General features: G+C 39.1%; 2 protein-coding genes and 1 long non-coding RNA gene across 3 annotated transcripts; 2 read left to right on the top strand and 1 right to left on the bottom strand.

Annotated features, from left to right (window-relative positions):
- Positions 1 to 24,541: 24,541 nt before the first annotated feature.
- Positions 24,542 to 27,992, top strand: LOC132602774 (uncharacterized). Its single transcript, XR_009567875.1, has 2 exons — positions 24,542 to 24,668; positions 27,613 to 27,992. It is a non-coding gene; the product is annotated as an uncharacterized LOC132602774 (long non-coding RNA).
- Positions 27,993 to 28,201: 209 nt separating this feature from the next.
- On the top strand, positions 28,202 to 39,921 carry LOC132614220 (putative receptor-like protein kinase At3g47110). Its single transcript, XM_060328628.1, has 4 exons — positions 28,202 to 28,547; positions 38,659 to 38,857; positions 38,962 to 39,453; positions 39,621 to 39,921. Exons 1-4 carry the CDS (start codon positions 28,202 to 28,204, stop codon positions 39,919 to 39,921), a joined length of 1,338 nt encoding a protein of 445 aa, XP_060184611.1.
- Positions 39,922 to 53,227: 13,306 nt separating this feature from the next.
- LOC132614212 (uncharacterized) lies at positions 53,228 to 53,786 on the bottom strand. Its single transcript, XM_060328619.1, has 2 exons — positions 53,574 to 53,786; positions 53,228 to 53,356 (listed from the first exon to the last, which is right to left on the bottom strand). The coding sequence occupies exons 1-2, from the start codon at positions 53,784 to 53,786 to the stop codon at positions 53,228 to 53,230; spliced, it is 342 nt and encodes a 113-aa protein (XP_060184602.1).
- Between the last annotated feature and the right edge of the window lie 18,303 nt (positions 53,787 to 72,089).

The raw sequence follows: 72,089 nt of genomic DNA, 5'->3' as shown, positions 1-72,089 counted from the left end.
CTACAACCTGGTCACTTAGTTGTTCAGCTCTTGCTGTGTTGTAGTCTCCCTTTACTGGGTGATCACACCATAATAAGTATCGTAGTTATTTCAATATCTTGTCAACCCTTGCCCCCTTCATTGGAATACCATTCAATTTATTTTATTCCTCACGAATTAATTTCAGTTCGATCCTAAGAGATACCCTTCCATCACTTTATTCCTTCGCTGATTGACCCTTAGATCTTATTGACGTGCTTCCACAAAATTCTCCACTTCGAACCGCATCTGCTCTTCATATATGAATGCGTTTAGGACCTTCGTACTCTATTCACATGATTCTTCTTTATGAGTCTTACCTTACGGTTCCTTTAAAACAATCCACACTTCGATCTTCAATCCTTACTTTCAATTTTAAACCCAATACGTTTCTTTCATCGATTCCCCTAATGTCCGTACTGAAATGGATAACGATAACAACTATATAATAACATCTTAGGATTTGTCGTTCCAATCTCTACACTTATACTTTCCTTACTCGCTTCCCCCCTTTTTGGGTCTTACTTATGTCATTCGCCAATCCATTGCCTCACTTCCAATCTTGAATTCATGTATCCCTTTCCTCAATTCCCTTTTCATACCATATCATATTCATGCTATTTCCCATAATTTATAGTAGCAGTAATTCACGTGCGAAGTCTTAACATACTCATCTTGCAGTAGCGTAATTCAGTAGTACAGCCAATGTAGCAATCCAAACAAAGGATTTATTTTCCTTAGCTCAGTCGTTAATTATGGGTCAATGTTTACCTCTGCTCCACTTAGCAACTCTGTCCTATGGGGATACTTAGAATACTAGTATGTTGAACCGTCTGTGCCCTCCATGTAGTGTCACTTATCCCATTCTTCAATAGTCAGCATTCGCTGGCAGCGTCATCTTCCCCTTTTATTTTCCATCTCAAGTTATCCCTCTCTTCCCCGTAATCGACTCACAGTAACCGTAATCGCATTTCCCTTAGCCGCCATCTGTCTTATCAGGGATTTAAGTCCCATGCGCAACTAATACCCCTTGTACATAAGACTCTTTTATTCTTGTATCGTACTCAGCATTGGTGTCAAAGACACTCATAATCATATTTTTACTTGCTATTGGCGATAGCCTCACTTTATCGCCTTATCGTCATGTGGTGAACTCGCAACTCATAACCACATTCTTCTTTCCGGCTTGTTCCTTTATGTACTTTACTTCTTCTGTCTTAGTATAGGGTATCCGGAGGAGACACATCTTTCTTCTCATAATACAACTACTTCTTAAGCTTGTGTACTTCGCATGTTCCCTTTTCTTTCTATACCCATACTCACTCTATTTTATAATTACTCTGTTATTCCTCCCACAATGGACCCTATTCTTAACTCCGTATCGCTTTGTCCTTCACAATATATTACCCTATACGATCCGTTCTTCGTTTCCCATACTTATCCTACTCGTTTCCTCTCATCCTTAGTATGCTGATCCCTTTCCTAATAGTCATTCTATTTAGTCATTCATCTCTCCGTAGTTTTAATATTTTTACATCCAGCCGAAATGTCATTCGTGCCCTCGGTTCTCTGCCACTACTTTGCTATGTCGCCTTTCCCTGATTTCTTTTTCGAGTTGACTCCCTCTCCCCTTATGCTTGCTATCGGTCCTGCCATTACGAAACCTCCATGCTGAACTTTCCCTTATCCCCTTATTAAGGAGGTTCTTATACATCAATAGCTTTCGTGTATCCATCGTCTTCGGCAATTACCTACCGTCCTCCATGACCTTCTTAGGGCTAGGGTTCCATCGTCGTATGGTCTGCTTTATTTATCCTTTTTGCTAGTTACACTCTTGTGTTCAATTGGAGTAATCATAAGGGTATCCAATTCCGATGCTTCCCTTCTCGTCTCTCCACACCTCTGTCTTTTATGACTAGCGGTTTTTCAGGCACACAAGTTAATGGGGACACCGAGATTCACCACGTCCTTTATGAAGTCTTTGATTACACCTTACTCCTTGTTTTTCTGTTGTCGACCTTGCTTATAACATATCTAGAATTCTTCTCATCCTGAGTTCTTCTTTCATTTACGCCTATATCGTCATTCTTATCAATATTCCCATATCCTTTCACCCACTATTAGTCCTTTTGCCCATTTAGCTCACTTACTCGTAATTCTTCTTAACTACGCGTTTGTTTTGCAGCTGTGCATCCATGTTTTTCGAGCGTCCCGCTACTTTTGCTCTTAGCACATAATCCTTACAGTTTACACTCTCTCTATCCTTGCTCATCGAACCTTTAACTATATTTATGATGCTATGACCGAGGGATCTTCCATGCACGTTCCTTACATTTCATTCCATTTCCTCTATGATCAAATCTCTCAGACCTCAGATGAATTCTCATTCCATACCATTAATTTCCCAATCAACAGTGTCGACCCATCATCCTTGTTCTTTCCTCGATGCGTAATCGGGTTCCTACCACTAACTCGTTAAAGTATCCTTCTTACTCCTATGGTTAAAGATTTCCAATTATTTTACTCCCAAATGTTCTCCTCTTCCTTCGACTAACCCGTTAGTATACCTTTCCTACTTTCATCCTTAACCCTCCTTGGGTTTCTTCCTCCTCGAGCACTTTTCTTCGCTTGTTATTTGTGGCATCGGCTCTGAAGTTCGTGAAATATTACTTTAAACGCGCAAATCCGTTCTATTCTTAAGTTATCCTTGTGGAAAGCTCCTCCATGTCCGAGGCAACCGTGTTAATTTTACCGCACACTTATCCCTTTATATACCTCTCACAGGCTGGAAATCTCTTAACATCGTCGCAAGGCCTAAGCATTCTTTCTATTACTTCACGTTCCTTGTCGTGGTCACTATTCTTTTAGCCCCACTTATTTAAATCGGTTCTTGAACCCCACACGTTCCTCTCTTGTTTCATTTTACCACACTCTATCCCTTTCATATGCCTACCTTCGAATTTTTACCCTAATAGCCTCGTGCCTTGCCTGTATTTTCTCTCGGGGGATTCACTCACTCATGTTTCTTACCTTTCACCTTTTTCCGACATTTTGATCTCCTTACCTTCCATCTACTCACTTTCTTTCTTTTCCAAATATCGTTGTATTAGAACTTTCCAATCTTAACCTGTAGTGAAAATAGCATCAGCTTACCTTGTAACACTTGTACCGTTTATTTTTGTTGTCACTTGAACTTCGGTACCCTTACTCGATTAATGCCTTCCATACTGTAACACCGGTTGCTGGGATACACATGCCCATCGATACAGTCATAAATAGGATACCATATGCAAACATATATATATATATATATATTTACTACCATCTTGCTTACAAAATATTTCCAAACGCTATTCAAACTCATCCTAATTCCAGAGCTGGGGTGCACTTTCTTTCTCTTCACCGGTCTAGTCTGTCTCGTCCTACGCGACCTCTTACGGTTTCCAACCATTCCGTATACTCTAATTTCCCTTAGGATACTCTAGCTTCTCATTTTCCTCTTATGTCTAAATCTATAGGACTTTTAGTACACTTCCCAGGGGGGTCACCCATCCTAATATTTCTCTCACCTTAGCACGCTTAACGTTGAAATTTTGATGAAATCCGGTGCATTAATGCTGATATAATCGCATCCACCTCACCGTATGACCTTCATTACATGATCTGGAGCAAGTTGGAGTCTTAACAGATTCCAGAACATTCTTGTAACACATCTCTCTCATTTAACAATTACTATTTTAGCCTTTTCAATCCCCAATGTTCACCTTTCACCTGTGTGTATGGCTACCTTTCACCCTGGATTTCCAGATTCCTGATGGTAGGGAACACACCTTCGTCGCCATTACTTATAGATACTCGGGTACCAGCCTGTTTTGATTTTCACTCACCATTCTTATATAATAATCTACAATAAAACTCATTTGTCGACTTTCCCTGAATCCCCCAACAGACCTTGCTCCAACTAAACCTCGAATGTAACCCATTTTAATCCTTCGGACTGCTAATCGTCTTTTTCGCAATTATTTTTCATGCTGTGCCAAGTCCATAACCCCTCTAAAACAACGCATCCCACTTCTTATCTATTTACGATATTTCCTTTCCACGCTTCTTCCTGTTAGGTGTACCAAACTAAATAGCCTGATTTTGAAAAATTCTGGCAGTCTCCTTCACAATTTTTACTATCCAAAACCTGCATGCAGCAATTACCAGCAATGCCTCACAGGGCATATATATATACGACATATCCCAGCCACCCAGGGCTCCCAATTTCAGGTAAAAGAACAAAAATATCAAAACTTACCTCTGTGACTTCCCATATCATCACTCACCTTCTCCCGTCGATACTGTGCTTCTGCTGAGATCAAAGGTTAGTATAAGGAATCTCATTTCCTATGACTTGGATCTATCGCACGATCTAAGACAGAAAAAAGGTCAACAATTTCTAGATGCCCTGCAACCTCCTGTTTATAAGTGTGGCCGGCTTCACACCCATAAAAAGGACTCTACTGGACACGAATTTGCAGACAACCCCTAGGACGAACTGCTCTGATACCACTTTGTCACACCCTATCTTGATAGGGCATGATGGGCACCCGACCCCATACTCAGAGCCGAGCGAACCCCTTTAGCTCTCGTTATGTTCATAACCTCACTGGACTCTTAAGTTACGAAATGAAATGCATAATAAAAACTTGTCAAAAACCATTCTTTTTGTCATTCTCTAATCAAGTAAAATCTTTAATCATATGGAATTTGTAACATAATGCATAATGATACGTCGGCTTGCAGAGCCACTTACAAAACTGACATCCTATACCCGTGACTCTGTCTGCAAAGTCTCTAACATCAATCAAGATACCAAAACATGAATACTCTGACTCGGCAACACTCCAGAAGGAAATGGAGCTCGCCAATCCAGCTGGTACATCTCCTAGCAATGTCCTCTACTCATCTGTATGCACCTGCGTGGCATGAAACGCAGCCCCCGAAGAAAGGGGGTCAGTACGGAATATGTACTGAGCATGGGAAAGGGCCCTGCCGTACCCCTGAATATATATATATATATATATATATATATATATATATATATATATATATATATATATATATATACAATGGAAAAGTCTATACCAGAATGTGGGCTCCAGAAACAAAAAGAGCACTCCAAAGCAGCAGAATAGATATACTAAACTGGCGGGTCACCAGAACGAACGTTTGTACCTGCGAGCATGAAACGCAGCCCCCGAAGAATGGGGGTCAGTACGAAATATGTACTGAGTATATAAAGCATGAAATACAGTAATCCAAGTCATAACTGAAATAAGAAGTATGGAAAATGAATACAGAATTAGTATATCAAGCCTATTCTGAAAACATAAATAATGCATATAAAAGAAAAATCATGTATATGGCTCAGGAACGTGGTCGCCACTTCGACGCTGGCGCCACAACACATCATACTCCGGAAGGTTTCAAATCTCCGTACTACCCCGACACACATCATAACATCATAACACATCATACGCCATAACACATCATAACACCATATATAGGCGGTACCCGACCCTTTAATAAGTGGCTCGGCGAACCGTAACATATCATACTGCGGAATATAACATAGTGCGCACGACGACAAAACCGGCCCGGGACTCGGCGAACGATATAATAGTAGTATGCACGAACAGATTAGTGAGAGACTACATGCACATAAATGAATTTTAAGACTCAATAGACACGTATACTTACCGATACCTGAAGGCTCAGAAACAAATTTCGGGTCAATCCGATTTGGTATACGAAAGTTATGATCTTTTGAAGTACAAGACCTTCTAAAAGCGCTTCAGAAGCCATTTTTGGGAAATCAAGTAACAATCATATTAGGTACCTTTCGAATATCGTTATGGATAAAATCAAATAAAGCTTTTGGAACCATATGTACGTATCAAAGTATATCAAAGACTCAATGGAATAATCGAATGTGCTAGCATTTGAAAATCAAGACTTTAGTCATATCTATTATCTTTCGAACACCATTCGGAAACATATCAAATGGAACTTCGAACATCATAGATACGCATCAAACCATATGGAATAGCTTATGGAAGTCAAGAATATTAGCCATCCTAGTGGCTCTAAGAATAGGATTTTCTTGAAATCATACATATACGTCACCTGCTCGTTTCATAAGGGTCGTGCCAAAAGAAAGAAAGGTAGGCTTTACATACCTCGATCACTCCCTAAGCTAATCCCAACTCAAGTCTCGGGCTCCCCAAGATCTACAATAACGTTATTAAATACCATACGTTAGCTACAAGTACTTAGATATTCAATCCTAACTAGCACTTGTCTACAGAAATTTCGGCAGCATCTCCCCTGTAAATACAACAACCCCGAGAATTTAACTCGGCCAAATTTATCAACAACAATACCAACAATTATTTCAACAATACCAACAATCAATTTGAAACATATTCTAACATTAATAACCCGCACAACATTCAAAACAATCCAACCCAACTCCTTTCCACACGAAACTATACAAATGCAACAAAAGCTACAACAACACATTTCCTTCTTTCAAATTCATAAACTTCAACCACAGTTCACACATTAGCAACTTCATTCTCACAATTACATAAAACCATATTAAAATCATATTAATTCCTACAACAACCCACAAACAATTTCAATGCAAACTTGAACAATTAAACTTTCATTTGCATCATAGAGTCCACAACACACAACTAACATACTAAGTAAAATTAATTCATCTCTTCTCCGCCATACAACACCCACACGGCCACAATGCTACACACACACCCACACGGCCACACACAACACACATTATTTCCATGATTTTCATTCATTTGTACATACTACAACATACATAAACCTTCCATAACATATAAAAGAAGATCAATTCTTACCATTTTCCTTAATTTCCAACTTGACTTAAAATTTTGGTCTTGCAACAAAGAGTAGTTTTCTTGCTCCAACAATTATACCACGTTAAAGAGGACCTTTGAATTAGTAGGAATACTAGAAGAAATAATTTTTTTTGGATCAAAATTGAAGGCTTCAATTTTTTTTCCTTTTCTTTTCTCTTGGCCGAATGGCCTTTGCTTTTGCTCTAGAGATTTTTCTTTCTTGAATCTTCTTGAATAAAGATGACAAATGATAGTGGTCATCCCTTTTTATTTACTTGGATTAAATTCCCAAGTGGGCCTTGGCCCATCCCTTGGTTGGCCACACTTGAGCTTCTTTCTTTTCTTTTTTTGTTTTGTTTTTCAAGCCCATTTATTTCAAGACCAATCTCCCCCCCCCCCCCCCCCCCCCCTTTTTTTTTTTGTTGCATGAAAAATTATTTTCCAATTTCCAAATTTTCCCCTAGCCTTTCTTAATATTTCCACATCAAAATTTTCGTAAACAACTTATATATTAAACAGGATAAAAAATTATAGCCTTGTCCTTGACTTGTCGCAATTATTTTGAAATATCCGAATGTGCAAAATACGGGGTATAACATCCTCCCCCCCTTTAAAACATTCGTCCTCGAATGTTGAATTAGTTTTATAGGACCTTTCAAACATTTCGGGGAAATTTCTTTTTATAGTCATCACATATAATTCATTCACCAATCAATATAACCAATTAAGGAATTTACATTACCTGTAGGCATAGGAAACAAGTGAGGATACTTCTTTTTCATCTCTCCTTCAGCTTCCCAAGTCATCTCCTCCCTGTTACTGTTGCTCTACAGTACCTTGACGGAAGCCACATCTTTATTACGCAGTCTCCTCACCTGACGATCCAGGATGGCTATCGGCTGCTTTTCGTAGGACAGCTCCTCTGTCACCTGGATATCGTCCATGGGAAATATTCTGGAAGGGTCACCGATACATTTGCGGAGCATTGATACATGAAATACCGGATGTACTGCTTCCAAATCGGAGGGTAAGTCTAACTCGTAGGCGACCTTGTCTATCTTTCGAACAATCTGATAAGGCCCAATATATCTCGGACTGAGATTTCCTTTTCTACCGAATCTCATTACACCTTTCATAGGCGACACTTTCAAAAACACCAGTCACTAATCTGGAACTCCAAGTGTCGACGTCGAATGTCTGCATAAGATTTCTGTCGACTCTGGGCTGCTAATAACCGTTCCCGAATGAGTTTCACCTTATCAACTGCTTGCTGCATCATATCTGGACCAATTAACTTGGTTTCACTCACATCAAACCAACCAATCGGTGACCTGCATTTTCTACCATATAGGGTTTCATACGGTGCCATCTGGATGCTGGAATGATAGCTATTATTATAAACAAATTTGATAAGTGGCAAATGATCATCCCAGCTACCTCTGAAATCAATAACACAGGCCCGTAGCATATCTTCCAGCGTCTGAATAGTACGCTCGGCCTGTCCGTCAGACTGAGGATGGAATGTGGTGCTAAGACTCACTTGAGTCCCCAATCCTTCCTGAAATGACCTCCAGAAATTAGCTGTAAACTGAGCACCTCTGTCGGATATAATAGATATGGGAACTCCATGGAGTCTTACTATCTCTTTAATATATAACCGGGCATAATCCTCAGCCGAATAGGTGGTCCTGACTGGGAGGAAATGGGCTGATTTTGTCAGCCTATCAACAATAACCCATATGGAATCATACTTCCGAGAAGTGCGTGGTAAACCTGTAATGAAATCTATATTAATTATTTCCCATTTCCAAGCTGGAATTTCCATTTCCTGTAACAACCCTCCAGGTTTCTGATGCTCGATCTTAACTTGTTGGCAATTTGGGCACTGAGCAATGAACTCTACGATGTCTCTTTTCATACCATCACACCAATATAAACATCTGAGATCATGGTACATTTTTGTTGATCCCGGGTGAACAGAATACCGAGCATAATGTGCCTCTCCCATAATCTGTCGCCGCAGCCCTGCAACGTCAGGTACACATAACCTGCCTCTATATAATAATACTCCGTCGGGTGTAATCTCGAACTGAGCCTTCTCCTTATCAAGGGCTGCATCTCTGTACTGTACCAGAATAGGATCCTCGTATTGGCGTCGTTTTACTTCTTCCATAATACACGATTCAGTAACTTCTCGGACAGAAACCCCAATATTTCCAGAATCGGCCAAACGGACTCCAAGACTGGCTAGCTGATGAATTTCACGAACTAATTCTTTCCTTTCCGGTTGCACGTCGGTCAAGATGCCCATAGACTTGCGGCTAAGTGCATTTGCTACAACATTGGCTTTTCCAGGATGATACAAAATGTCAACGTCATAATCTTTCAACAACTCGAGCCACCTTCTTTGCCGCAAATTCAGATCCTTTTGCTTAAAGATGTACTGAAGGTTTTTGTGGTATGTATAAATATCAACATGAACCCCATATAAGTAGTGCCGCCATATCTTCAAAGCATGAATTACCGCCGCTAATTTCAGGTCATGAGTAGGATAATTTCTTTGGTGCGGTCTGAGCTGTCGGGAGGCATAGGCTGTAACTCGACCATGCTGCATTAATACGCAACCTATCCCAACACCGGAAGCATCACAATAAATAACATACTCGTCTGGCCCCTCAGGAAGAGTTAGAACTGGAGCTGTAATCAATTTTTCTTTCAGCAAATGGAAGCTGCGTTCACAAGCATCGGTCCACTGGAACTTTGCTGCCTTCTGAGTTAGCTTCGTTAACGGTGCTGCAATCGAAGCAAAATTCTCCACAAACCTCCGGTAATACCCTGCTAATCCCAGAAAACTGCGTACCTCAGTCGGCGTCGTAGGCCTAGGTCAATTCTTTACGGCCTCGATCTTCTGTGCATCAACTCGAATACCATCAGCTCCGACAATATGTCCCAAAAATGCCACTGAAGTCAACCAGAATTCACATTTGGAGAACTTAGCGTATAACTTCTGTTGCCGAAGTGTGCCGAGTACTATCCTCAGATGATCTGAATGCTCTTCTGCTGATCGTGAATAAACCAGAATATCATCAATAAACACAATCATGAACATGTCTAGAAACGGCCTGAATACCTGATTCATCAAATCCATAAACACTTTGGGGGGCGTTGGTCAGCCCAAAAGACATTACTCTGAACTCATAGTGCCCATATCGGGTCCTAAACGCAGTCTTTGGAATATCTGCCTCTCTTACCCGTACCTGATGATAGCCCGAACGCAAATCTATCTTCGAGAAATATTTAGCACCCTGCAATTGGTCAAATAGATCATCAATTCGGGGGAGGGGATATTTATTCTTTATGGTCACCTTATTTAGCTTTCTGTAATCAATGCACATCCGTAGCGACCCATCTTTCTTCCTCATGAACAGTACCGGTGCTCCCCAAGGTGATGTACTGGGTCTGATGAAACCTTTTTCTAATAAATCCTTCAGCTGCTCCTTCAATTCTGCAGGTGCCATTCTGTAAGGAGGAATAGATATAGGATGAGTATCTGGCAGCACATCTATCGTGAAATCGATCTCCCGTTCAGGTGGAAGACCTGGAAGCTCGTCCGGAAATACATCTGGAAATTCATTGACTACTGGGACTGACTGGAGAGTAGGTTTTTCTGCTTTAATATCATGCACGCGAACCAGATGATAAATATAGCCTTTCTGAATCATCTTCCTGGCCTTGAGGTATGATATAAACTTACCCCTCGGCAATGCTGTATTTCCTGCCCATTCTATAACTGGTTCCCTTGGAAACTGGAAGTGGACTACCTTTCTCTGACAATCAACGTTGGTATAACAAGAGGCTAACCAATCCATGCCCATAATGACGTCGAATTCAGTCATATCCAGCTCTACCAAATTGGCCTTGGTGCAACGGCCACATATAATTACTGAACAATCTTTATATACCTGCCTTGCTATAATAAAATCCCCGACCGGTGTAGCTACCTCGAACGGTTCTATCGGTTCAGGTGTTATCCCAATTTTACTAGCGACAAGGGGAGAAATATATGATAAAGTAGAACCTGGGTCGATCAACGCATATACATCTCGGGAGAAGACCAATAATGTACCTGTAACTACATTTGGCGACGCCTCCTGATCCTGTCGGCTAGCCAAGGAATATATGCGGTTCGAGGGACCGCTAGAATTAGAAACTCCGCCACGACCTCTACCGCGGCCTGCTGGTGCTGGCATACCCCGCCCCATAGGGCGCATAGCTACAGAAGTGGAAGATGAACCAGCAACTGATCCCGTTGGCTGAGCTGCACCACCGGAACCACCTGCCAAAGGACAATCTTTCATAATATGGCCCTGGCGGCCACAAGAAAAACAGGCACCTGTAGCTCGATAACACTCTCCTGGGTGAGTCCTCCCACAATAAGAACACCGAGGCATGGGTGGCCTCGTCTGGTTGGAACCTCGGCTCACCTGCGAACCTGAAGCCCTGGAGCTCTGGCCCGCTCCCGAGTGCCCTGCACCATCGAATCGTCTGCATGTAGACTATGGATGTGTACTCCGGCCTAACTGAGGAGGATATCTGCTATACTGCTGTTGAGGCTGCCCGCCTCGAGACTCCCCAGAATAACCAGCTGATCTAGCCCTCTTGGGCTGCCTCCTGTCACGATCTCTATCGGGCTGGCGCCCTCTGTGCCGGTCCTCCATTCCCTGTGCGTACGCCTGGACTCGGGCAATATCCATCCCAGGCTGGGATGCCACTGCCATACAGCTATCGACCAAATAATGATCCAAACCCATCATGTACCGGTGCATCCTGTCGGCCATATCAGCTACAATGGTAGTTGCATATCTGGCCAAAGAGTCAAACTCTAGGCTGTACTCTCGGACACTCCTGTCCCTCTGTCTCAGCTATACAAATCTATCAACCCTCGCTCTTCGCATCTCTGGAGGCAAAAAGTGGCTGAGAAAGGCTGCTGTAAACTTGTCCCACACGGCTGGAGGAGCATCATCCCCTCTAGACAGCTCCCAGGACTCATACCAATTAACTGCTACGTCACGCAATCGATGTGAAGCCAGCTCGACAGACTCAATCTCGGAAGCTCTGACTAGTCTCAGCGTACACTGCATCTGTCGAATAAAATCCAGGGGATCCTCCTCGGGCTTTGACCCGTAAAACTCTGGGGGATTACAGGTCAAGAAATCACGAACCCTCAAACTGTCATGTCTGTCCACATCATCACCCCCTAGCCCGCGTCTGCGAGCCTGTCCTACTAATAATCTAGTCAGTAACTGTACGACATCTCTCATCGCCCTATCCTCTGCCCCGAGCTGGGGAGCTGGAGGATCGGGCGCTGGAACCTCCGGGGCTAATGGTGGAGCCGCCCCCTGATCCATGGTGGCAGCGGCTGCTGCCCTAGGCTCCTCTGATGGTGATGGCGTAGCAGAGCTCGCTGACTGGGGCGCAATCTCGGGCATAGTCCGGGCATGGGCCCGAGTGACTCTCTGAATATGACTGGTCTCTCCTGCTACTGCTTTGCCCTTCTGGGCAGCTGTCATCTTCTTCGGAGGCATCACTGTAAGCATAATAATATGTTAGGAAGGAAACATCCTAATAGTACAGCTCTATTGCACGATCTAACATCCAAAGAAAGGTATCACCCTAAATGTCCTGTAGCTTCCTGTTTATGGATGTGGTGCACAACACACCGATAAACAAGACTCTACTAGACACGGCCTGTAGACATTCCGAGGACGAACCGCTCTGATACCACTTTTGTCACGACCCAACCCCGGGGCCGTAACTAGTGCCCGAGTTGGACACCCATTCACACTTATTTAACAGAATCGACATACAAATGACTTACACAGATACAAAATCAGATATTGTCTTAAGCGGTTGCGTATAATCAGATGTGTCATAAGAAAGCCGGCCTGGCGGCCACAAAACATGTCGTCCCACAAATACATACACATACATATACATATCAGCCGTTAAGGCTATCACAGCAAACAGAACCGCTTAAGACACAGATCACACAAACATGACAGAACAAAAACTATCCACAACCCACATCTATGTCTACAGGCCTCTAAAACAGACAACAAAACCATATGACGGGGCAGGGCCCCGCCGTAGCCCTGAATATATATATATATATATATATATATATATATATATATATATATATACATACATACATACATACATATATAAAATGGAAAAGTCTATACCAGAATGTGGGCTCCAGAAACAAAAGGAGCACTCCAAAGCAGCAGAATAGGTATACTAAACTGGCGGGTCACCAGAACGAACGTCTGTACCTGCGGGCATGAAACACAGCCCCCGAAGAAAGGGGGTCAGTACGAAATATGTACTGAGTATATAAAGCATGAAATACAGTAATCCAAGTCATAACTGAAATAAGAAGTATGGAAATGAATACATAATCAGTATATCAAGCCTGTTCTGAAAACATAAATAATGCAAATAAAAAAAAAATCGTGCATATGGCTCAGGAACGTGGTCGCCACTCCGACGCTGGCGCCACAACACATCATACTCCGGAAGGTTTCAAATCTCCGTACAACCCCGACACACATCATAACATCATAACACATCATACGCCATAACACATCATAACACCATATATAGGCGGTACCCGACCCTTTAATAAGTGGCTCGGCGAACGGTAACATATCATACTGCCGAATATAACATAGTGCGCATGACGACAAAACCGGCCCGGGACTCGGCGAACAATATAATAGTAGTATGCATGAACAGAGTAGTGAGAGACTACATGCACATAAATGAATTTTAAGACTCGATAGACACGTATACTTACCGACACCTGAAGGCTCAGAAACAAATTTCGGGTCAATCCGATTTGGTATACGAAAGTTATGAGCTTTTGAAGTACAGGACCTTCTAAAAGCGCTTCAGAAGCCATTTTTGGGAAATCAAGTAACAATCATATTAGGCACCTTTCAAATATCGTTATGGATAAAATCAAATAAAGCTTTTGGAACCATATGTACGTATCAAAGTATATCAAAGACTCAATGGAATAATCGAATGTGCTAGCATTTGAAAATCAAGACTTTAGTCATATCTATTATCTTTCGAACACCATTCGGAAACATATCAAATGGAACTTCGAACATCATAGATACGCATCAAACCATATGGAATAGCTTATGGAAGTCAAGAATATTAGCCATCCTAGTGGCTCTAAGAATAGTATTTTCTTGAAATCATACATATACGTCAGCTGCTCGTTTCATAAGGGTCGTGCCAAAAGAAAGAAAGGTAGGCTTTACATACCTCGATCACTCCCTAAGCTAATCCCAACTCAAGTCTCGGGCTCCCCAAGATCTACAATAACGTTATTAAATACCATACGTTAGCTACAAGTACTTAGATATTCAATCCAAACTAGCACTTGTCTACAGAAATTTCGGCAGCATCTCCCCTGTAAATACAACAACCCCGAGAATTTAACTCGGCCAAATTTATCAACAACCATACCAACAATTATTTCAACAATTCCAACAATCAATTTGAAACATATTCTAACATTAATAACCCGCACAACATTCAAAACAATCCAACCCAACTCCTTTCCACACGAAACTATACAAATGCAACAAAAGCCACAACAACACATTTCCTTCTTTCAAATTCATAAACTTCAACCACAGTTCACACATTAGCAACTTCATTCTCACAATTACATAAAACCATATTAAAATCATATTAATTCCTACAACAACCCACAAACAATTTCAATGCAAACTTGAACAATTAAACTTTCATTTGCATCATAGAGTCCACAACACACAACTAACATACTAAGTAAAATTAATTCATCTCTTCTCCGCCATACAACACCCACACGGCCACAATGCTACACACACACCCACACGGCCACACACAACACACATTATTTCCATGATTTTCATTCATTTGTACATACTACAACATACATAAACCTTCCATAACATATAAAAGAAGATCAATTCTTACCATTTTCCTTAATTTCCAACTTGACTAGAATTTTGGTCTTGCAACAAAGAGTAGTTTTCTTGCTCCAACAATTATACCACGTTAAAGAGGACCTTTGAATTAGTAGGAATACTAGAAGAAATAATTTTTTTTGGATCAAAATTGAAGGCTTCAATTTTTTTTCCTTTTCTTTTCTCTTGGCCGAATGGCCTTTGCTTTTGCTCTAGAGATTTTTCTTTCTTGAATCTTCTTGAATAAAGATGACAAATGATAGTGGTCATCCCTTTTTATTTACTTGGATTAAATTCCCAAGTGGGCCTTGGCCCATCCCTTGGCTGGCCACACTTGAGCTTCTTTCTTTTCTTTTTTTGTTTTGTTTTTCAAGCCCATTTATTTCAAGACCAATCTCCCCCCCCCCCCCCCCCCCCCCTTTTTTTTTTGTTGCATGAAAAATTATTTTCCAATTTCCAAATTTGCCCCTAGCCTTTCTTAATATTTCCACATCAAAATTTTCGTAAACAACTTATATATTAAACAAGATAAAAAATTATAGCCTTGTCCTTAACTTGTCGCAATTATTTTGAAATATCCGAATGTGCAAAATACGGGGTATAACAACAGAGCCATAATCGGAACAAGAAACACAAAAAGTAAGTATACTATCCAGAATACCAAAATGCTTACTTTTAAAACACAAATCTTGCATGTCGATGGGATATGTCCTATCCGGCCCATTATGGGACTCGGTGGACAAAATATGGTTGTCACCCCGTCATTGGCGCCATAACACATCATACTCCAGAATAGGGAATAACTCCGTAACACATCATACTCCAGAACACATCAAACTCCAGAACACATCATACTCCAAAGTGTATATACATATAACGTATCCCGGCCCTCTTGTGAGGGACTCGGTGAACAATGCAGTAGAGTGCGCACGAGAACGTATCCTAGCCCGGGACTCAGTGAAAAATACATTGAGGCATGCACGAGCAGATTAGTGAGAAACCATATGCATACAAATCAATTTTAAGACTCGATAGGTAAGAACACTAATCGACACTTGAAGGATCATAAGCACGTTTCGAGTCAATCCGAGTTAGCATATGAAAGTTATGGACATTAATCATTACAGAAACCTTTATAAACGTTTCTAAACAATCCGAGACCGTCTATGAAAGTTAGAAACATTAATCCTTATAGAACTCTTTTAGGAACAGGAACTCTCTATGCTTTAATCGTTATTCCATCATACAATAACTCGGCCACATTAAGCATGCTTATGTCAAGAAGTGAATAAGAATCATAAACAAGCTCGGAATTTAGGAATAGAGTCACCCCAAGGTGCATATCATACCTTATTTAGCTCTAGGACATGCCAAAAGAAAGAAAAGGTAAGCCTTACATACCTGTTCCACCTCCTATTAGCTACGCTTATTTGTCCAAGCTTGCTAGTCTACATTCAAGAGGATTTACACAATCATTAGACTCATCGTTATACGCTTGTCTTAGTCCTTCAAATAAATTCATTTATAATCTGCCGAAATTTCGGCAGCATTTCCCCTGTTTATATGCCTAGCCCAAAATTACAATTCAGCAACCAACAACATCAACAAAAATACCAATAGTAATAACATCATTTCCAACACAACATATGCCATAAAGCAGCCCACACACCATTTTTCCCATTTTCTCAACCAACCAATTTGCGATACGACTAATTAATAACTTTATTTCCGTAAAGAAGCCGAAATTAATACCAATAACATCGATAACAACATCTTCAACATCCTACAAAATAAATACATATATTTTTATCCAAATTTCTCTTCAAGCCTAAATCCATAATTCGACAACACTAACAACCGAATTTATCACACTATTCTCTCCGTTCTAATCCGTTAAAACTCTGAATAAACTTGTTAACAATGAAAAGGAACCTTAATATTATCTCAAGTGTACAGTCACCACGTCCACCCTCTTCTTCTTAGTTGATTTTTAGCTCAAATTGAAGGCAACGCGACGTACGACACTTTTCTCTTCATGGGCTTCGGAATTCGGGGCTCAGATTTTGGTCAAAATTGATTTTTCTCTCTAGGCTCTCCTCTCTTTTTTTCCAGAATTTTTTGGTGTTTTGGTATGAAAAATGAGGAGATAAAGCTGATATTTCACTTAAAAAGGTGTGGGTAATGGGCCTGACCCGGTTGGGCTCGGGTTGGGCCTGGCCCACTGACCTTTCTGCCTTAAAACGTCCATATATCCTTATCCCGATGTCGTCTGTGAACCCACGACCTATGGTTGGAAATCTGTTTCAATTATCTACAACTTTCATTCTGGGAGTTTTTCCAAATTCCAAACTTATAATACCGTTTTGGCCCCTCACAGTCAGATCAGCCGTAAACGTTTTCTTAAATCGTCCTTTTGGAGGGCTTACACTCATTTTCAGCTTATGGGTTCTTCTTAGGACTTGCTCAACTTCACACGTACTATCCATATATCTCTTCATATGTCCTTTATAAAATCCCGACATGTGGGCCCCACCTTAACTTATGGTTACGAGGGCTATTATCAGGTAACTTGTTAACTGATTTATTCCATGATCTCCAAATGTCACATGTATACTCTTATACGCAGATAATACAATCTTCTTCCCTAATTCTTGTATAACTCTGCTATGCCTTGAGCTCGTACTAAGCCGTCAACAGTCTTGGTAACGCAAACTTTCCGGGGTGTAACATAAACACCTTTCAGGATGCATATAATATGTCATAGGAAGTTAAGATGATATATTTGATTTGCATTTCTCTATAGCCTTCATGGAAGGAAAAGTTAAACGGTTGCAAAGATAACAGAAAATAGAGAGGAACAAAGAGACAAAGCCAAGCAATTTACATGGAAAACTCTTTCAGTTTAAGACGGTGACAAAGAGAACAATTTAATCTCTCTGTCACACATGCACCAGTTACCTCGAGAGAAAGACCAAGGTAACCCCTTGTAATAGACACATTCTTGAGAATCGATTATAAATCCTTTGTGGGCTCAATTTAGGGAAGTTCCATTCTGGGGGACTTTGCCTTCACATCATCCCAGGCCTGTTGATCTGGTCTTTCCACTACCATAACGTGCCCTTATAAACGTGCTATGTTCGAGGAACACTAAAAGCCGGGCAGAAGAAAAAGTCTGAGCTATAATTCAAACAAAAGTAGATAAAGAGAACCATTTCCATTGAAAATCAATATAAAGAAAGGGTGTTCTATGAAATTCTGTCGATTTTTGTATTTTTTTGCTTTATGAATTAAATTGTTGCTAAATATAAAAATATGTCATTCTTTTTGGAACTGACTAAAAAGGAAAGAGTGTTAAATTAATTGGGACGGAGGATGTACAACACATTAGTAATTCTGAGTTTTCCATTTTTGGGGAAATGTATAACCTCTAGTATCTACAGAGTAGTGGACACTTGCCTTCAGAAAGTAACAATTGCGGCAACTGCATTTTTTAACTCTATCTAAGACCTGTCTATATTTAGAATGACACCTTCCTATATTAAGCAACAATTTAACTCTATCTAAGACTTGGCCGATGGCCACTTCCAATTCAAGTGCCACTTTTCTTAACACAACTCGGACATTCGTTCCTTGGAAAACAACAATTGTGGAAGCTACATGTATTGAATTCTAACAATGTAAAAACTCGGAAAGTGGAAAAAATGCATGGCGCAATAAGTTTGGCACTTTATCTCATGCTGAAAGCAGACTTCTAATATTGATAACCTTTGTTTTTTTTGGGTGCAAATATTGATAACATTACTATGTAACAGCCCTATGTCCTCGCGAGATTTGGGAGAATTTGGGGTTTCAACCTATAAATCATGGATTTAAGGTCGAGATTAGCTTTAATTTGCTTAGAGTGGAGAGTTTATCTTAGAATAACTTACCATATTGTTGGATGAAAGTTGGGAGCCAAAATTTGGGAGAGTTTATGCACACCATTTCCGTTCAAATACTTCTGACACATGATCATCATGTAAGAACATAATCTAATCCTTCCAACAACTCAAAACACCGATACATGGCACACAGGTACAAAAAGTGCATGAAAGAAACAGGCGTTACATTAAGTTAAGGAAAAATTAATGATACATTAAGTTACTATACAATTATCGAAATTGTAATAGAAGTTGAGTAAATAATCAAATGTTAGAATTAACTGCTTACCTGTACCAGAACTTGTTTCTAGAAGGAAATACAAAAATTTGAACTGAAATAGTCAAATAAATTCTAGGAAAATCGGTAGCAAATACATAGTAGACTTCCAAGTCTGATATATTATAGTACTCTCTCCATCTCAATTTAAGTGTCTTAATTTCCTTTTTTGGTCAGTTGACAGCGCAAGCATACTCCATGCAAGTGTAAACTACAACATTCAAAGAAGACATCTTTAATTTAGGACCACAAGATTCAAAAAATCTCTTTTTATCCTTTAAACTTTACGCCCAGTAAAACTAAAACACTTAAATTAAGACGGAGGGAATACGTAGTTCAATCTTTTTTTCCCTTGACTGTACTTATGGATTTACACTGGATATATTATTATTATAGTAGTTCAATGTATTTTTTGAAACGTATAAATGTGGATGATCATTTCGATTTGGGGTTTAATATAAGGAGTTATAGGAAACTAACAGAAATCATATTCCATTAGGAAACGTGACTCTCACCAGTCACCACACAAATATAGCCAGGCGATATGAAACTCAATTTCAAACTTCTCAGTATAATCGGTTCAATTCTCAAAACTGGATTCGAAAGAAAAGCAGAAAACTCCCTCTGTTTCAAATTATCAGTGGGTTTTTTTTACACACCCTTAACAAGGTATTAATTAGGAGAGAGTATTTGTTTTGTGTCTTGGAACTTTTAAAACAACAAATAATTTGAGACAACCATTTTTAATAACCACGATAGATAATTTGAGATGGAGGGAGCAATATATACTCCTAAAAGATAATGTATCAGGACCACAAAGATATCTAAATAGTTATGATCTTTTCAGGCTGTTGAGCACACTCGTCTAATTTTAGCCCTACAAAAAAGTATCCATGACAAGATATCATAAGAAGCATGGATGGTAAGAAATCTCTTAAAAATTTCATTCTTAAATGTCGTGCTTAGTCAAACAATTACGTGCTAATTGAAAGGGAGGGAGTACATAAAATGGACTTATAATCGACTATATTCACATAATCATGGAAAGGAGTGCAGGATGTAAATTGATTTGACATAACCATAGTCATCACCTCTTTCTTCTTCAATTTCTATCACAACAACCACCACCATATCATTTCGAGAGAGTTTCTTATTAACATGAGTTTGGGTGTAATTCAGTTTTTTTTTTAAAAAAATCTTTTTGGGAATATTTTTTTTGTTTGTTTATTTAAAAGATTTATTCAAAAAAAAAATATCTTTCTTGTCCCGTAAACGCTTAGGGAGAAAGAGGGTAGTGGCGGTCTTCATTTTTTCCGGTGAACAAGATAGTAATGGTGAAAAATTTGTTAAATGGAGAAGAAAGAGGAAAAGAATAAATAAGAAGAAAGAAATAAAAAGAATTTAAAAAATATACGTTTTTTGGTCTCTTCACGCGCTAGTTTGGTGCTTTGGTGACAGCGAAAAGTGTCTAAATGACACAATCGGACCCTAGCTCAGGTGTCTAAATGAAACAAGGTTTAATTGAGGTGTTCAAGTGAAAAATTTTGACGACCATAAGTGGCTGTCGATGGGTTTGGCCCTAAAATTATAGTCTCATCTGCGACATCTAATGCTTCATTCCGGCTTAATAATAGATTATTGGCATAATACATAAATAGACCCTCAAACTTGACATCAGTTGGTAAGTATGTCCTCCAACTTTGGGTGTACACAAATAGATACCTCAACTTATATAAAGTTGAACACGTAAACACAAATGTTGATGTGGCACCTCCATAGGATTCCCGAAGAAACCTAGTCAATATTTACTGATTCCACTCCAACATCATTTTATGTAGTCTTTAGTATTGATGATTTTTCTCATATATAAGACTGCCTATTTGTGGAAAGAACAGAAGTAAACGGTTGGAGTATCCGAAATTTCAAAGTTCTCGTAGAACTGGAAAGTTCATGTGGGCTGAGAAGCGTTCACATTTGTGGAGTTTGAAGACATTGCATACATCCCACTATTTTCTTGTCGTTTCAAGGTCACCTCAACATTAAAAAAAAAAAAAAAAAAAAAAAAAAAAAACATGGTTTAAGTCTTCTCAGAGAGAGCGTAGGAACTCCCCTTTTCTTTCTTCTTTTGTAGTATCTTTTTCCTAACTTGTCCTTGGGTCTTTGTTTAGCTCAGTTTACCAAAAATTTAACCTAACTCTTCTATTATTATTAACAATTAGGTACTAAGTACTAAATAAAAAAATTGTAATCTGGATATCAATTAGTGAATAACAATTTTTTAATTAGCGCTCATGATAGAATATTCGGGAATATACTTCTAGTTTTTTTTTTTTTTTTTTTTTTTTTTTTTTTTAATAGAGACATGAATACTAAAGGGATGGGATCAAATTTCCACGAAGTTTACCTGAACTCCTAAAGGATGCAATTCAAGCACTAGACGAGTTGACACTTTTGAATGGCCACCCCACAAATATTAATAATCATTTAAATAGAATCAGAAAAGTAAATGTAAAAGAAATAATTCGAATCCACTTAACTCACAGGCTAAGGATTATTCTCCTCAATGTACCCGATGTTTCATCCTCCATGATATAACGAATTAACTCATTGGCATAGCAGTACTGGAAAGTAAATGTAAAAGAAATAATTTGAACCCACTCAACTCACAGGCTAAGGATTATTCTCCTCAATATACTCGATGTTATATCCTCCATGATAGAACGAATTAACTCACTAGCGTAGCAGTACCTTAAACCCTGGTGAACAACGAACGCAACACGCAACAACAAATCACACAGAATATATTTGAAATGCAGAAATAAGGAAGAAGATAATCAAAATTTTCGTAAGTAAAACCTGAAGAAATGACCAGATATTTATAGCCAACAAATGATAGTGTGAACATATGCTTTTGTGCCTTATCGGAAAAATTACAGCCTATTCCTAATGTCTTTTTGGAAAACACCTGTTCATTTCCCGTTCAAACCTCTTAAAAACCCAACAATAAATTCTGTAACCTCGTAAGTCATGAAGAAGAACAAAATGCGGAGAATTCATATTGATCAATTTCTTCGACATCTCTGAATAAATTTTAACACGATATGTTGCTATTTACTACCATATGTGACCAAACGTTAGACGTTCGACATTTTACCTAACTAACCATTGACCTACTCAATTAGTCTTCTCGATAGAAATACTTTACATTTTCCCTGTATCGCATGCTTCCAAGAATTTTAAGTTGTTTATATCAGAATAACAGAAATTGTATATATTAAAAAAAAAAAAAACTATGAGACAAAAGAAAATCATCTTAAAATATTTCGATAAAAAGTTACAGCCAAATACCATTCAACCATCTAATTTACAAGATATGTACAATATATAACTAGTGTAGAGTTTATATCAAATATACATATACTATACATATCTATACATATAATACCTATGCATATAATATACACAACATATACAGTCGAAGTGTATACTTCGATCATGTTTGATAAACTAGTTGGGCGAAGGGTACATACGTAAGTTTCCCCAAATTTTATTCTCAATATTATATCTAAAAAAGTCCAACAACAATAGTATGCAATAGAGAATTTATCAGGACAGTCTGGCAGAGGTTAGCGAATGCATAAATTTAATTCCAATAATTTACCAGCAAGTCAAGCACAAGTCTTTATGTCTCATCAGTCCAATTTTAGGAGAATCTTCCACGTGAACCTTTATATCACTTTCTGTATTTTGTAGTCTTCCATAATATACCCAAATTGTCAATCATATATTGTATTAAAAGTATGAAGCTTTTATATGTCAAAAGTTGAATTACGAAAAAGTTCAACAAACGTTGAACGATCGTTTTACCCTTCATTTGAAAACTATTCATATGGAGTAATATTTTTGTACTAAAATGTAAACTTACATTTCGATGTAAAATAAATTCTATAGTACGTATTAAATGTAAAATATGAACCGATTGTTTTGATTAGAAAATTTTACAAAGATGTTTCAGGTAGGTTAATGCCATTTAGTGTAATGTATTAAATTTAGAATTATTTTCATCTTCCACTATCTATTGTAGATATATACGGTTAATATCAATCTTTAGAATGTGCTTTTTCATTTAGGGGTGGGCATAGTTTGGGCCAACCCGAAATCCAAACCGACATTCGAACTTTTTAAATATTTGGTTTGGATATTTGGATTATGGATTGGACTTCGGTTTTATTTTTAAAATTTATGGATTTCAGATTGGATATGAATTTAGTACTATGGATTTTTGGATATCCAAAAATTCAAAATTTTTATACCGTATATCTAGCCCTACCTATATCATATGTGTCCAGTACTAATAAGTCTAGTTTCTAAAGGTCCAATAGATTAGTACCTAAGGCCATTCCCATTAAAATATTAAGTCCAATATACAATTCTCTACTAAATCAAATATAATATAGGGCTTTCTTACTTCTCCAGTCTCAAAAGTCTCATGTTAGTGTCACTCACGACAGAGTTCTTTGTTATTTTTCCGGATGACTACTTAGATTTTATTTTGTTCATTTCCACTTTTCCAGAATGCTTTTATTTGGTGTGGATTTACTATGTTGGACATAACTTGGATTTGTTAATCCTAATTTGAACTGGATGACTTTTTTTACTGAGCAATTAAGATTAAGATTTACCTCTGTGGAACTAACACATGAATTTCGTTCCTAATGAGTTTGCCTTAAGTCTCAAGAGTCAAATCCGAAATATCCAAACTGAATAATCCGAAACCGAACTTAAAATATCCAATCCAATCCAATCCGAACTTATTTGGATTGAATTTGGATTGTAATTTCTTCAATCCAAAAATCGAATATCCAAACCGAAAATTTCATATCCAATCCGATGGCCCGAATGACCACCCCTAATTTCATTATTCATTATTAGTAATTTAAACTTCTTAAAGTGCACACTTACTGTTGACGTGTGAATTGGGCAATGAAGATGGCCATTACAGTAAATGTAACTTCTTAAAGTGCACACTTACTGTTGACGTGTGAATTGGGCAATGAAGATGACCATTACAGTAAATGTGTGAATTGAAGAAAAACATATTTATGACAACCTAAGTCCTTAAACATGCAAATGAATTGGAAAATGGAGTTAAGACATTTAATGGGATCCTATTAAGTGCCAAATTATGGCTAAGTGAACGTGTTACCTGCAAATGAATTGAAAAAATGGAGTTAAGACATTTAATGGGATCCTACTAAGTGCCAAATTGTGTCTAAGTGAACGTGTTTGATGAGCTTTTGGTGATTCAGCCGTTACAAAAACCACTATGTTATCAAAATACATTCCTAATTAATTATCTTTATCTATCCAAGAAAATGATCAAGATTAGCAAATAAATTCTTATTATTTTGAGTTTATATAAAGGATCTACAAGATAGTAAAATGTATAGTCATCACCATTAGAAGCAACACTAAAGAAAAGTTATAGTTTTACCAGGTAAGTTCAGTTTTCTTTGTTACTTAATCACAAGTGTTCCTGTAACTCTACTCTTGTTTATGCATATTTTTACCAAGCAAAACTGTTATAGAACTTTTAAAAATTGTTTGGATACATTTTTTTTAAAAAAAAATCTTCAGGCTTACAAAGTTTATAGTGAGTGCTAATGTTGTTAGATTCGAAACAAGATTATCGTGTTATATTATTTCGTTATATAATAATTTATATATACGTTTGATTAATATTCTTTTGTCAAATTTACAAATGAAAGGAGTCATAATTTTGGATCAAACAAAGGGTTTATGTACAAGCAGATATGATATGAATAAGACTTTTTGACATATCTCTAACAATTAAGTATACTAACTTCCAAAGGAGTCATATGTCAATCGAGCTACAACAATGTAACGACCCGCTAGGTCGTTATGAGGGCTTTGATCATTTTACCCTTGGTAGTACCTTCCCGAGAATAGAAATGAGCTTAATGAGAACTCAAAGAGTTAGAAGTCTAAAAACTGAAACTTGATTTGTTTGTTGTTGCGTATTGTTTGAAACTTGTATGTTCATTTGGGGGGTGACTTGGTAAATTAGACTTCCGTTGGGAATTTCAAGGCCACGAGTGAGTCCGTAGCGTGTTTTTATGTCTATGTGCATATTTGGTTTGCGTCTGTAGGGCCTCAAATTAGTGTTGGGATTTTGGGTGAAAACTGGTGAAAAAACTAAAGCTCACTGGTCTATTTGAACCACTGCAATGGTGATATTACCGCTGTAGCTAATCCGCCATAGCAGCGCGAGGCTCACCGTAGTGGGAAATGAGGAAATTAAATGAGGTCCGCCATAGCAGGACCGCCGTAACGAACGTTGACTGCTACAGCGGTCGACGGTAGACAGAAACTGTGTTTTATATTCCATATTTCGAACCCATTTCCCACATAACACCAAAAACAGTTCCCAAGAAATATTAAGGCGATTTTCCTAAGGCTAAGGCACCACTCTTCATCAAGGTAAGTCTCGACCTTTATCTTCATTCATTCCATAATCGTCTAAAGCTCTTACATCCGCTAAAGGTCCTTTAATGGTGAATTGAAAGGTTAGAACCCTAGAACTTATGATATCCTTAAATAATGAATAGGTTATAGATTTTATTGTTGCTTTATCATCTAGGAGTATAGAATATCAATTCCCAGAATGAGATTTTGATTATTAATGGTAGAATTGATTGATTGAAACTTAGGGTTTCAATAAAAATGAAAGCTTTAGCCTAAAAACTGATTGAAAGGGGTTGAATTAATTAGAAAACCCATGAATTGATATAACATGATTGTTAGGATTGATTTTAGGATGAATTCACACCTAATGATAGTTCACCTGTAGAAAAAGGGTAGAAGTAGTGGGGTTTTCTTCCTTAAATTATTGTTTTTAATTTAGATGATTCCTTACTCACTTAGCGTTATGGATTCTAGACTTTGAACGTTTTGAAGCTTTGCGAAAGGGGAAAGCTGTTGCAGAATAATTGCATTGTTGCAGTTCGGTTTTGAGGTAGGATACGGTCTACTTGAGTTAAACTTTGAATAGTTGAATGTATATGTAATAGAATTTATGGGAGAAAGCATGTATAGGTCTTCATACATGAAGTATGGTTGGAAATTCCTAGGTTGGTACTGATTGATTGATTATGTGGGCTGGTGGCCGTTACTTTATGTATTGAACCTGAGGTGAAATTGTTGTGATATGAGAAGGAAGGAGTTAATATATACTCTTCTTTTGATTGAGATGATTCCGTATTCATTTCGATTGATGAGCTAATTTGTTGAGTCTTGATTGATTTGTGGCATGGTGCCTTGTGTTCTTGATCTTGATATTGTTGACTGATTCTATTCCATATTTACTGATGAATTGGACATAAGTTGAGAAACACATTGTGCTGAATATATATATATATATATATATATATATATATATATATATATATATATATATATATATATATATATATATATATATATATATATATATATATATATATATATATACGATTGATGAGCTGATTTGTTGAGTCTTGATTGATTTGTGGCATGGTGCCTTGTGTTCTTGATCTTGATATTGTTGACTGATCCTATTCCATATTTACTGATGAATTGGACATAAGTTGAGAAACACATTGTGCTGAATATATATATTTATAGGTAGGGGGTAAGGATGTGGCCTAGTTATGGGCTCATGATCCGAGGTCAGTTCCAGAATGAGTGGTACATGGATACCATGGGTCCCCTGCAGGTCATGACTGTTTGGAAAAACATTACCATTTAGCATGTGCGTACACGGTTGAGATACTTTCATTTTTTTATTGCATTGCATCAGACTCATGTTATTTCTATTGTTGGCTGATGAATAAACTTATATCAACTCGGTGATTGATTGATAGCCAGATTTATCTTCTGCCTGTGTTGGCTGATTTATGTTTATTACATTATTTGGTTATGTGTTGTTGTGCCTATCTGTCTATCTTATTAATTTTATGAACGTATGCATGATACTAATCTTAGTCGGCCTGTGATGTCTACGGGTACATGGTGTTTGTACTGATACTACTGTGCTGCACTTTTTATTTGAGTGCAGATTGTGTGCCAGAAACATCTTCCAGACCTCATATCTAGCTTGAGGCCATTTCCCGTTCAGATCAGATGGTGAGCTCCTATCACATGCCATGCCGCCTGAACATCTCTCTTTGTTGATGTCTATTTTCATTCCAGACATTATTTACATTTATAGACAATTGTTCATTCTTTAGACAGTCATGTTTTAGAGTCCTTGTATGATGACTTTGGATTTTGGGGTTGTAATAGTTAGATTTCCGCACTTTTATTTATTTATGGCATGACTAGACAAGTTTATGATTTAATTATGGTTATTGATTTATAAATTGTTAAATGGTTGATAATAGGTTAAGGGGATGATTCACTCACAAGGAGATTTAGTGTGAATGCCACTCACGGCTACTTGGGTCGTGACAAACAACTTCTTGATCTGTGGTCAACTATGAAGAGAAGAAGGCTACAATTTCTTAAATTCAAGATTAATCTTTTATACGTGAAGTATTTTCAATTATAGTCGTCGTTGCTCACATTCACATGTAGACTATATGTTGTTCAAACATAAAAAAAAAAGCCAGATAATTATCAAGCTGAATATTTGGTATGACAATTGTATTTATGTAAACTCAGCATTCATCAATTTGAGCTTGTAATTCCCCCCTTTAAATTTAATGTAACTCACTGCAAGCATATTTTAATATATTTATATCGTCTAAAACGTTTGTACTAATTTGCGTAGGATACACTGCAACACATCTGTCCAGAAACTAGTGTCATGAAATATCATGCAAACAATTAATTGGGATAAGTTAAAGAATAGTAGACCAGTACCTTTTGCTATCAACTTTGCTCCTGGCTTCTTACTTTCCATCAACATCTAAAATGATTCTCCCAAATCATACAGAGAGTTTTTAGTTCAGTTATTCTCACTTCTATATAATGAAGTATACTGTTGTGGTATCTTTACTGACCTTTTCTTTGCTACCCTATGATTTTTGCTCAAGGGCCAATGAAACAGACAAAATGTTGCTGCTCGAAATCAAGAATATGATCATTGATGATCCTTTGAGGATCATGGACTCCTGGAATGAAACCAAACATTTCTGTGACTGGCCTGGTGTCTCATGTGGTCTCCGTCACCGAAGAGTCACCGTTTTAGATCTTAGTTCTCTGAAGCTGAGTGGTTTTTTGTCACCAAGCATTAGCACTCTGAGCTTTCTTCGTGTCCTTAAGCTAAAAAATAATAGCTTTCCTGGTGAAATCCCATCAGAGCTTCTCTACTTAGGTCAGTTACATGTTTTATGCCTTCACAATAACTCATTCAGTGGTCATATTCCTTCAAACATTTCTGGATGCATCAAGCTTTTTTCTGTTGCTCTTTCATATAATGTCACGACCCGACTAGGGGCCATGACGGGTACTCGGGGCTAACCACCGAGCACCGCTCATACCATTACCCATTGTACTCATCAAGCGTTCATTAATTAATCTTATACACAAGTCATAGGAAAAAATATTTTTCACTTCGAAACATAATTACCTTTATATACATAAGCCCTTCGGCTATCAAAATAATGTATATACAATAAGGACATCGTGAGACCATACTACCCACGCATACGTATCTACGAGCCTCTACTAGAGTACTAGACATATGGACGGGACAGGACCCCGTCGTGCCCAAAACATATATGTAGACAAAATAGTAAATCAATGGCACCTCCGGAATAATAGAGTGCTCTCAAAAGTTTGCTTATCGGCTTCTATAAATCTGGGTCGCCTCCCTGTCTACCTGTGGGCATGAACACAGCGTCCAAAGAAAAAGACATCAGTATAAGCATTGTACTGCGTATGTACGGCGTGAATAAAATGAACATAATAGAGAAATCATAAGACATGAGATGAGGATATAACCTGCTTAACTTTTAAGAGTAGGTGCATTTTCATCATATCACATATACCATGAAATCACGTATATCATTATATCACGTTTATCATATCACATATGTCCTCATCGTTAACCCGCGTCCGGGCAACCATCATACGCCGCCCACTAGTGGTGGTCATGTCCGGCCCTCTAGGCACGGTGTACTCATACGCAGCCCACTAGTGGTGGTCATGTCCGGCCATTCAGGAACGGTGGAACCATAAGCAACCCGCCCTAGCGGTGGCATGTCCGGCCATCTAGGCACGGTGGAATCATATCATAACATATATCTCATAACTTATCATGAACTTTTCATAGAGCATGCATTAGAATTTAAAAACAATCTAAGAAAATCATATCATATTCGTAGCATCAACTTCGTAAAAAGAATATATCGTATGATAGGCGTATAATCTCTAAACTTAGGCTCATCATTACCATTATCGTATTTATGGCATATCTCTTAACTTTATCTCATATGAAATCCTCTATGAACATAGACTCATAATTCTTTCCGAACATTTGTCATAGGGAATGCATTAGAGCTTATAGACAATCTATGACAATATCGGGGTGACATAAGGTCGAGAACCCCCGATTACATTATGGAGTGATCATATTCATTATATCTTACCTTGAAGGAACTAACATTTTAAGGCGAGTGTAACACAACGAGCAACCTCAAGGGATCGTAAATAGGGTCATTAGATTGTAGAAACATCATATCGTATTCATAGCAAGAACTTTATGGAATTAGCATATCATGAACTTTAGAAATTTTAGGCTCAACTCATAGTCATCATCATCATACTCACATCGTATCTCTTTTCTTTATCTTATGAAAAGCTCTTTATAACCATAGACTCATAATTTCTGATGTGTAGGAAAGTCATGGAAATATAAGAGAATTCATGATATGGAGTCATACCTTAGAAAGAAAAGACTAGCCTTACATACCTTTTCGTTTAACTATTCTATCGCTTGATCGTTCTCCTTCAATGCTCACGTCTCTACCTTCAAGAGAGTTCGTATTAACATTAGCTAATCAATCACATGAACATGCTCTACTAAATCTAGAGAAAATTGGGCAGCATTTCTTTCGTTTATACAACTTTCCTCATATCATATATCAACTCCCAAACATCTATAATAACATTCACAATATTATAACCAACAATCTTCATTCACTCCACATTATCCACATTTCACAATTTCACTTCAATTCCTCCATAATCATGGTCATAGTTCACTATTACATTTACTCACATATAATGCTTATCCCATGTCCTTAATATCATTTATAACATAATCATAATCACAACATATCAAGAATGATGACTCATTCCAAGCTACTACTCAAAATCTCATCATTCTCATCTTTGTGACCCATTTCATATCTCCTTTCATAATCTAAGTCTTTCAACCTCTCAATATCTTAAAAAACGTGGAATGATCATAAAACTTACCTTAGATAGTGTATGAATTAGCTTTGAGTGGAAATATTTCACTTGAGCCAAAACCCTAGTTCACTTCCAATAGAATTTCTTGACTTGGATGAACCCTAATAAGTTTCTTACACTTGATTCACTTGGTTTGATGAAGTTGATCTTGAATTTCTCTTGTGTTCTTGTGGAAGAAGTGTGTGGAACCCTCTAGAAGCCTTGAGAGAGATGAAGAAGTATGGGAAATGAAATTAGTGAATTGGGAACAGGTATTTGTACTTGCAACTAATCAGCCCGTCGGGCATTATACGGACCACTTATACTGTCCGTATAAGATTGTACGGTACGTATAAGTGTCCGTGGTTCACCGTTAGCCAAGACACCATTTCTGTTGGGTGTTATACGGACCCTTATACGGACCGTATAATGTTATACGAACCGTATAAGTCGGTCGTATAACCCCATTCCTCTGAAGTGATTTCCATCGTTCGTTTGTTCTCCAATCCTTATGGAACCTTCTTTGTCACTTGTTTAACACCTCATTACCAATCTAAGGGACATTATAATTCTTCTCCAAAGCATTATTAGGTCATCATTAACTCGATACTCGTAAATCTTTCTCGATACATAACGTATACCTTGCCTTTCTTGGCAAACTTTCTTCTCTAACTTCGAATGTCTTTGAAATCTCAATTAGGTTCATCAAATGTTGTTTCTTACTTATTGAAACATCGCATACTTAGTGCCCTTCGTTATTCTATTCACTGTGCATCAACGGAATTGTTTTTTCCGAGGTGTAACATTTTTCCCCCCCTTTAGAACATTCGTCCTCGAATGTTAAGCGCTCGGAAATTCTATGAAAATTTACCAGAGTTTCCCCTGTAATGTGGCACTACCACCCTGTCACAACAGCCCATAATAACAATGCCTCACAGGGCCACAACATCATAGCAATAAATTATGGCCACACACGACCAAAACAGGAAGAGAAAGCATAGATACCTCAATATGTTAACGTCTCATCTTGAGTCTCCTCCGGGGGTGGGAATAGATGCGTCTGCTTGGGGTTCGTACCCTCTTTCATTTCCCAGTGCATCTCTTCTACTTCAACGTTCTTTTCTAATATCTTCATCAAGCTTACATTAGTTCTTCCCTTACCACTTTAACCCATTTAAAAACAACAAAAAATTCTCATAAAATCTTTCAAGAATCTTCTCCAATTCCCTCGAATGTATCGGCTTTTAGGTGCTGGTAGAGAACCAAGCATTTGGACAATTTTTCACAGGTAGCTTATATGATTCCTTACATTGCCACGCTTATTTCAGCTCTAAATCCATCCTCATCCTTGAGCAGTACCGCGAAATTTCCTCACACAAGTTTACTCCTTATTTCCTTCTTCATTCCCACTGCTCGCTTCCAGTTTCTCGTCTAAACCTATCTTACTACATTTACTGCGCTATGCGGTCCAAATTTTTCCTTGCATTTGAGTACCTTAAGCTTGAAATTCTCGCATAATCCATCAACTTTTTCTTCTAAATGATCACACATATCTTTTCCTTTGAATGTAGGTTGCTACCTTCTAGTATTTACACACTTTTTAAAATAATTCATTTCCATTTCGGCCCTCTCTTATTGCTAGGGCCGCACCTTTTCGTTAGCAAAGGCATTACTAAATTCTGAGTCAAGCACTCCGCCTTTAAGGCTTTCACTGTACAATACTTCCTAAATTGTTATGTGACATTGAAACTTCGCATCTATGTAACTTGCTCGTGGTGACTATTGCCCTTGACTTCCCATCTCAATCCATCATTCACTTCCCCCCTTTTAGTCCGAATCTTACCCTCGCCACTTGTAACTTCTCGCTATAAAATCATTCGTATGGGCCCTTATTATATGGAAACACCAGTTTATTCTTGTCTACCTTACGCTTGAGCTAAAGCCGCGATACTCACGCGATGTATGTCCTTGGGATTAATGCTGCTCTTCCGTCATATGCACATCTGTTAACTCTACCCCGTAATTTATTTATTATTGTACGACTGCCACGTTGGATTCTCCGCCCGTTTTACGTTCTACGGCCCATATCCTGTGTCATCTCATTCTTGCGCCTTCGGCGGTCACATTGCCTCGGATAGTCGGAGGCTACTTCTTTGATGGTCTCTGTTGGTTACCCGCTTATTGCCACCACTATCAACTATAAGGGGATTGCCTTTAGCCGTATGTTTCTTTCATTACTTCTATCAACACACATAGACTATCTTGTATACTCTCCATTTCCATTAATATAACTCATATTCACTCTATACTCTCTATACCGTATCGTCCTCAACTTAGCCTCTCTTAACTCACATTTTCCTCGAAAATCTTTCTTTAAGACTTTCACTGCATAACTCACCGAGGACGCGACTCCATTTGTTACTGTCTTGATATATATCTATAAAGTCAATTCATTGATCATTCACAATCAAACCTTGTTTCTTCTTTTGTCTTAATTCTCATCCTTTTTCTCAAATGATTTCATTCATAGGACAATAGTCCTAAACATTGAGTATCATTGACTCCCTTTTGATGAAGTTGCAACTTAAGATTCAACGTCGCTCTTTCCATAATCTCCTCTGATCAATTCACACTTCCATAGAAGTACTATCCTCTACCACCTCAATATATTAATGGCAGGGTAATATATGGTCCTTTTAGAATTCTCCGAAAAGATGTTGTATAAAGTCGCCCTCCAGACACAAGATATCTTACTCGATAGTTGGTTCCATACCTCGGGTCATAATTTAATTAGCCACACCACTCTCATGGCTTGATTAAAAGTTTCAATCGCTTCACGACACTCATTAACATCTCCTCGTGGTATTAGAAGATCCGCAGGGTTTGGTTCTCTTCTACCCTCCGTCTATCGAGTTACTGCTCTAGTGGGCGTCCCTCTTATTTGACTCGCTCCTACCCTTCCTTATTTGTTCCTAACACCTCTACCCAGTGCATCACATGTTCTAAGCGTTCATCACTTGTCATCCTTTTGTTTCGCCGATCACTTTTATTTTATTTCCGCTTTTCCTCATATCTATAATAGCAATCCCGGCCGTAATATCGTCCGAACAGATTCCTGGAGGTATAACTTAAACTATAACGCAGAACAGAACCGCGATCACAAGGTCAAGCAATTACCAGACGAAAAGCTTTTGTGAACACATCTCTTCAAGTCTCTTTCCTCAAAGTATCGCCGAGGTCATTAAGGTTAGCTTATAGTGACATGAAAATCTCTCCCACTCTATTCCTTAGGCGAAGCATAGCTTAATAATCTGATTCGGCGCATTGTGCATCGACTTACACACACACATCAAGTTTATCTCATAACTTAATGCTTCCCAAAGGCGAAGGGAACTAGCCAAACTTTCTAACTTACAACTTCTTCTAGAGTGCTTATCCCTTTAATTCTCCTTAGTATATAAAAATTCTTTCTACCTCAAGCACACCATTCTCCCTTCCCATGTTCTTTATTCCATTATAACCTTTTCATCCTTTCCTTAGTATAATACATACTTGCTATGTTTATCCCACATTTTGGTCACTAGTTCCGTCCTTCATCACTCGTTGCTGCCCTTCTTTTCTTTTCACGGTAATTCTGTCTACAGTTCCCACAATTTCTTTTAGATTCTTGGGAGAATTTCAGCAGAGTTTCTCTTGTAAACATAATAATCCCAAACCTGCACATAGCCTAGAAAACATGTCCGATGCCTCAATAGGACATATATCGGGATACACATAATATGCAACTCAGCAACACAAGATCACTTACCATTAAAGGATATAAATAATAGAGCTTGTCTCATAAGTTGTGCCTGCACACTCGGTCTAGAATTCCAATATATATACATACACATATTATTTATGTTCACTCACTATCAATCAACTTACTCATAAATCACGATTCTGGCTATCACTAGGTCACTAACAAATATAGTCATCTCAAATTGTTGGATTGGCTTAGATTTTTCACCTCAGCACAATCATCACATCGGGAGTAATATATGACAGTGTAGGACCCGAGTCAATCGACGCATATATATCATAACAGATTACTGACAATGTACCTGGGACAATATCAGAGGGATACTCAAGATCCTGTCGCCCAGCTAATGCATAGGAATGGCGTTGGGATCTACTCGGACTGGGCACTTCTCTTTGATTTCTATCACAACCTGCTACTATCTGCGGCCTTCGCCTAGGAGGGCGTACTAATGATAAAGAGCCAGCTACCACTCCCATAAACTGGGCCTCATCTTTACCACGTAACGATGGACAATCACGCCTGAAATGGCCTGGTCGAGCACATGCATAACAAACATCCAAACCCAAGCGGCACGGTCTAGAATGTAACTTTCTGCATTGACTACATCGTGGTACGGGTAATCTCATCTGGCTTGAATCACCCCTAACCCGAGAATTGGGAACTCTGAGACTCTAGGGAGGCCTAGAATAAGTAGATCGATCGAACCTGGGTCCAAGGAACTATGGAGGAACGCTAGTTGTTGAATGAACTGAGTGACTGGAGAATTGTTGTCTCGGACTCATGATCAAACCCTGAAGAATTAACTCTCTTTCTCTGACCCCTGTTACTGTGGCCCACATCCTGTCGTTAAGCCTGAGCGGCTACTAACTGGGTCAGTAAAAGAATGGCCTGTCTCATCTCTTGCCCCGAGGCATCTGGTGGAGGGACTGCGGGTGCGGGAGCTAAAGTTGAGGCTCCCCTCTGATCCTCTAAAGTAGGCGAGGTACGGGAAAACTGAGATAGGGCCTTATTTTGGGGTACACTCTCCTCCATATCCGTAGATGGCCCCCGTTCAAGCCCTTCTGCAATCACTTCCTTGCCCTTCTAGGCTGCAGTAGCTTTTCCTTTCATTAACGTTGCTGAAATCATAAAAGCACCATTAGGGAGGGGAAAATATTATAACATGGCTCTATAGCACGATCTAATAAGAAGAAGAATAGTCATTTTTCCTAAATGCCCTATAGCCTCCTGTTTATTAGTGTGGCGCGCAACACATCATAAACAAGACTCTACTACACAGCTCGTAGATACTTCCCAGGACTGAACTGCTCTGATACCACTTTTGTCACGACCCGACTAGGGGCCATGACGGGTACCCGGGGCTGACCACCGAGCACCACTCATACTATTACCCATCGTACTCATCAAGCGTTCATTCATTAATCTTATGCACAAGTCATAGGAAAAACCATTTTTCACTTCGAAACATAATTACCTTTATGTACATAAGCCCTTCGGCTATCAAAATAATGTACATACAATAAGGACATCGTGAGACCATACTACCCACACATACGTATCTATGAACCTCTACGAGAGTACTAGACATATGGATGGGACAGGACCCCGTCGTGCCCAAAACATATATGTACACAAAATTGTAAATCAATGGTACCTCCGGAATAATAGAGTGCTCTCAAAATTCTGCTTATCGGCTTCTATAAATCTGGGTCGCCTCCTTGTCTACCTGTGGGCATGAACACAGCATCCAAAGAAAAGGACGTCAGTACGAGCATTGTACTGAGTATGTAAGGCGTGAATAAAATGAACATAATAGAGAAACCATAAGACATGAGATGAGGATATAACCTGTTTAACTTTTAAGAGTAAGTGCATTTTTATCATATCACATATACTATGAAATCACATATATCATTATATTACGTTTATCATATCACATATGTCCTCATCGTTAACCCGCGTCCGAGTAACCATCATACGCCGCCCACTAGTGGTGGTCATGTCCGGCCCTCTAGGCACGGTGTACTCATACGTAGCCCACTAGTAGTGGTCATGTCCGGCCATTCAGGCACGGTGGAACCATAAGCAGCCCGCCCTAGCGGTGACATGTCCGGCCATCTAGGCACGGTGGAATCATATCATCACATATCTCATAACTTTTCATAGAGCATGCACCGCTAGAGACAATCTAAGAAAATCATATCATATTCGTAGCATGAACTTCGTAAAACAAATATCGTATGATAGGCTTTTAATCTCTAAACTTAGGCTCATCATTACCATTATCGTATTTATGGCATATCTCTTAACTTTATCTCATATGAAATCCTCTATGAACATAGACTCGTAATTCTTCCGGAACATTTGTCATAGGGCATGCATTAGAGCTTATAGACAATCTATGACAATATCGGGGTGACATAAGGTCGAGAACCCCCGATTACATTATGGAGTGATCATATTCATTATATCTTACCTTGAAGGAACTAACATTTTAAGGTGAGTGTAACACAACGAGCAACCTCAAGGGATCGTAAATAGGGTCATTAGATTTTTGAAACATCATATCGTATTCATAGCAAGAACTTTATGGAATTAGCATATCATGAACTTTAGAACTTTTAGGCTCAACTCATAGTCATCATCATCATACTCACATCGTATCTCTTTTCTTTATCTTATGAAAAGCTCTTTATAACCATAGACTCATAATTTCCGATGTGTAGGAAATTCATGGAAATATAAGAGAATTCATGATATGGAGTCATACCTTAGAAAGAAAAGACTAGCCTTACATACCTTTTCGTTTAACTATTCTATCGCTTGATCGTTCTCCTTCAATGCTCACGTCTCTACCTTCAAGAGAGTTCGTATTAACATTAGCTAATCAATCACATGAACATGCTCTACTAAATCTAGAGAAAATTGGGCAGCATTTCTTTCGTTTATACAACTTTCCTCATATCATATATCAACTCCCAAACATCTATAATAACATTCACAATATTATAACCAACAATCTTCATTCACTCCACATTATCCACATTTCACAATTTCACTTCAATTCCTCCATAATCATGGTCATAGTTAACTATTACATTTACTCACATATAATGCTTATCCCATGTCCTTAATATCATTTATAACATAATCATAATCACAACATATCAAGAATTATGCCTCATTCCAAGCTACTACTCAAAATCTCATCATTCTCATCTTTGTGACCCATTTCATATCTCCTTTCATAATCTAAGTCTTTCAACCTCTCAATATTTTAAAAAACGTGGAATGATCATAAAACTTACCTTAGATAGTGTATGAATGAGCTTTGAGTGGAAATATTTCACTTGAGCCAAAACCCTAGTTCTCTTCCAATGGAATTTCTTGACTTGGATGAACCCTAATAAGTTTCTTACACTTGATTCACTTGGTTTGCTGAATTTGATCATGAATTTCTCTTGTGGTCTTGAGGAAGAAGTGTGTGGAACCCTCTAGAAGCCTTGAGAGAGATGAAGAAGTGTGAGAAATTAAATTAGTGAAGTGGGAACAGGTATTTATACTTGCAACTAATCAGCCCGTCGGGCATTATACGGACCACTTATACGGTCCGTATAAGATTTTACGGTCCGTATAAGTGTCCGTGGTTCACCATTAGCCAAGACACCATTTCTGTTAGGTGTTATACGGACCCTTATACGGACCGTATAATGTTATAAGGACCGTATAAGTCGGTCGTATAACCCCATTCCTCTGAAGTGATTTCCATCGTTCGTTTGTTCTCCAATCCTTATGGAACCTTCTTTGTCACTTGTTTAACACCTCATTACCAATCTAAGGGACATTATAATTATTCTCCAAAACATTATTAGGTCATCATTAACTCGGTACTCGTAAATCTTTCTCGATACATAACGTATACCTTGCCTTTCTTGGAAAACTTTCTTCTCTAACTTCGAATGTCTTTGAAATCTCAATTAGGATCATCAAATGCTATTTCTTACTTATTGAAACATCACATACTTTGTGCCCTTCATTATTCTATTCACTGTGCATCAATGGATTTTTTTTTTCGAGGTGTAACATATAATATGATGGTACGAGATATTCCAGCAGAATTAGGCACCTTGTTGAAACTCCAAGAACTTTTTCTTGTTTCTAACTACTTTACAGGAGGCATTCCGCCTTCTCTTGGTAATCTTTCTTTACTTGATACCTTTTTGACAAGCAAGAATGGTAGGGAAAATACTTGATGAATTATGCCAATTGCCAAGCTTAAAGTACTTAGTTGTGAAGGAGAACAATTTGAGTGGAAGCCTGCCTCCTTGTCTTTTCAATCAATTGTCTATGGTTGCCATTGATGTTGGAACAAATCATATAGAAGGGAATTTGCCTTCATTGCTTGGTATTACTCTTCCTAATTTGTCGTTCCTTAGCATTCACAGAAATAACATAACTGGAAATATTCCAGTTACATTATCAAATGCCACAAATCTTCAGTTTCTTATCGGTGGTTTTAATGGACTCACAGGAAAAGAACTGGCCCTTGGAAAGCTGTTGAACATATGGAGATTTTAGTTGATTTCAATCATCTCGGGAAAGGGGAGGATGATGATCTTAGCTTTGTCAACACATTTGTGAATTACACCTGCTTGGAGCTTTTGGAGCTCAATACAAATAATTTTGGTGGAGCATTACCTCCATCTGTTGGTTATCTTTCATATGAGCTTATAGAGTTTTCACTAACTAACAATCATATTTCTGGAGAAATCCCAAGAGGGATATCTAATCTCAAGAAGCTAGCGGCTTTCTTTGTGGCTTACAATAGATTTCATGGTGAAATTCTTTCTGAAAACGGTGATATGACATATTTACAGGAGTTGGCATTACTAGGAAATCAGTTCTCTAGCCAAATACCAATCTCATTTGGAAATTTAGCTTCTTTAACCAGAATCAGTTTCAGAGAAAATAATCTCAAGGGGAGAATTCCTTCTAGTTTAAGCAAATGCCACAATTTGGAACTGTTGGATCTTGGTTCAAATAACCTTAGTCGTGTCATACAATAAAAAATTCTTGAACTCTCGTCCTTTTCAAAGGGCGTGGACCTTTCCCAGAACTGGTTGACTAGTTTCCGTCCTCTGGAAATTGGGAAGCTGAGAAATCTTGGCTACTTAACCTGTCTGATAACAGGTTGCAGGGTACTTGTGTGAAACTTGAAGCACTAGAATTGAACAGCAACAACTTTCAGGGTAGTATTCCTTCAACCATGAGGAATTTGCAAGGCCTGGAACTTTTAGTCCTTTCTCACAACAATCTGTTAGGTGGAATCCCAGGATTCTTGAAGGACTTCAAGTTTCTGCAGATTTTAAATCTGTCTAGCAATAATCCGGAGGCATCTTTAGTAATGTTACTGCTGTCTCCATCTTTGGAAATAAAAAGCTCTGTGGGGGTATACAGAGTTGGACCTTCCGGCTTGCAATGCAGAAATTAAAAAAAGAAAGGAAATCAGGTTTTCCGTTGAAAATATTAATTCTTCTAGTTTGTGGGCTTATAGGGTTGACATTCAGTTTTTTTTTTCTTTGCCTTAGACGGTTAAGTGGATTGAGAAAAGCACCACTTACAGATATACCTGAAAACTCGACCTTAAGAGTATTTTATCAGTCTCCTTAGGGGAAGTGATAGATTCTCCGCATCAAATTTGTTTCGCATAGGGTGCTTTTGGGTGAGTATATAAAGGAATTTTTGAAGACGATGGTACAGTTTTTGCTGTTAAGGTACTGGACCTTTCACACCATGCAGCTTCCAGAAGTTTTTTAGCAGAAAACAATGCCTTCTTTACTTATTGTTTTGCATAAGGGGCATAAGAGAACTGCTATTCAACCAGGTCCCTCCATACTGCGTTTGGTGGAAGCATAGCCTACATCAATTGTTATCAGAGCACGTGTTTTCTAAAGGATTAAAACCCAGAAAGATTCTGTAAAATGGCAGAGCTACCAAAAATGGAAAGAGGACGGTTTTTCACCATGCCACCTAGATTTAATGAAAAATATTATGGGTGGTGGAAGACAAGAATGCACCACTTCATCAAGGCCGAAGATTCAGAGCTTTGTGATATCATCTGTGATGGTCCCTATATCCCAGTTCACATAAGTGAAGACAGTAAAAAGTCAAAACAAGAAAAGAATACAATGAAGCTGACAAGAAGAAAGTGGAGAAGAACTATAAAGCCAAGAAGATTCTTGTGTGTGGAATAGGACCGGATGAGTATAATCGAGTCTCAGCTTGTTCATCAGCAAAAAAGACCTGGGAAGCTCTCCAACTGCTCATGAAGGAACAACTCAAGCAAACAACTCCAAGATCGACATGCTCACCACTGAGTATGAGATGTTCAAGATGAAAGATAGTGAATCCATTCATGAGATGCGCACCAGATTCACCTCCATAATCAATGAGCTCTACTCTCTCGGATAAATCATCACAACCACCAAGCTGTTAAGGAAGATGCTTGATGTGTTACCTGATTCCGGGGATAGCAAGGTAAATGCTATCCCTAAAGCAAAAGATCTAGATACGTTGACTGTGGATGAGCTTATTGGAAACATTAAGACGTATGAGATGAAAATGTCCATGAAGAAGGCAAAAAAGAATGAGGTGAAGAAGTAGAAGAGCCTGGTTCTCAAAGCTGCAAAGGGAGAGTCCAGTGATGATGACTCTGAAATGGCTTATATCACACAAAGATTTCACAAGATGATAAATAAAAATAGCATGTTCCCCAAAGTAGGAAACCCCAGCAGAAACGACTACTCCTGTCATAAAGGTGGGAAACCTTGGCATTTCATGAAGGATTGTGTTACATTTCGGAAACTTTTGGATTTTTTGTGAGTAGACTAATGTGAGCTTAAGATGAATATGATGTCCTTACCAGGTTAAGGAAAGTACTAGATAACTTAAAGTGCATACCATAAGATTTTGAAGTCATGTGAATATGTGAAATTCAGTTCGTTGAAGGAAGTGAAACGTAAGTCGTGTTCGGAAAAGTTTTGCTATAATGGAGCTAATATTTATTTGGTTATACCTTGAGGGAATGCTATAGGGCCTATTGTATGGTTAATGAAGTGTTATATAAGTGCCAAGAAGGTTCTATGTCACCGAGAGTAACTTCGGAAAGTATGGGTTATACGACCACTTATACGGTCCGTATAACTTTATACGGTCCATATAAGGGGTCCGTATAACGCTTCTAGAGAAGGTTATTTTCATGGTGGGATTATACGGTCCATATAAATGGTCCGTATAACCCTTCCAGAGAAGGGTATTTTCATGGTGGGATTATACGGTCCACTTATTCGGACTGTATAAGTGGTCTGTATAAGTCCATCGGGCAGCTTTTTTATTTTTGTATAAATAGATGACCCTTGTTATTTTATTTCATTTCCCACATTTCCACAAGTCTTGAGAGCTCCAAAACCCTTCTCCACTTAAACCCAACAGAAATCAAAGATATAACATCAAGAATTAAAGTGTTCATGTGTTGGAAGGCTCACTAAGGTTAGTAAACGTCAAGATTAACTTGAGTATTGAAGCTAGGGTTTTCACCCAAGGTGATATCTTGCTCCAAGGCCCATTATTATAAGATAAAAGGTTAGTTTTCATGCTTATTTCACGTTATCAAGAATGCATGGTTGTTGAACAACTTGGGTAGAAGAAGAAAGTAGAAAATGAGATCTAAATGTAGCTTTTATGATGTTTGTGAGTTATGTTTCTTAGTATAATATGGGTATAATCTTGTTATGGAAGGGAATCATGATGATGAGGAAGTGTTGTATGAAAATATGCAAAGGGTTGATGTGAAGTTGTTAGTATAAGTTGAATATGGGAATGAATATTGAAGACTCAATGGAATGTGATTACTTTATTATGATATTGTGGATGTTGTTATGGTTTTGGGAGTTGTATTGTAATATGGTGGAAGTCGATGAAATAGGTGAAATGCTACCCAGTTTTTGTTAGATCATGAATTATTCTAGTTTGAACTTAAGAGTACCCTTAAAGGCTTAACCATGGTATGAATCATTTTAAATGTAGATTTCTTAAGCTTGAGCGGTGAACGTTAAGTAGTTAAGAAGACAAAGAGGCATGTAAGGCTAACCCTTTTTTCTTAAGGCATGATCCCATTGATGTATACCTTCATATGAAATCCATTGTATCTTCCATGATGATTTCATTCCTAGAATCACTAAAGCTCATGACTTTTTATTCTCACGATACCATTGGTCCCATCCTATAATAGTTGATCCCCTAAGGAAGGATATAATGAAAATGATGATGATGACGATGATGTTGAGGGTATGTATGTACTTCTATGTATCTATATTTATATATTAAAGTATGACTATTAATAACACCGAGCTTATATGGCCGGGTATGATATCTATCAAGCGCGCACCACTGCAGTTGGGTACGAATAACATTAAGCCTTGGTAGGGCCAGGTATGTATAACACTGAGCGTTGTCATGGCCGGGTATGTGAAACACCGAACCTTTATGGTCGGGTATGGTGCTAATATATAAGTAAGCATTAGAAATAGAGGGTTCCTATTAGAAAAAGGGTAAGAAAACATGATGATTTCCACTAGAGTTACAAATGGCTCTATTATCTCATGACTCTCCTATCTTATATTATTTCTTATGCTTCTATTATGATGTTGATTATGCTTGACATACTCAGTACATTATTCGTACTGACGTCCTTTTATTTGTGGACGCTGCGTCATGCCCGCTGGTGGACAGGGAGATAGACTTGATCCTTAGGATGCTTATTTCAAAGATTGCTTAGAAGAGCTTCGTTTGATCCGGAGCTGCAGCTGTGGGTACTATTCTTTTGTGTATATATGGGCATGGCGGGGTCCCGTCCCGTCCTTATAATGATATTTCATACTTTTCTTAGAAGCTCGTAGACAATCATGTTTAGTAGATGTATTTTGCCTTGTCAGCTCATATTCTAGTATATTATTTTGTTAGCTTCGTCGGCCTGTGTATATGTGTATGGGCGTAGTGGTTGATGTTGATAAGAAAGGTGTTTTAGCCATTGGAAATGGAATTGTTAAGGCATATAGTTTGTTATAAGCCACGTGGCTCACCTAGACATGAATGTGGATGTACGATAAGAGCTGCCCGGTGGGTTAGCTCCGGGTGCCCGTCATGGCCCTCCGGTTGGGTCGTGACAGATTGTCTCAAAACAGGCAGGACAATTATGACAGAACTGTCACACCCCAACCTTGGGGGTGTGGCCGGCACCTAGCACCCGAAGGGCCGAGCGCACCAACTGTGATATTTAAACTCTGTAACGTGAATCATTGGCCGACGAGGCCGCTGAATAACAATAGTAAGAAGTATATCATAACAACCTGCAAGCAGAAAAGGCCCAACAACACATATATGCATTACAAGGGCCAACAATGCCACAACCAAGAATACAACTAGTCAGAAGGCCAGCAAAGCCAAACATAATACATGTACACTGACTGATAGTCTGTAAGCCTCTAAGAGCACTAATATCCATCAATTGGTCAGGACAATAGCCCCGACGTACCCATAGCCATAATCTCTCTCTATATATGCATGCATCCTATTTAATGACTCTGACCAGCAACTCCGGAGAATGGAGTGCGAACATCCCTGCTGAACTTTGGTATCCCTACTGAGAAAGGTACAACAATCCGTCTACCATACCTGTGGGCATGATCACAGCGCACAAAATGCGTCAGTACGAAAGATGTACCGAGTATGTAAGGCAGTAAGCATAAACATAACATACGCATAAGAGATACAGATAACTTGGGAAAAGATGTAGAGATAACCTGAAACTCTGAACGAAGCCACTGAGGACGATCAAAATCATGCCATAACTGTAAATGCATGCCCGTAAAATCATTCCTCACTGTGGAGGCATATATCATATCATATAACAATAATAAATACCTCTATGGGTGAGCTCATCATCATAACATCATCTCTGCCCAACTGATCAGTGGCAATGCACAGCTACGTGCCTATCCGACCGCCTACAACACGACTCGGTAAAGAAAGAAATACATCTAGGTGCACAGCTACGTGCCTACCCGGCCACCTACAACACGACTTGGTAAAGAAAGAAACATGTCTAGGTGCACATATAAGTGCCTACCCGGCCGACTATAGCGCGGCTCGGTAATGAAAATAAATACATATATATAAGTGCAATGAAAGACTGACCTCAGAAGAAATATCATGGAAAGAGTCGGAGTGACCTATTGTCGTTATCCTCCGACTATCATTATTGTCGCTACGTTTATCATTATTTGATCATTAGGCCAATGAAGTAAAAGTACAAGGTAACATCTTGTTATAAATTATTCACGAAGCCAAAGTTAGCCAAACTCTTATGAAATATGATCAACACAACTTTTATCGGAAAAAGTGTGCCAACGAGAGGTTCGTCACCTTGAAGCAATAAACAAGAAGATAAGGATTAACTCAATTAAAGGAAGTACAATCAACTCAACTTTGATGTGAAGAGTACCATAACTAATATCATTCTTCATTCAATAAACAAGAGGGATACGAAATTTGAAAGGTACTTCAATACAAGCTATTCATGAGAAAAGGGTAAGCTTAACCATTTTGGGACATAATTGTTATATTCCGTATTTTTGAACGTCAGATTATTTGCTGAGGTGGGACCCACACATCGAGATTTTTTTTTTGGGACATCTAAAAAAAAAATTCATATGAATCACATATGAGAAGTTAAACACGACTCAAGAAGGACCCTTGGGCCAAATCAAAGTGGAAGTCCTCCAAACAAATATTTTTAAGAAAACGTTTTCGGGTGATCTGACTTCAAGGGGCCAATACGGTATTATAAGTTTGGAATTTGGAAAAGTACCAAGAAATAGAAGTTGTAGATAATTGAATTAGCTTTCCGACCATAGGTCGTGGGTCCCCAGGTGACGTCGGTACAAGGAGATATGAACGTTTTAAGGTTGAAAGGTCAGTGGGCTAGGCCCAACTCGGGACCAAACCGAGTTGGCCCAAAAAAAATCAAAAACAAATAATAAGGCCCAAATTTGTGAGGCCCAACCGGCCATGGTTATGGCCCAAGCCAATATTAAATAAAATTTGGTCAATAAAAGGATGACTAAGTCATCCTTATCACAATAAGTTCTAGAGGTTTCAAGAAAAGAAGAACAACAGAAAGAAGAGAGAAAAGCTTAAGGCCATTTCGGCCATAGAGAAAGTCCATGAGAAAAATTGATAAAAATTCTTCAAAAATCAATCCCTACCAAGTAAAGGGTGCTTAACAAGGTGGAGTTGTTGTTGGAGCAAGAAAGATTCAAAATCATACAAGTTGCCAAGTTGTAGTCAAGTGAGAAGTTGAAGAAGAAAGGTGAGTTTTGATCTTTCTTTATGTGTTATGAATGGTTTATATGTGTTGTAGTATGTTAAAATGGATGAAATTCATGAAAGAGATAAAAATAGGGGTGTGGCCGTGAGGTATGGAACATGTATATGTGTGTAGAAATTGTGTTTTAATTAATTTATCTAGTGTTTGGTTGTTATTGTTGTGAATGATATGTGGAAAATGGAATTTGAATAAATTTGGAGAGGTTGTAGTGTGTATGCTTGATGTTGGCCGTGTAGTTGTAGAGTAATATGGAAGAAAAGGAGTCAATTCTATTTAATGTTTTGGTTGTAGTTGAATTGTGGATGCTAGATTGCTAATGAATGCATAATAATCTTGTGAAGTTGAAGTAGGTGGAGGTTTGTTTTAGAAGTTATGTGAATTGAATGTAATGTTCTTGCATGCATGGAAGGTAATGTGGTTAGTATGATGTTGTTGGAATATAGATCATGAGGTTGTGATTGTTTTCATTAAAGTTAGAAAGTTTTTGGAAGAAGTAGTAAGTTGATTGAATATGGAAGTTGTTAGTATTGTTGTTGTTGGAATTGTGGTTGATATTTTGGCCGGGTTTGAATTCCCGGGATTGTTGTTGATTGAAATTAGCCAAGTTGAACTTGGTGGGATGGAGTATTTATAGGGGAAGTGCTGCCGAAATTTCGGTAGCCAAATGTTTCCTTAAGAATTCAACTCTAAGTATCCTAATAAGAGTTTTGGTAAACATGACCAATTTGCAGATTTTGACGAGATTGCAACGTGAATTCGGAATAGCAAAAGAAGCGGAAAGAGGTATGTAAGGTTTCACCCTTCTTTCTATGGCATGTCTTAGACGGAATAAGTTGGGTACGCGCCTCGGGGACAACTCTCTTCCCCAGAATCCGCATCCAAAGTTTTCCACTTTTTGTTCAATAGAATTGAACTAGAAAGTGTGCAAATGATGGAAAGACCCCTTAAACCCCTAGAACTTGCATAAGTGGGACCCAATTACCCTAGGACCCTCACAAGTAATGACATGACACGTAATATATGTAAATCATATACGTCACCCCATCCGGCCCGAGGTGGGCCCGCTACTCTCGGATTTTTCCTTACAGTCTTGCTTGACTTACTTGAAGTGAATCCAAAGGGAACCTTTGATCCCGATTTCGTTACCAAATGATAAATACTATGACTCCTCTAACGAGGGCACTTCCATGACGATAATGATAACAATGATGTTAGATAAGAGAATATGCCTATGATACGTACTACCGGAACGACTCTATGACTAAGATGACTAAGCTAAGTATCTTATGTAAACATGAAAATGATAAACTAATTTTTGAATCTTATTTATATTTCCTAGCTATGACTTTATTTTCTAAAAGATTTCAAAGTCTATGAACTGTCATCTATGATGCCCCGATTTCATTCTACGTTTACTTTAATATTATTCCCCGTTGGTAGTCTCACCTTAAAATACTCGTTCCTTCAAGGTGAGACAAAGCGATCACGAGTATTCTATAATATAATTGGAGGTCACCGACCTTACGTCACTCCGATGACTACATGATTCTTCTTTGGGCTTTCATGCATGCCTATGAGACATATGTATATAGGATACGTAAATGCATATAAGACATGTAAATGTATGTAAGATATGTGTATATATTTTTCAAACATGCACATGACGAAAGAGCTAGAGCGCTATAGACGCTGATGTACCTACACGACACACGTATATGTATATGATAAAAGAGCTAGAGCGCTATAGACGCTGATATATGTACATGATATATGCATGTGTATACGGGGAAAATGGAGGTAAGGGCAGAGCGTTATGAACGCATATCCACCTGATCAGTTGGCATTACATGATATGATATCGTCCCGGACGCGGGATGCCCGGACGCGGGATGTGTATATTTATGGTTAAATGGATCGGCTGCCGACGCCTCGGCAATATGAGATGTCCTATTTTATATGTATATGTATATGAACAAGGAAAGATTCTTAAAGGAAAGCTAAGTACGCATAGCACCTGCCAAGGGTATATATATATACAGGTTATGTTTCTACCTCAGGACATGTGCTATTATTCTCTTATGTCGTTATTTCCGTTTTATACTTTCCGTATGCTACTATTCATGCCTTACATACTCGGTACACTATTCGTACTGACGTCCCTTCTTGTGGACGCTGCCTTTCATGCCGCGCAGGTCAGCAGACAAGCGGATTTGATCCTTAGAAGCTCTACCAGCAGTGTTGACAGTGCTCCAATTATTCCGGAGCCTCACTTCCTTGGTACTATTTTGTGTATATATATTCGGACACGGTAGTACTCAGCCCTTTCTATGTATAAACGTACTATGTCTAGAGGCTCGTAGACAGATATGTACAGTCATTTAAGTATAGTTAGGTATATGGTGTTTTGGCATGCTAATGTTGATGTATAAGTGATAACGAAGTTTATTAGTCTATGTTCAGAATGACGCCGCTAATGTTAATGTTAAAAAAAATGGCTCTGTTTACATGGCTTGCTAAGAGGTAAAGGTAAAACGATAGACAAGGGGTGCTCGGTACAAGTATCGGGTACTCGTCACGGCCCCTAGACGGGTCGTGACAATAATCAACACAAGTTGAACGGAAAGTCTTTTAATCGATAGCCAAAAGGAGATGTGGACCATAATTTGGTACAAGTCATAGATGAAGTATGTGTCAGCTCAATTATCATGGAACGCGATCGATCCAAGTTAACGGAACAAATTTTTCAATGAAAGGTCATTTGAAATCTAGTCATGCCACAAAGAGAATAGAAAGCCCTACATACCTCGTCGATGGAGTTATATATGTTTCATGAGTCCTTAAATGCCTTACGAACGATTTCCTACATAATACAGACTATTCAAGATCAAAACCAAGGTCATAGCTTATAGAAATCTTTATTTTGACATTTAATCGAGCAACTCATGGGCATGAATTTATAGGCCCTTTTTGTAGCGAAATTTTCCCGTAAAACGCTACCAAATTCTACTTTTCTACTCCTCCTCGTCAAGACGATCCATAACATATCAACACAACTCCAAACAACACGTTAAAACCACATAAAATAGCCCAACTATCAAGCCAAGTCCATAAGAGTTCACAAGAATTGTCAAAGCTTATTCTATGGGGTTTTCACCAAATTTCTAGGTTTAATTACTTGTAGAAGTTCAAAGATATCAAAAGGAAGTTAAATGATCAAAATCACTCCAAACTCCAAGTTACTTCAAGGTGAAATCCTTATTCAAGAAGCAAATTAGCGGAAAAAAAATCACAATTCCGTAGTTGCCATGTTGTTCTTCATGTTAAAGTTGATATATTTGCTCTTGGTTTGGATTGAGATTGATGGAGGATTAATTGGAGAGGGTTTGAGGGTTTTCTATATCATGTATGGTGAGGAAATGGAGAAAAAATCGTGAAGAGGGGTCTCTTATATAACTTAAAGTGAGCAGCCACCGATCTTGATCACTGTTCCCGCGGCAGTTTGCATCTTTGGACGAAAATGCGAATATCTCTCTACTCCGATGTCATATCGATGAACGGTAAAATTCCATGGAAACTAGACTCGTAGACCTTTGATGTGGTAGGTGGATCACCCCGTAAATCCAAGTATATTGAGAGAAAAGCTCTGAGACATCTAACCTAAATTTCAGTGAAATTTCCAAACTTAACAAGAGACCATTATACAATTCAAATACTTCATATCATTACTTTCTTAGCATGTGGAGCACTCCTAATCTCACCCAAAATACAAGTTATCGTATTCTCAACTTGCCGACTTTTGACGAAACTCATGCTTCTTTGATTCATTCACCCTCTAAATCTTCCGCCACTTACTAGTATTATTTATAGACTCTTGTAACCATTTTATTAATAAAATCAATCCCTTTTATCCTCAACATAATTTATTTTTGAACTTACGTCGACTAACTTATGATGCGACTTTAACATGCCAAAATTCGAGGTGTAACAAGAACTGCCAAGAGGAATCAGGTCTCGGGCGAAGTTTCAGAAGGAAGAGGCTGCTGATGAGAAATATGAGGCAAACACTTGCAGCCTAGGAAGACTACTCAAGCGAGTCTGAGGATGAAAATGACAAAGGGGATGTAACGACCCGCTTGGTCATTATGCATGCTTTGACAATTCTATCCTTGCTAGTACTTTCCCGAGGCTAGAAATGAGAGAACCTAAATAATTTGGTTGTGCTGTATGTTGTGTTTTGTGACTTGTAAGTTGACTCTATGACGTGTTTTTAACTTGGTTTGTTTGTTGGCTTGTGTTTATAGGGCCTTAGAATGATTTTGATAGACTAAGTATTAAAATGTTAGAATTTCCATGCTCAATGATAAAATATCTACCTCTGTACACAAATGTTAAATGGTAATGTTTTTCCCAAATGGTGGGAGAAGAAAGAGCAAGCAGCATAAACTGATGAATGGTGAACGCTCCAAAGTGCAACTATGGTTAAAAAGTCTCCTCTCAAAACCCTTATAGCAGGATGTGTGTGGTGTGATGATAAAAGGAAGGATCTCTGTTGAACAATGCTGCCGAAAGGTATCACTCGCAAATGGCTATAGTAAGTGAAAAGGTACACTGTTGACAAGTGTTTTTGGCTATATCTAACTCACTTCTGTACCATTACAAGTGTGCATGCATGGAAGGATCAGGAGAATTCAAGCATAAGCAATTCTACACAGTTTACAGTGATGGTCTGATACTTCAAAAAGTCTGATCAGAGACCAGGTCTGTCATGACCCAAATAGCCGTGAGTGGCACTCACACAAATCCCCTTATGGGAGAATCTTCTTAACTAACCATCCAAACAATTGCCACATTACTTAGCGAATTTTAAAACATTCAAGGTTATAACAGATATAAAAATCTCCAAATGTCTAGTCATGCCATAAATAAATAAAATCTGCGGAAGTTTAACTATTACAACCCTAATATTAGAAAGTCATCATGCAAGGACTCTAACACATAAGTACCTAAAGAACGAATAATTGTCTAAAATAAACATAAATCTCCGAAATGAAATAGACATCTAAAATAACGAAGATCTTCAGGGGTCCCGGCATGGATAGGAGCTCACCCTGGAATCTGTTAGAAACTGGCCTTACACTAAATATGAGGTCTCTTAGAGGTCTCTGGATCACAATTTGCACTCAAAAGAATGCAGTAAGGTAGTATCAGTACAAACACTATGTACCGGTAGATTAGTATCATGCATACAATCACAAAACCAATAAAATAGACAGATAGGCACAACAACACATAACCTCAAGAACTATCAACAAAAATCATCCAATATTGAAATATTAGCCAACACAGGAATAAGATAAATCTACACAATTAGAAATCAATAAGAGTGACTCAACCCATGTAATCACCAACACAATCGTAAATCACAAGTCATCTCAACTCTGTCACGTATCCGTACACATATGCTAAATGGTAGTGTTTGACCCATTAGCCATGACCTGTAGGGGACCCATGGTGTCCATGCACCACTCGCTCCGAAACTGACCTCGGATCACGAGCCCATAATTAGGCCATATCCTCATCTCCTATCAAATGTGTCTTTTTATATTTATAATATCTTTCTTATCACAATGTATTTCCGTTCCACAATCAATAAAGAATGTGAACAATCAATAAATCAATATCAGGGAACACAAGTCACCATGTCACAAGTCATGTCTAGACTTAAGAATCAACTCTTCTTAAGTCATGAATAAGGGATTACCCCAACTCAGCAAGAAGAGTATTTATGAACTCCTTCTTTATCATTTCATAATAGTTCATCACTTAATTAATCAATCAATAACAACTGTAGGAATTTCCAACCACACTTATGTCTGAAGACCTAATCATGCTTCTCCTATCAATTTCGTAAACATACAATCAATTAAATAATGTCTAACTCAAGTAGACCATAACCTACCTCAAAGCCGAACTGGAATGAAGCAGTCACTCCACAATAGTTTTTCCCTTTCACAAAGCTTCCGCACGTTTAAAGTCTAGAAATATAGCGCTACATTAGTATTCAAATCATTACTCAAATTAAACAACAATTGAGGAAAAGAACCCAACTACATTCTATCCTTTTCAATTAGTGAATTACCCGCGTGAATTCATCATAACATCAACCCCAAACCATCATACTATTCCCATTCGTGGGTTTTCTAATCAATTTAACCCCTTTTCAAGTAATTTTTATGCCAAAGCTATTATCTTTATGAAACCCCCTAAGTCTAAGCCCCCGTTTGGCCATAAGAATTATTCACTTTATTCCGAATTTTTTTCTCACATTTTTCCGGAATCAGCATTTGGCCATGAGTATTCCGAATACAACTTGAAGTTGTATTCCGGAATACCAAAAACTCAAAAAACTTGTTTTTTCAATTTTTTTTCACTTGTTTCACTTTTTTACAACTACATTTCACCAAAAACTACAATTTCAAAAACATGGCCAAACACAACTCCAACTCCAACTCCAAAATTCCAAAAAAACTGAAATTTGTTTTGGTATCTATGGACAAACGGGGCCTAAATCAACAAGTTCCTCCATTAGCAGACAAGTTCTCATCATAGGAAGTGATATTATATACTCCTAGATGATTAAACAACAATAAAATTCATAACCTGTCCATTAATCAAGGCTTCCCCAAGTTCTAGGGTTTTAGCCTTTTCCATTCACCATTAACAGACCTTTAACTGTCATGGGATCTAACATGAAGATGGAATTAACGAAGTCAAGGGTTGAGACATTCCTTTTAAGAGTACTTTAGACCAAGCCTTAGAATTTTGCCACAGCAGTTCTTGGCAACTATTTTGGTGTTATGTGGGGAATAAGTTTAGAAAGAAGAATAGAAAACAGGGATTCTGGCTCCCGTCAACCACTGCAGCGGTCTCGCTATAGCTGAAAAGCTCCCGCTATGGCGTACCTCATTAAAGTCCCACCTCCCCGCAGCAGTGACCCTACACTCGCTATGACGGACTCAGTATAACGGTCTATCACCCGCTGCAGCGGTTCATTTTGGCCAATAGCTCGAGTTTTTGCACCAGTTTCCACCCAAAAATCCCAACACCAATCCAAGGCCCTACAAACTCAAACAAAACATACACAGACACATAAAAACACGCTACAGACACACCTGCGACCTTGAAATTCTCAACAAAGGTCTAATTTTCTAAGTCACCCTTATAACGACTTATATCACATGCCAATTAAACAATTGTTTGTCCCTGAACGGATAACAAGAAGGTACAAAGGGAAGGTACCTGACTCAGTGAAAAGCTGCAGATAATTCTTTCGCATATAAGATTTTGTCTCTCATGTAGCTTCCTCAACAGGACGTTTCTTCCACTGAACCTTCGCTGACGCGATTTTCTTCGACCTCAACTTACGAACCTCTTTATCCAGAATAGCAATAGGTTGATTCTCATCCAACAAGACAGAATCCTAACGAATGATAAGCAAACCATCACCATGATATCTTTTCAAAATAAGGACATGGAACACTGGATGGACACCTGACAAACTTAGGGGTAAATCCAACTCATAGGCTACATCCCCCACACGATTGAAAATCTCAACATGGACCAATAAATATGGGACTAAGCTTACCCTTCTTCCCAAACCTCATCACACCCTTCATGGGCGAGACCTTCAATAAGACCTGTTCTCCAAACGTGAACTCAAGATCTCGGACCTTTAGATCTGCGTACTTCTTCTGCCTACTCTGAGCAGCCAAGAGCTTTTCTTGAACCACTTTGACTTTATCGAATGACTCCCTCAAAAGATCTATGCCCCATGGCCTTACTTTAGATGCATCAAACCACCAGATAAGAGACCTGCATCTCCTCTCATAAAAAGCCTCGAACGGGGCCATATCAATGCTCGAGTGATAACTATTGTTGTATGAAAACTCAGCCAATGGTAAGAACTGATCCTAATGGTCATCGAATTCAATCACACAAGCTCAGAGCACATCCTTTAGGACCTGGATAGTTCGCTTAGACTGACCATCTGAATGAGGGTGGAAAGCTGTACTAAAGTCCAATCTGGTACCCAATTCCTGTCACGATCCAAACCGATGAGTCTTGACGAGTGTCTGACCTCTAGTGACCAAAGACCCCTAAACACATATCTGAACCAAACTGAACATCAAGGTCCCATAAATGGCATAAACAGATCTCATACTTGTCACGACCCGACTAAGGGTCATGACGGGTACCCGGGGCTAACCACCGAGCACCGCTCATACTACTAGTCATCATACTCATCCTGTTTCATTAATAACATGCTTATAATCATAGGGAAACCATTTTCATTTGAAACACAATTGCCTTTATATACATAAGCCCTTTGGCTATCAAAATAATACATGTATACACGTGGGAAAATCGTGAGACCATACTACCCACACATGCGTATCTACGAGCCTCTACTGAAGTACTAGACATATGGATGGGACAGGACCCCGTCGTGCCCAAAAAAAAAAAATATATATATATATATATACACACACAAAATCATAAGCAATGGCACCTTCGGCACAATGGAGTGCTCTCAAATCTGCTGAGAGCTTTTATGAATCTGGATCACCTCCCTGTCTACCTGTGGGCATGAACACAACATTCAAAGAAAAGGACGTCAGTATGAGCATTGTACTGAGTATGTAAGGCATAAACAATAACAATACATCAATGAAATAAGGAGACATCAAATAAGGAACAACCTGTAACTGACTGTCACTTAAGAATGAAATAATGCATGCTAATTTACTTCATAATCATCATCATATCATGTATGCATATATATATATATATATATGTATAAGCTGCCCGACCATATAGGTACGGTGTGATCATCGTTAGCCTACGTCCAGGCCTCCCACGTCCGGGGTAACCATCTCATGCCGCGCACTAGTGGTGTCTGCCCATGCCATCTAAACATGGTGTATACGCTGCCCGCTTTAGCGGTGTCTGCCCGGCCATATTGGCACGGTTTGATATCATCATGTACATCTCATAGGCTTATCATAATCTTATCATACTCTTATCATAATGGATGCATAGGAACTTAAAGACATCTATACTTTATCGGAGTGACATAAGGTCGTGAACCCCCGATTTTCATAAGCATTCTTCCTCACCTTGAAGGAATTACCATATAAGGTGAGTGTATACAATAAACAACATCAATGGATCATAGTTAGAATCATTAGCTTTAGGATCTTTAGACTTAACTTGTCATCATCACTATCATGCTCATAACATATCTCGTTTCTCTATCTCATGTGAAGCTCTTTATAATCATAGGCTCATAATTACCGGAATGTAAGAAAGTCATGGGAAATAGGGGAATTTATGCCATAGGAGTCATGCCTTGGAAGGAAGGGACTAGCCTTACATACCTTTTCGTTTAGCTATTCTATCGCTTGATCGTTCTCCTTCGATGCTCACGTTTCTACCTTTAAGAGAGTTCGTATTAACATTAGCTAATCGATTATATGAACATGATTACTAAAGCTAGAGAAAATTGGGCAGCATTTCCTTTTTTTATACAACTGTCCTCATATCATATATCAACCCTCAAAAGTCTATAATTACATTCACAACGTCATAAGCAACAATCTCCATACACCTACATTGTCTATATTTCACAATTTCACTTCAATTCATCCATAACCATGGCCATAGTACACTCGTACGTTTTCTCGCATATAATGCTTATCCCATGTTCTTAATGTCATTTATAACATAATTATAATCACAACATATCAATAATCATGACTCATTCCAAACTACTACTCAAAATCTCATTATTCTCATCTTTGTGACCCATTTTCTATTTCCTTTCATAATCTAAGTCTTTCAACCTCTCAATACCTTAAAAAACATGGAATGATCATAAAACTTACCTTAGATAGTGTAGGAATGAGCTTTGAGTGGAAATACTTCACTTGAGCCAAAACCCTAATTCACTTCCCATGGAATTTCTTGACTTGGATGAACTTCAATGAGTTTCTTACACTTGGTTTTCTTGGTTTGAAGAAGTTGATCATAAATTTCTCTTGAGTTCTTGTGGATGAAGAGTGTAGAGGGTTATAGATAATTCTTGAAGTGTGGAGAGAAAGAATGAAATGAATTAAATGAGATTGGGTCCTTATATCAACTTTTAAAATCTGTCCCGACATGAACATACAGACCAACATACAGTCCGTATCTTTTATACTGGCTGTATGTCTGGCCGTATGTTTAGTCAAGTGAAGGTCCCCATTCTGGGCAGAACATACGGCCTAACATACGGCCAGTATGTTGGACCGTATGTTGCCCAACTTTCCGGAATTCGTTCTCGTCGACTCATTTGATCTCCAATCCTTATGGAACCTTCTTAACACTTGTTTAACAGCTCATTAACAATATAAAGGACGTTATAACTCTTCTCCAAGACATAATTAAGTCATTGTTAACTTATTGCTCGTAAATCACACCCGACACATGACGTATACCTTGCTTTTCTTGGCAACTTTCTTCTCTTACCCCAAATGTCTTTGAAATCTCAATTAGGATCATCAAATGTTATTTCTTACTTAATGAAACATCGCACACTTCGTTAGTATATTCGCTGTGCATTAACGGGAAATTTTTCGAGGTGTAACATTCTTCCCCCCTTTTGGAACATTCGTCCTCGAATGTTGAGCACTCGGGAATTCTACGAAAATTTCGCCAGAGTTTCCCCTTTAATATGGCACTACCGTCCTGTCACAATAGCCCACAATAACAATGCCTCATTGGGCCACAACATAATAGCTATAGAATTTCACCACACATGACCCATATGCATAAAAGAAAACATACGTACCTCATAATCTTCCGGGGGCTGAAATAAGCGCGGGTACTTGGATTTCATATTCTCTTCTGCTTCCCAAGTCATTTCTTCTCGGTTGTTATTTCTCCATATGACCTTAACTGAGGCTACTTCTTTATTTCTAAGCCTCCGCACTTGCCTATCCAATATGGCAATGAGTACTTCTTCATAAGCCAACCTTTCTGTCACTTGAGCATCATCTATTGGAACAATCCTCGTAGGATCTCCAACACACTTGCGGAGCATTGAGACATGAAAAACCGGATGGACTGATTCAAGTTCTGAGGGTAAGTCCAATTCATAGGATACTTGTCCCACATTGCGAACAATTTTGTAATGTCTAATATATCGAGGACTCAACTTCCCCTTCTTACCAAATCTCATCACTCCTTTCATTGGCGACACCTTTAAAAATACCCAGTCATCAACTTAAAATTCTAAGTCTCGCTGGCGGTTGTCCGCGTATGATTTCTAGCGACTTTGGGCTGTTAACAATCGATCTCGGATTGTCTTGACCTTTTCCACTGCTTGTTGAATCAACTCAGGGCCTATTAGTTGTACCTCTCCTATTTTAAACCACCCAATTGGGGATCTATACTTCCTTCCATACAGAGCTTCATACGGAGCCATTTAGATACTGGAATGGTAGCTATTGTTGTATGCAAACTCAATAAGAGGTAAGTGGTCATCCCAACTACCACCAAAATCTAGAACACATCCTCTTAGCATATCCTCCAAGGTTTGAATGGTACGTTCGGCTTGCCATCAGTTTGAGGATGGAATGCCGTGCTAAGCTTCACTTAGGACCCAAACCTTCTTGGAAAGATTTTCAGAACTTATCTGTAAATTGTGCTCCTCTATCTGAAATAATAGACATCAGGATACCGTGGGGTCGTACAATCTCTTTGAGATACAACCTTGCATAGTCTTCTACTGAATATGTGGTTCTAACAGGAAGAAAATGAGCTGCTTTCGTGAGTCTGTCCACGATCACCCATATGGAGTCATATCTACTTCGGGAACGAGGAAATCCCACAATAAAATCCATATTGATCACTTTCCATTTCCATGTAGGGATTTCCATTGCTTGTAATAATCCTCCTGGCTTTTGATGCTTGATTTTCACTTACTGACAATTTGGACATTGAGCTACAAATTCTGCTACGTGTTTCTTCATTCCATCCCACCAATACATTAACTTGAGATCATGATATATCTTTGTTGCACCTGAATGAATAGAATACCGAGAATAATGAGCTTCTTCTAGAATTCGACGACGTAATTCTGCAACGTTCGGAACACATAGCCTGCCTCGGTATCTAAGAACCAAATATATAGATGTTTCAAATGGAGACTTCTCTTTTTCATGAAATGTGTCTCTATAGTGGCTCAACTGAGGATATTCATATTGACGCTCTTTCACCTCCACATCTAGGGATGAAACAGTGGGATTATTGATATCAATTCCTACACTGCCTGAATCAATTAGATGAACACCAAGATTTGCTAGTTGATGGAGCTCATGAGTTAATTATTTCTTCTCCGGAGGAACTTCACATAAGCTGCCCATTGATTTGCGACTAAGCGCATCAGCTACTACTTTTACCTTTCCGGGGTGGTATAAAATACTCACATCATAATCTTTCAATAATTCTAACCATCGCCTCTGCTGCAGATTTAACTCCTTCTGTTTGAAAATGTATTGAAGACTCTTATGATCTGTATAGATATCAACATGAACACCATACAAGTAAGGTCTCCACATCTTTAGTGCATGAATAACTGCAGCCAATTAGAGATCATGAGTTGGGTAGTTTTTTTCATGTTTCCGCAGCTGTCTCGAAGCTTAAGCAATGACTTTGCTGTGTTGCATTAATACACATCCTAACCCAACGCCAGAAGCATCACAATACACAACATAACCATCTGGCCCTTCTGGGAGTGTCAAAACTGGAGCTGAGGTTAATCTGTCCTTCAACTCTTGAAAGCTATGTTCACAAGCATCATTCCACTGAAATTTAGCTGACTTCTGAGTTAGTTTCGTCAATGGGGCTGTAATAGAGGAAAATCCTTCTGCGAATCTTCTATAGTAACCTGCCAATCCCAGAAAACTACGGACTTCCGTGGGCGTTATTGGCCTTGGCCAAGTCTTCATAGCTTCAATTTTCTGAGTATCAATTCGAATGCCATCTTTTGAAATAACATGACCCAAAAATCTCACGAAATTTAGCCAAAACTCGCACTTTGAAAATTTTGCATACAATTCTCAAGTTCGAAGGATTTCAAGAACAATACGTAAATGGTCTGCATGTTCTGATTCTGTCCGAGAATATACCAGAATGTCGTCAGTGAACACAATCACGAACAGATCTAAGAGAGGTCTGAATAAATTATTCATCAAATTCATGAACATTGCCAGGGCATTAGTTAACCCATATGACATCATCCGAAATTCACAATGGCCATATCTCGTTCGGAAGGCTGTTTTGGGAATATCTTCTTCTTTAACTCCCACTTGATGGTAACCTGACCTCAGGTCTATTTTGGAAAACCACTTGGCACCTTGTAATTGATCAAACAAATCATCGATTCTCGGGAGAGGATATTTATTCTTTATCGTCGCCTTATTCAACTATCTATAATCAATACACATTCGTAAAGAACCATCTTTTTTTCTTACAAATAGGACGGGTGCTCCCCAAGGTGATGAACTAGGTCTAATGAATCCTTTTTCAAGCAAATCTTTCAACTGTGCCTTTAGCTCTTTCAATTCTACAGGAGCCATTCGGTAAGGAGGAATAGAAATAGGCTTCGTGTCCGACAACACATCAACAACAAAATCAACCTCAGTTTTCGGAGGAAGACCTGGAAGTTCATCTGGAAATACATTCGGAAATTCATTCACTACCGCAACGGATTGGAAAGTTGGCGACTTTGCTTCGGTGTCATGAACTCGAACTAGATGGTAAATATAGCCTTTAGCTATCATCTTTCTTGCCTTAAGGTAGGAAATAAACCCACCTCTTGAAGACGCTGTATTACCCTTCCATTCAAGCATGAGCTCTGCCGGAAATTGAAACCGAACTACTTTCATGCGACAATCAACATTAGCATAATATGAGGCAAACCAATCCATACCCATAATCACATTGAAATCTATAATTTTCAGCTCAACTAAATCAACTTTAGTCTGGCGGTCACATATCACAATTACACAATTTTTGTACTCCTGTCTGGCTATCACGGGATCACTAACCGGAGTAGATACCTCAAAAGGTTTAATTGGCTCGGGTTTCACCCCAATAAGATCAGAAACATAGGGAGTAATATAAGATAGCGTAGAACTCAGATCTATCAATGCATATACGTCATGAGAAAATACGGATATTATACCTGTAACTACATTCGGGGAGGACTCAAGATCCTGTCGTCCGGCTAAATCATAGATACAGGGCTGAGTGGCACCTGAAGTAGATGCTCCCCCTCTGCCTCTACCTCGACCTGCTGGAATATGGGGAGTCTGCCCTGTCGGGCGCACAGAAGAAGAACCAGCCGCTGATCTTGTGGGCTGAACCCCAACTCTATCACTCATCGACGGGCAATCTCGCATCATGTGCCCAACCTGACCACAGGCATAGCAAGAATCTGAACCTCGGTGACACTATTCGAAATGTAATCTATCGCACTGGCTACATCGCGGTACTGGGGGTCTCCTCTGGCTATAATCACCCCCAAACTGGGAACCTGAAGCTCTCGAGCTCTGCCCCTGTCCTGAATAAATGGAGCGGTCAAATCTCCTTCCAGCAAATCGTGGAGGTACACTAGTTGCTTACTAGCCTGAGTGTCTAGAATATAGGCCTTGATCCCCCTCTATAGTCGCTACCGATACCCATAGATCTGGCCCTCTTACTTTGCCCTTTATCAATATCATGCTCACCCCTTTGCGGATGTTGTTGCTCTTCTAAGTTCTAGGCATGGGTCTGAATGCGGGAAATATCCATCCCATCTTGAAATGAAGCTATCAAGCAATCTTTAAATAAATGCGATCCTAGGCCTCTCACAAACTTGTGCACTCTATCTCCCATGTCGGCCACCATAGTCGGAGCACATCTAGCCAATGAGTTAAACTGAAGGTTATACTCCCGGGCACTCATATTTCCTTGCTTCAAATTTAGGAACCTATCTGCTCTAGCTCGGCGGACCTCGGGTTGCAAATAGTGGCGGATGAAGGCATCTACAAATTCTTGCCAAACCGGAGGAGGCGCATTCTCTTTTCTTGATGATATCCAATTATTATACCATAAGACCGCCACATCCCAGAATCTATAAGATGCTAACTCCACAGATTCAGTCTCGGAGGCATGAATAATCTTTAATGTCCTCAACATTTCATCAATAAAACCTTGCGGGTCTTCATCCGGCTTTGACCCGAAATACTTCGGAGGATTCAAACTCATGAAATCACGGGCTCTAGTACTAGCTGCCCTATCACTTGAACCTGTACCAAGCCGCTGTGCCTGAGCAGCAACTAATTGTGTCAATAGATGAATAGCATCGGTCATTTGTCAACCCGAAGCAGCCGGTGGAGGAACTGTAGGCATAAGCGCTGAAACCGAAGCCCCCTCTTGTTCTTCTAAAACAGGCAGAGTGGGAGAAGTATTTGATGGGGCCTCATTATGTGATTCGTCCTCTTCCATATTCATTGGAGGCTCCCTTTCTACTAGCCTTTCAACCATAGTTTTACCCTTCTGGGCGGCTATAGCTTTTCTCTTTACCGGCATCTCTAAAATCATAACACACTATTAGGGAGGAGAAATCTTATAACATGGCTCTATCGCATGATCTAATTAGAAGAAGACTGGTCATTTTTCCTAAATGTCCGGTAGCCTCCTGTTTATTAGTGTGGCGCGCAACACACCATAAACAAGACTCTACTAGACACGGCTCGTAGACACTTCCTAGGACTGAACTGCTCTGATACCACTTTTGTCACGACCCGACTAAGGGTCATGACGGGTACGCGGCGCTAACCACCGAGCACCGCTTATACTACTAGTCATCATAGTCATCCTGTGATTATTCATTAATAACATGCTTATAATCATAAGGAAACCATTTTCATTTGAAACATAATTGCCTTTATATACATAAGGCCTTTGGCTATCAAAATAATACATGTATAAACGTGGGAAAATCCTGAGACCATACTACCCACACATGCGTATCTACGAGCCTCTACTGGAGTACTAGACATATGGACGGGACAGGACCCCGTCGTGCGCAATATATATATATATATATATATATATACATAAAATCATAAGCAATGGCACCTCCGGAACAATGGAGTGCTCTCAAATCTGCTGATAACTCCTATGAATCTGGATCGCCTCCCTGTCTACCTATGGGCATGAAGAAAGCGTCCAAAGAAAAGGACGTCAATACGAGCATTACACTGAGTATGTAAGGCATAAACAACAATAATACATCAATGAAATAAGGAGACATCAAGTAAGGAACAACCTGTAACTGACTGTCACTTAAGACTGAAATAATGCATGCTAACTTACTTCATAATCATCATCATATCATGTATGCATATATATACATATATATATATATATATATATGTATAAGCTGTCCGACCATATAGGTACGGTGTGATCATCGTTAGCCTGCGTCCAGGCCTCCCGTGTCCGAGGTAACCATCTCATGCCGCCCACTAGCGGTGTCTGCCCATGCCATCTAGACATGGTGTATACGCTGCCCACTTTAGCGGTGTTTGCCCGGCCATATAGGCACGGTGTGATATCATCATGTAAATCTCATAGGCTTATCATAATCTTATCATACTCTTATCATAATGCATGCATAGGAACTCAAAGACATCTATACTTTATCGGAGTGACATAAGGTCGTGAACCCCCGATTCCATTATGGAGCATTCATAAGCATTCTGCCTCACCTTGAAGAAATTAGCATATAAGGTGAGTGTATACAATAAACAACATCAATGGATCATAGTTAGAATCATTAGCTTTAGGATCTTTAGACTTAACTTATCATCATCACTATCATGCTCATAACATATCTCGTTTCTCTATCTCATGTGAAGCTCTTTATAATCATAGGCTCATAATTACCGGAATGTAAGAAAGTCATGGGAAATAGGGGAATTTATGCCATAGGAGTCATGCCTTGGAAGGAAGGGACTAGCCTTACATACCTTTTCGTTTAGTTATTCTATCGCTTGATCGTTCTCCTTCGATGCTCACGTTTCTACCTTCAAGAGAGTTCGTATTAACATTAACTAATCGATTATATGAACGTGCTTACTAAAGCTAGAGAAAATTGGGCAGCATTTCCTTTGTTTATACAACTTTCCTCATATCATACATCAACCCTCAAACGTCTATAATTACATTCACAACATCATAAGCAACAATCTTCATACGCCTACATTATGCATAATTCACAATTTCACTTCAATTCATCCATAATCATGGCCATAGTACACTCGTACGTTTTCTCGCATATAATGCTTATCCCATTTTCTTAATGTCATTTATAACATAATTATAATCACAACATATCAATAATCATGACTCATTCCAAACTACTACTCAAAATCTCATTATTCTCATCTTTGTGACCCATTTTCTATTTCCTTTCATAATCTAAGTCTTTCAACCTCTCAATACCTTAAACAACATGTAATGATCATAAAACTTACCTTAGATAGTGTAGGAATGAGCTTTGAGTGGAAATACTTCACTTGATCCAAAATCCTAATTCACTTCCTATGGAATTTCTTGACTTGGATGAACTTCTATGAGTTTCTTACACTTGGTTTTCTTAGTTTGATGAATTTGATCATAAATTTCTCTTGAGTTCTTCTGGATGAAGAGTGGAGAGGGTTCTAGAGAATTCTTGAAGTGTGGAGAGAAATAATGAAATGAATTAAATGAGATTGGGTCCTTATATCAACTTTTAAAATCTGTCCCGACATGAACATACAGACCAACATACCGTCCGTATCTTTTATACTGGCCGTATTTCTGGCCGTATGTTTGGTCCAGTGAAGGTCCCCATTCTGGGCAGAACATACGACCTAACATACGGCCAGTATGTTTTATACGGCCTGTATGTTGGACCGTATGTTGCCCAAATTTTCGGAATACGTTCTCATCGACTCATTTGATCTCCAATCCTTATTGAACCTTCTTAGCACTTGTTTAACACCTCATTAAAAATCTAAGGGACGTTATAACTCTTCTCCAAGACATCATTATGTCATCGTTAACTTATTGCTCGTAAATCTTACCCGACACATGACGTATACCTTGCTTTTCTTGGCAAATTTCTTCTCTTACCCCAAATGTCTTTGAAATATCAATTAGGATCATCAAATGCTATTTCTTACTTAATGAAACATCGTACACTTCATGCCCTTCGTTAGTCTATTCGCTGTGCATCAACGGGAAATTTTCAGAGGTGTAACAATACTGCCTCATGAAAGGATAACATCATAAACTCTGTACGATCTGTACATACACGTACATACTGAAGAACAATGCAAGCTAGCTAGGCCGCTACATATATTGTACACAAAAAAAATGGAACCGACAAGGCTACATCATCTGACTAATTCATACAACTGTCTACAGACCTCTACTGGAATAAAAGTTGTAGAAAGGACGAGACAGGCCCCCGTCATACCCATATGCATGTACATCCCAAAAAGGCAAGCATACCAAAATAAACTGCAACTCCGGATCAATGGAGCGCACTGACCACTGCTGGATAGAAGTCCTACTAAGCTGGACCACCTGTCGGTCTACCTGAACTTGCGGGCATGAACGCATCCCCCCGAGCAATAAGGAGTCAGTACAAATAATGTACTGAGTATGTAAAGCATAAGAGTAACGTATAAATACGCATCATGAATGAAATCTGAAACTCATAAGTTGAAATGATTATCTGACTACATGTGAATGACTGAATATCTGATCATATCTATGCAACTCTATATGCATTCGTATGAACGAGTACTTGTAAGTATTTTCATGAACCCATATAACTGACTATGCCTCTATGGGCGCATAATATGAATGCTCTCAATGATAATCATGCTCATATACATAATATAGGTCATAGTGCTGAGGAATGTTCAGCCCGATCCATATCTCATATAATAGTAATGCCGAGGAACGGACAACCCGATCCATATATCACCATCAAGGTGCACCAGCTGATCAGGTGGTAATGCGTATATAACGCCTATCCATTTTCCCATACCCCATATACATATAATACTTGCGTATATAACGCCTTCTGGTCACGGGTCAATATACATATATATAAATGAATGTAATGCATGTATAACTGTATACATAAAACTGGACCCATGAACAGAAAGAGCGATCATAAACGGGGTACATGAACATCAAAGACTGAAGTACTCCTAATGCTTCTAAGAGTAGAGTAATATGGAAGCTCGCTTACTCGTTTGTTGGTTCATATCGTAAGATCATGCCAAAAGAAGGAAAGGATAGTCTTGACATACCTCGAACTATATCCAATCGTCCAACTTTTAATCCTCGAGCTCGTAAGTCTACAATCAAGATAACATAGGCCTTAATTAGACTATTTACCTCGCTTACTAATCATTTTAAATACAGATAGAGCTTAACAAATTATGGGCAACATTTCCCTTATAAGCTTAATAACCCTTCAACTTCCCATTCACTCCAACACCAACCACAACAACAATAACAACACTTATATATAAAAATATACTCAAATCTATTCCCAATCATCTCTTAAAATAGCCTCAAATCATTATCTTACCCTTCACCAACTTACCACTTCCATAAGTATCCTCTCTTCACTTAAAACCACTAAAACTCTTAATAATCAACTTAAATATAAGGGTAAAAATCATTTACATACCTTGAGGAGTCTATGATTCCAAAGATCAACTCCAACCCCCTAAGCTTCACAACTTGAAGAAACCCTAGAAACAACATTCTTATTCACAAGCTTGGGCTCACGGGGCTCGGATCTTGCCAAATCACCACTATAATGATAGGAAATGTTGGGAGTAAATATTCTAGGGTTTTATCTGACTTGGAAAAGAGAAAATGAGAAATGAAGTCGTGGACCACATATTTATACTTGGAATTAAAAAGTCCCAGCGGTGCGGTTCGACGGACAGGTCGACGGCTCGTCGACGTGTCGACGGTCCGTCGACTTGCCCGTCGACTTGCCCGTCGACTTGCGCCTGCAGATTGCAAGGCTGCAGAACACTGTCGACGCCGCACAATGACTGTCCATCGACTATGTCGATGACCCATCGACGATGACTGGTGCCTGCAGATTTTCAGATTCAGCTCAGATCGCGTACACGGGGTAAGGCACTTTCTATCTCCAGAACTTGGACATGAGTCTCAATTCCAAGGGCATACCCGACTATGAACCATTGGTTCTACTACGACGAGAACAAGGGACGTAACAATTCCAAATGCAAATTCTTCCAAAATTGAGATGTAAACGTTGTGCCTCCATCGGATATGAACCCCATGTAGATGAACAATCTCCTAGATATAAATCTAGGCCAACTTTTAGGCAGTATGGGTAATTGGAACTGGTATGAAATGGGCTGACTGGGTCAATCTATAAAAAATGACCCAAATTGAATCAAACTTACCCAAGGTCTTCGGAAGAACAACCACAAAATCCATCGCTATCCTTCCCAACTTTCATTCTGGAATTGGCATCCTCTGAAGTGTGCCCCCAGGTCTCCGGTGCTTGTACTTTACCTGTTGGCTATTCAAACACTGTGCAATGAACTCAACAATATCCCGCTTCATCCTAGACCACCAGTAGTGCACTCATGGTACATCTTGGTACTACCAGGATTAATGGAATATCTAGAACCGTGAGCTTCTACCAAAACTATCTCAATCAAATCATCAACACGGAGAACACAAACATGCCCCTTATTTTTCAAGACTCCCTCATCATCAATCATGGCCTCTTTGGCCTTATCACACAAGATCTTGTCACGACTTTTACACAGACCTGTATCCTCAAATTATCTGGCCTTAATAACGATGATCTTGCCTCGATAAAAGCCAAAACCTGCACGAACCAGACACATCAAGCCTCATGAAACTGTTAGCCAGAGTCTGAACCTCCCTGGCCAACGGACACTCTGACACAATCAACAGAGCCAAACTCCCCATACTTGCTGATTTTCTACTCAAGGCATCTGCCACCACATTTGCCTTGCCAGGATGATACAAGATAATAATCTCGTAATCCTTAAGTAACTCTATCCTTCTCCGCTGCCTAGAATTATGATCCTTATGAGTAAACACATGCTGAAGACTGTGATGATCAGTAAATACCTTGTAATGAGCACGATAGAGACAGTGGCTCCAAATTTTCAATGCAAACACCATAGCCACCAACTCCAAATCATGAGTAGGATAGTTCTTCTTATGAATCTTCAGCTGTCTAGAAGCACAAGCAATCTCCTTCTTTTCCTGCATCAAAATAACACCCATATCAGAATGAGAAACGTCACGATAAAACACAAAGTCCTAGCCTTCCACGAGCAAAAATAGAATATGAGTTGTGGTTAATAAAGTCTTAAGCTTTTGAAAGCTCTCCTCACAGTCATCGGACCACTGGAAGGGTACCTCTTTCTAAGTCGTACGGGTCAAATGCGAAGGAATAGAAGCAAGTCCCTTCACGAAGCGATGGTAGTAACTAGCCAATCCCACAAAAATGCGGATCTCCGTCACGGACGTGGGCTTGGTCCAATCCCTCACTGCCTCAATTTTCTTCGAATCCATTATAATCCCCTCTTTCTATCACATGTCCCAATAAAGGCACGAACACAAACCAAAAGTCACACTTAGAGAACTTGACATACAACTCCCTATCTCTTAACAACCCAAGAACAACTCTCAAGTGTTTTTCATGATCCTTTCGACTCTTTGAGTAAACCAAGATGTCATTAATAAACACTATCACAAAAGAGTCTAGGTATGGCTTAAAAATTCCATTCATCAAATCCATAAAAGTAGTTGGGGCATTAGTAAGCCTGAACGACATAACTAGAAACCCATAATGCCCAAACCTTGTCCGAAAAGCAGTCTTAGGGATATCCTCTACCCCAATTTTCAACAGATGATACCCTGACCTCAAGTCAATTTTTGAAAACTCAGATGCCCCCTGCAGCTTTTCAAATAAATCATCAATATGAGAGATGGGGTATTTATTTTTTATGGTGACCTTATTTAACTGGCGATAATCAATGCACATCCGCATAGTCCCATCTTTATTTTTCACAAATAGAACAGAAACGCCCCACGGGGAGATACTTAGACGGATGAAACCCTTACTAAAAAGATCCTGAGATTGTTCTTTTAATTCCCTCAACTCTGCTGGTGCCATCCGATATGGTGGAATAGAAATAGGGCAGGTTCCTGGCTCTAATCAATGCAAAAATCAATGTAACAATCTGGTGGAATGCCTGGTAAGTCTACGGGAAACACCTCCGCAAACTCCCGTACCACATGAACTGACTCTAGAGATGGACCGTTAACACTGGTATCATGAAGATGTGCCAAATAATCCAAATACCCCCTGTCCACTAGCGTTTTTTGCACGAATAAAGAAAATTATTTTCTTTGGGGAGGGATTAAGGTTACCTTTTCACTCAAGTCTAGGCACCCCGGGCATGGCTAAGGTGACTGTCTTGGCATGACTGTCAAAATCTATCATGTCTAAAATCACTAGGTCAATCCAAGTGCCATACCCCATAAGTGTGACAGTACAAGATTGAAAAACTCTATCTACAACCACAGAATCTCCAACTGGAGTAGATACATGTATAGGGGCATCAAGTAAATCACAGACCATATCCAAACTCATAGAGAAATATGTAAACACATAAGAAAACGTAGAACCCGAGTGAAACAATATAGACTGAGATGTTACCTCTAATAATAGCATCTGGGCCCTCAGTCTCTTTCCTGATAGGAAAGGCATAACAATGAACCCATCCGCCAGTAGCCTGTGAGCCATTGCGATAAACTTGCCCTGCCTGAGCTCGCCCCTGCCCGACTGATGACCACCTCTACCAGACTAAAACCTGCCTCAGTTAGGCTAGGGGCCACCTCTACTAGTTGTGTGACCACCACGCCCAGACTGAGCACGATTTACACCATAAGATCCTCCTTATCTCCATGTTACTGGGGCTCGAGGATCCTGAAACTGAGTACCCTGGCCACCTTGCTTAAGTCTGGGATAATTTCTCTTGAAGTGCCCCGTATCACCACACTCAAAGCAACCGAGGCTTAGCATCGGAAGCTGAACAGAAAAACGGACGAAGCTGAATAACCACTATAATCTGGAGCTCTGGTCTATGAACCCCCTAGCTGATCGGAATAGTACAGACTAGCCCCTGATGGGCCTCCATCTGAATCCCGCATGGCTGATTGAACAGGGCGTCCCGACTAAAATTGAAAACTCTGGCCCTTAGAGAAAGAGTCGCTGTAACCACCACCCTTTTGGGCCTTCTTCTCCGTGTGATTATGATAACCCTCCTGCCGAGCTCCCTCGACAGTCCTAACATTATCCACCACTTCTTAAAAGGAAGCACCTGTTGTTGGAATCCGAAGAGCTGACAACTGAAGAGCTGTGTTCATCCCCTTTACAAATCTCCTAACCATCTCCTCTTCAGTAGGTACAAGGTGGAGGGCCTAGCGAGACATCGAATGGAAACAAGCCTCATAAGCATCCATAGACAAATTACCCTGCTCAATATTGCTGAACTCATCACGCCTGCGGTCTCTCAGAGTGCGAGGAATATACTTGTCTAAGAACATCTGGTAAAATTGATTCCATGTCAATGGAGGTGATCCCACTGGCTTGCACTCTACAAAAGCCCTCCACCATAACTTGGCATCACTTAAGAGCTAGAAGGTCATGAACTCAACACCATATTGCTCCTCTGCCCCATCTTATGGAGCCTCTCATGATAGTCTATAATGAACCCGTACGTATCCAAAACAAATCATACTTATCCCCAGTCAACACCAGACCTCCCACTGGTCTAGGAAATACCTTCAATCCTAGAGCCTCATCCAAACGAGGAGCCACAGCTGCAATATGCTGTAATCTTGGAGCATGAACTTCACCCAGATCAGGATCACCCACTCTAGTACCCTATGCACCTGGAACAACTAGTAACACACCTACCTTTGTCAAACAATTCAGCAGATTCAACACTCGAACCATCACATTTGGCAACACTGGAGGAGCTATAATATCTAGCTGTGTCGGTGTTGCTGCAAACTCTACCGCCTCATCTGGAACTACCTGAGGCACAGGGTACTAAATGTGTTTCTAATCAGCTACAGGAGCCCCACCCTTGGCTGGTGTTGCTGCTCTCGTGCCTCTACAACAACTACGAGCTCTGGCCTGGCCTTCTCCACGAACTGCGACCCTAGCGGCTAGCGCGGATACCTCATTAGCTGCTGCTGCTGCATGAGTCCTCACTATCTGTAAGAGATAGAAGTTATAGTTATAATTGTAACTTACTTTGATAGTAATGTCGTGACTTATTTTGTTTTGATGATTTGAGAAATATAAAGAACCAGATGCACTAACAAGGAAGCTGATGAGATATTTGTGCTTAGTTATTTCAGAATCTGGAAGAGACCAGGTAAAGGATCAGGTCCTTATTCGTACAAAGGTCAACACTACAGCTTTAAAGTTGCTGACACACACACAAACACACACTATTATAGCAGAGCAATAGTGAAGTTGTAGTATCCTGATGCGTTTTGTTACTCCCATCTTAAATCTCCTCTTATATAAGCAACATATACCAAGAAGAAGACTCACTCTTGTACAAAAAGGTAGATCTCAAATTGTAAGTCTCTACTCTCCCAAGGGTGTACAAGAACAAGGTAGTAGCAGATCCACTGTTCTCTACAACTAAAGATGTGTTGAGTTCTAGGATTGACTATCACTAACCGTGAATTCATTATAACATCAACCCCAAACCATCATACTATTCCCATTCAAGGGTTTTCTAATCAATTTAACCCTTTTTCAAGCAGTTTTTATACCAAAGCTATCATCTTTATGAAACCTTAAGTCTAAATCAACAAGTTCTACCATTGGTAGACAAGTTCTCATCCTAAGAAGTGATATTCTATACTCCTAGATGATTAAACAACAATAAAATCCATAACTCATTCAGTAATCAAGGGTTCCTTAAGTTCTAGGGTTTTAGCCCTTTCCATTCACCATTAATAAACATTTAACTAGTCATAAGATCTAACATGATGGTGGAATTAACAAAGTCAAGGGTTAAGACCTACCTTTCAAGAGTACTTTAGACCTAGCCTTAGAATTTCACCACAGCAGTTCTTGAAAACTATTTTGGTGTTACGTGAGGAATGAGTTCAGAAAAAAGAATATAAAACATGGATTTTGCCTCCCGTCAACAGCTGCAGTGGTTAAAGCCTCGCTATAGCGGTCACGCTATAGCGGAAAAGCTCCCGCTATAGCGGACCTCATTGAAGTCCCGCTTTCCCATGGCGGCGACCCTATACTTTCTACGACGGATCCTCTACAACGGTCCATTTTGACCAGTAGCTCGGGTTTTTGCACCAGTTTCTACCCAAAAATTCTAACACCAATCCAAGGCCCTACATACGCAAACAAAACATGCACAAACACATAGAAACACGCTACGAACTCACCCTTAGTCTCGGAATCTCCAACAGAGGTCTAGTTTTCTAAGTTATCCCCATAACGACCTAACGACATAGCGGGTCGTTACAAGGTCTCTATATCTCAGGTCAGTAATTCTTTCAGTACTCATAAATGTATTTGAATTGTGAAAATTGCCAGATATGTCATGTGTCTTTTCCTCTTCCAAGAAATTTCAAAAGAGTGTCTGTACCAAATCGTCACTTCCTCTCCAAATCTTTGAAATTCAGGACTTTATTTGTACATCTCTCTCGTACAATACTCGCCTAAACTCTTAACGTTTTTGTCCTGTCACCAAATCCTTATCAAACATCACCAATCCTCGTCAAGCCCGAGCAAATGGAATCCAAATCATCACCCTCAAGGCACTCAACTTCCTCTGATCATGGCATAAATGAAGCAACTTTAGCCTTCTCTATACTTATTCCTTCAAAACTCAGCAAGAGTAGAATGGCTAGGAAATTTGGATCCCTGTCGGCTATCTTTAGTCAAAAGGAATCCTATGATAATATGGGTGGCA

Source organism: Lycium barbarum, chromosome 1 (genome assembly GCF_019175385.1).
Source record: "Lycium barbarum isolate Lr01 chromosome 1, ASM1917538v2, whole genome shotgun sequence".
In the NCBI taxonomy this organism is placed as follows: domain Eukaryota; kingdom Viridiplantae; phylum Streptophyta; class Magnoliopsida; order Solanales; family Solanaceae; genus Lycium; species Lycium barbarum.
The sequence above is the reverse complement of the archived record's forward strand: the minus strand, read 5'-3'. Positions and strand labels throughout refer to the sequence as shown.

What these genes read in the sequence shown, in the direction of transcription:
- LOC132614220 (XM_060328628.1), top strand. Translation starts at nt 28,202, where the DNA reads ATGAAGTATACTGTTGTGGTATCTTTACTGACCTTTTCTTTGCTACCC. An exon ending in ATTACTCTTCCTAATTTGTC is followed by an intron (nt 38,858 to 38,961) that starts GTTCCTTAGCAT and finishes ATGGACTCACAG; the next exon opens with GAAAAGAACTGGCCCTTGGA. An exon ending in AAATGCCACAATTTGGAACT is followed by an intron (nt 39,454 to 39,620) that starts GTTGGATCTTGG and finishes GTCTGATAACAG; the next exon opens with GTTGCAGGGTACTTGTGTGA.
- LOC132614212 (XM_060328619.1), bottom strand. Translation starts at nt 53,786, where the DNA reads ATGGCCCCGTTCGAGGCTTTTTATGAGAGGAGATGCAGGTCTCTTATC. An exon ending in AGTTCACGTTTGGAGAACAG is followed by an intron (nt 53,357 to 53,573) that starts GTCTTATTGAAG and finishes ATCATTCGTTAG; the next exon opens with GATTCTGTCTTGTTGGATGA.